Consider the following 68,138-nt stretch of genomic DNA (forward strand, 5'->3'; position numbering starts at 1 on the left):
TGTCTGGATGGCTGAGGAACTCAGCCACCAAGCAAGGCGATTGAACAGGAAGATCCTTTAAGGAAAGAAGAATCATGTATTTGGGATCAAGGAATTAGGAGGCTGGAAAAGTAAGGACCAGAGCAAACTGGTCCCGTGAGCTGTTGTAAGAAGCCTGGACTATTCCCCCAAGGGCACAGGTTCCGAGCAGGAGAGGGACAGGGTTTATACTTCAGTAAGACCTTTCTGGCTGTATCCTGGAGGTAAACTGAGGAGAGAAGGGGCCTGGACTTAGGGAGGAGGATGAGGAGGGGAAGGAGAGGAGAGGGCAGATTGGAAAGACAGTCAAGAGACAGGAAGGACCAGACTTGGTGGCTGAAAGGCTGTGAGGGGAAGGTGGGCCCCAGGATAAGGTCCAGGTCTCCACCCAGGTGACGGGGTGGATGGTGGCATCTTCCCTGAGATGAGACTCAGGAGAAGGAAGGAGCAGGTGTGGGTGAAGGATGCCCAGATAAGTTTCAAAGTCAGTCCAGAGATGGTAATTTTTAAATAATAAAAAAATGAGTTTTTTAAAATATTGGCAAATACTTTTTCAAGATATATAATGCCCTTTTGTAAATTTCCCTCACTCCCTCTGATCCCCACTTGTTACTGTTAACTATTTCTTATGTACCTTGGCCAATAGTATTCACTGAGCTCTCATAATGTCCCCAGCCTGTGCTAAGTCTGTCACAGAAGTGACCTCGCTCAAATTACCAGTACTATGCCCATTTTTAAAGAGGTGGAAACTGAGGCTTGAAGAGATGCAGGGATGTCCTTTCAAGGGCCTGGCTTTGAAGGCTTTTCAAACTTGAAGGCAAACTGAGTGGGAGTGGGTGAGCTCAGAAAGGGAAGGTCCAAAAGGCCAGAGCCCAGGGCACTGGAGGCGGGCAGCAGGGAGTTGAATTAAAGGAAGGCTGCCTGGAGGAGGAGTGAGGGTAGCCAGGAAGGTGCCTTCCAGAGTCTTCTGATGAAGGGTTTGGATGGAGGTAAATCAATCCCTGTGGGTGGGCTGAGGTAGCAAGAGGGCAGTGCCTCCTCCTCAGTCCCACAGGGCCCCACAGGTGTTTATGGGAGGAGACTAAGGCTGCCTGACGACATCTCAGGGACACTATGATAGCACAGCAGGCTCTTATGACGTCTGAGTGAATCGCCAACTGCCTGTTAAAACCAGCATCTCTAGTCATGCCCTGTGGGGGAGATGAGAATAGGAGGAAGTGACAGTCCATGGGGTGGGGGTGGGGGCAACACGGATACAGTCATGCAGAGACCAGGGACTCAGGAGCTGAGAGATGTGTTCTGCCCCCTGCATTAGGGAAGGGTCTCCCAGAGGTTGGCTGTGAGGATCCACATTTTGGGGCTGTGTCTAGTGAAAGAGGTCTGGCTTCAAGGAGGTGTGGCTGGGGTGCAGTCTGGGCTCAGAATGGGGTCAGTCTAGGGACTGCTGGGCTCAAGGACTTCTGTTTTGTCTGCTGCTGTGTCCCCATCACCTAGGCTGGTAACTGGCACACAGTAGGGGCTCAATACATATTAGTGAATGAATGGATCAGATGAAAGGGGTCAGCACTCCCTGGCACTCAGTTTACACTGGGGTAATAGCAGGCCACTTCAGCCAACAGCGTTGCTAGGGACACCCCTCTCCCCACCCAGGGTCTCAGCTCCCAGTCCTAGATCTGAGTGTGGGGTAGGTGGCAGCAAGAAAATCGCGCCTCTGGGGTTCGTGCCTCTGGTGGACTCCTCCCACCTGTGAAGTCACAAGCTGCTGGGGGATCCTGACCCGCGGGGGCGTGGAGAGGAACCCGGGAGTCCTGACTCCGGCACCTCCCCTGGGCCTGGCGGTGTTACATAACCTGACGTCGTGTCCCCAGAGATGTCACCGGACTTCCTGGCCAGGCCGGGGACAATGGGCAGGGAGCGGCCCTCCCACCAGGAGCCTGGAAGTGGCAAGGGAGCCCCCTCTGATTCACCCTTGGTTCCGGCCCGTTTCAGCCTCCTCCTTCTCAGGGATCCTTATCTTCCCCAAACCCTCACTTCTTGTACCCCCTACAATTCAGATCTTTCCCCGACACTGCAAACATCTGCCGCCTACACCTGGCCTGCCCTAAACTCTCTGCCCTCAAACCCGTCACTTGTGATTCTCTAACGTCCTCAACTTCCCGGTTCCCGTGCCTTCCATCACTCACCCATCCTGCCCCCCCCCCAAACTTCACCCTACTTTCCTACCCCTGCCCTCCCAGTCTCCTCTGGTGGCTCTCCCAAGCTTCCCCCATGATCTCTGTCTTCCCCAAACTCCTCCCCACCTCTTAAACGGACCCCTATATTCTTTCTCGTCCCCAATCCCAGCCACCTAGCCCCTCTTGTCTCCCGGAAACTGTCCCAATATCCCAATCGTGTCCCCCGTTACCCCCCTACACCGCCCCAGACAGCCTCCCGTCCTCCCGGCCCCTCTGCACATCAGGCTGGGGCCGCTCCCACGCTCGGCGCGGGTTCCCAGGCCGCTCCCCCCCCACCTCCCCCACACTCCCGCGCGGTGGCCCAGAGACCCAGTTTGCGGTGGCAAAACATTGGTTTCCGGGCAACAGGCCCCGCCCGCCCCAGGAGGCCGGTACGAGTTCCACACCGAGCTGCGCACGGAGGCGGGGCAGGCGCAGCGAGCCCGGAGCCCTTGCCCCAGAGGCCTACAGGGCGCAGAGACCCAGAGACTGAGAGACAGCAATACGAAAGTAGAGATTCGGGGACGCCCCCCACCCCAAGCAAAAACTTGGAGAAATTGGTGGAGGCTGGAGCCACAGGGAGCTGTCTGAGACGCAGTGATTAAGAGATCACGCGACCGAGCAGCAAGGACTGGGCCTGGGAAGAAACACGGAGATATGAGATTAAACACGGACAACCCCAGGCCCACAGGGAAGCCCCTGAAGGCAGGATAATCTACCTCTGGTCTCAGGGCCTTTGTGCTTCTGTCACAGTGACTTCCCCTGTCCGGCAGTTTCTATATCTGAAAAATGGGTAGCTTAGGAACTAGGGTTGTTGGCACAATAGGGCTGCTTTGACGATTTGGTGAATGCGCCATCCTAGAGCTTGTAGTGCAATTCCATTTGTCATTCATTCATTCAACAGGTATTTCCTGAGCACCTACTATGTATGTGCCAGCACTGTGGTAAGTGCTGGGTATACAATAGTAAACAAAACAGTTCTCTGTCCTCCTGGGAGCTTACACTTTGGGAGTGGGGAAGGGGGTGCTGAACAATACAGAAAAAAGCAAATTATACAGCACATTGGAAAGTAGTAAGCGCTGGGGAAGGTAAGAGAGAGGGAGAAGTGGGGTTGCCATTTTAAATAGGGTGATCAGGGCAGGCCTGCATGAGAAGGTGATGTCTGAGCAAAGACTGGAAGTTGGCGAGGGAGAAACCATGCAGGTATTTGGGTGGAGAGCCTCCCAATCAGAGGGAGCAGCAAGTGCAAAGGCCTTAAGATGGGAGAATGTCTGGCATGCTGGAGGAACAGGGAGGAGGCTGGTTGTGCTGGAGCAGAGATCAAAGGGACGGGAGTGGCAGAGATGAGGTCAGAGAGTAAGGTCAGAGTGTGCAGGACCTTAGGGGTCACAGTGAGGCCTTTAACTTTTACTCGGAGTGAGTCAAGAGCCATGAGAAGGTTTTAAGCTAAAGAGGGACGTGAACTGACTTTGATTTTAATAGCATCCCTCTGGCTGTGTGTGGGGAATAGACTTTGGGAGGCAGAAAGACCAGCGAGTAGCCCCAGGCAATGGTCCAGTTAAGAGGGGATGGTGCTTGGACTAGAGGTAGCAGGGATCCCATTCTGGAAGTGTTTGAACTTATAGCTGCAGAATTTGCTGACAAGCACATTCGTGGCAAGCCCTCAATAGATGGCAGCAGTTCCCATTATGTTAGGCAGTGCTCACAACATCCCCATAGACACCGTTATCATCCCCATTTGACAGATGCAGAAACGGAGGCCCAAAGAGGTCACTCAACTTGCCCAAAGACTCACAGCTCAGTCTGGTTCCAAAGATGGTACTTGTCTATCAGGGCAACTATTCTCAAGTCCACATACCCAGACACAACACCCTCAGTGCCTGGAGCTACACCAAACTCATCCATGAGGGCCCTAGAACCATTAGAACAATTTCCTCATCAGCCACACCCAGTGGGTATAGAAAGTGGTGGCCTAACAGGAGAATGTTGCCTGACTGGTATTTGGGTTGTCAGACAGTCATCAGTGCTGGCCCGGGACACTTGCTTAGAGGCAGGCATGTACACGTAGAGAGGGTCCACCCAGAACCTTCCAGCCCAGCATCTGCCTCCCACACTATCCCAGCACTGGACCCGGCACACCCCAAGGACTGCCTGCAGCGACCTGTTAAACATAGTCACGCATTCACAGTCACACAGGTTCACGGCCCTCCATTGTGGAGGTAAGTTTTCAGGCAATGTGCAGAAAACACAGTTTTTCTTTCTGTCTATTTAGGTCTCTATATCTTTTTGTCTCTATCCTGTCTCTATCTCTCTTTGTCTCTGTCTTGCTATCTTTGTCTCTCTCTGACCCCACCCTCACCGCCAGCTCTGTCTCTCTCACTCCTCCACACTCAGGATCCTCTACCTGCAGTGGAAATCACTTTTATCCCTGGCTGTGTGTCTCTGTGGAACCTCATCTATTATGTGACTTCAGAACCTGGCACTGGGACAAGTGTGTGGAGACCTCAGGTCAGCAGTTCTGGCTGGCTGCTCAGAATCACCTGGAGAGTATCTCATCTGACATGTTCCCTACCATCTCTTCCTCTGAGATGTTGACCAACAGCTTTTGTGTGCTGGCCTGGAGAAATCTGCCTTTAAAAAGCTCCCTTGGTGATTGGGACCCCTGTGGGCTTGCAGTAGTTATTCCACCTATAGGTTGGTGCAAAAGTAATTGCAGTTTAAAAGGTGTCCCAACCTAATAATTTTATAGACAGAGAAGAGCAGAGGCCCAGAGAACAAGAGGGCACACCCCAATATCACACAGCAATCAACTATGAGGGGCTTGGTCCTTCCAGATTCTCCTTGGAATCCCTTTGGGAAGAAGTTTGGGAGTTAAATAATAACAGAGAATCACAAAGACACAGAGAGACCCATATATGGATAGAGATTCGGGATCCAGAGACTCAGTAAATGAGAATGGGTGTGGGGGGCATTGGGGTGTTGGGGAGATGAAGAGACCCAGAAAGGGAATCCAGAACAGAGACAGAGAGTGACAGAGATACACAGAGATGGTGAGACAGAGACAGAGATATAAGAGTCAGAAAGATGCAGAACGAGATGGAGACCGACTAAGAGGCAGAGACTGAGAGACACAAACAGCCATTTAGGAGGACAGACTCCAAGAGGGGCACATTTTCTTTTCAATGAGACAGAACACAAATAGTCCACGTTTTATAGGCCCTACTTCCTAGAAGCAGCTGGTGCCATTGTTTGGCAGTTGCAGGCTTACCAAGCCAGGGTCCCTCCCCAGGCCTGATATGTTAGATGCACATTAGACATGTTTATATAACCTGCCCTCTGTACAGAACCTAGGAGCTTTACATAACATAGCCCCATGAGTCATGCTGCTGACATGGGGCACTGACTGGACATGCCCAACAAGAGGGAACCCTTAACCCAGGACCGTTATTTACATGGAAGTGATTCTGTGAGATGTGAGGGGTCACCAGTTTCACTGAGGAGGAAGCAGAGAGTCAGAGAGGGCAAGGCACTTGTCCTGTCTGACCAGGATCCAGCAGGACAATGATTTCAACCATATGATTCAACCCTGATTCCATAGCCTTTGCACCCAAGTCACTAAAAAAGACAATGACTCCCAAAGCCCTATCATGTGTTCCTTTACAGAGTGGAGGAAATAATAAAAACAACAGTAATAATACAACAGCCCCCGTGTATTGAGTGCACTGTGCTGCAGTAAGTACCTTACAAACATCGTCTCATTTATTCCAAAACCCAGTGAGGTAGGGACAGAACTCAGTTATTAGATAACATAATTATACCCATTAAGTCTGGAACATTTACTATGTACTAAGTGCTTAATAGGATTTCATAGACACAATTCTGGAGGTGGGTGATGTTATCGCCCCCATTTCAGGACGGAAAGAGTCTCAGAGAAAGGGAATCACAGGTCAAGGTCACAGAGCAGGTATTTGACCCCAAGTCTCTCTAGCCCTTAACCTCTGCCACCCATTCCCCAGCAGACGTGCCCACATGTGCTTGCGCCTATGCACACGTGCAATCTAGCATCTAACACTAGCATCTCAAATACTTTAGTTCAAATATCAACAGCTTTCCCCTCATATGCTTTCTCTAGCCTCCAATCCCCCGTATCTCCCCGACGCCTAGGGAGCGAGCGACCCTCTGTTTTCCCTGCAGCACCTCAGACCCGCCTCATGGCCGGAGCCGGAGCCGGAGCTTGTAAAATGTTTCTGTCCCTTTAAGATAGGGAACAATCGGCCTGCGTTGCCCAGCAGCGCCTAGCCGGTTGCCAGGCAACGTCAACAAACGACAGGGCCGCCGTCTCCTTGCGCCCCACACCCCGCCCGCGCAGACGCGGTGACGCGACGGGCTGTGGAACGCCGTCGCCTAGCAACGAGAAGGCTGTTTGTTCCCGGCCTGGCCGCGCGGCCGCACAGGGCGCAACCAGGACCGGCCCCGGCCGACAGAAGGGCCGACCGGGAGCCCGGGATGTGGGGGCTGCGGTGATGGGAGCGGGGGAGAACTGGGTCCCCAAATTGCTGGTTTCCCTTTAGACAGCCGCAGTCTGCTTTTCGCCCGCTCCTCCTGTCTGACCCCGGACCACCTCCGCTCGGGTATCTCTGTCCGTCTGCGCCCCTTCCTCCCCGGCATGTCTGTCCGTCCCGCGTCTCCCGCGCCGTGCCTGTCTCATATTCCCCCAAACCACAACGAACAAAACAGATACAAGCACTCTTCTCTGGCCTGCCGCTTTTGCCTCAGACTTTCGGGTGTGCACGGGGTCCCAACCAGTGGAGACAGACGCACGGGGGACAACCAGTACCCACATACACTCGGAGTCACAGCCCGAAAGCTCCCTCCCGTTCCTTTCCCCGCTCCCCTCAGGTTCTCTTGCCTGTCTTTCTGGAGCCTCTTTCATCAGACAGGCAGCCCGCGGTCCTTCCATCCTGTGTCCGGGAAGCTGTCCACAGCTGGGAGGTTCTAATAACTCATCCCCAACACACACACCCACCACCCCCCATCCAGTAGCTTCATGTGATCAGGACTGGGGCGAATCTCCAAGCAGAGAGAAGAAATTGGATGTGTGTCAGTGTGAATGGATGTGACTGTAGGTGAGTGACTCTGCCAGTGACAGTGTGTACATCTGGTATTTCCTGTGTGAGAGCGTGATCATGAGGGCTTCCTCTGTAGGTGAGAGCAACGGCCGGACTGAGTGAGTGGTTTCCCCAGTTTGCATTTGTTTATCTGGATGTCTAGGTATTTGGAGCCCTGCTGATTGTGTAGGAATGAGTGTCCTATGGGTGTGCATGGTTTTGCCTCTAACTTACATTTCTGGATTTCCGTATATGTCATCTGTGTGTAACTTTGCAGGTACCTGTGTTTGTGAACACATTAGCTCTCAAAGAGTTTTCTTTTTATCCCAATTACAGCATTTATCACAATTTCTAATTCTGTATTTGTTTCTCTACTGTCTGTCTTGCCCCCACTTGATTGTGCACCCCTCGAGGACAGAGCCCAGGGCTGTTGTGGTCACTGCTGGGTGCCCAGCACCACCCTGCATACAGTAGGTACTCAGTAATTATTTGAGTAAATGAATCAATGGACTCGTGTGTCCATGTCAAGTGCACATGTCTGTGTAACTGTGTGAATGGTTCTGTGCTTCTGAATGGTGGTCTCCTGTGTGTGTCTTTGTGGGTCTGAAGCACAGGAGGGTCGCTGTAGCTGTGTCTGGCTGTGTAGCTCTAATTTCAGCACCCATCTTGCTATAACACATTGCAGGGCTGTGGTTCTCTCTGTGCATTAGGACCTCTCTGTAACTCAGTTTTCTCATCTGTCAAATGGGGATAATAATTATACCCATTCATGGGACTATTATGGGAAGTAAATGAGTCAATATAGAGAACATTTGGAAATGCCTGGCATTTCCCACAATTACAAAATCCCACTTATGATTGTCAGCAGTATTCTCACTTTCTCTTTGTATGCCCCTGTATGTATGTCTCCAGATCTCAAGTTATGGACTCAGGTATTGTGTGGACTCAGGAGCTAGTAGGTACCAAAATACTTCTGGGTCTCATTTTCCTTCCTATAAAATGGGCATGATAACAAACCTCCTCCAGGGGTGGCTCTGACCAAATGAAGCTATATCTGAAAGTCTTGATCCTGGTGTAAGTATGCAGTCAGCACTTAGTGGCTACAAGGTCCAATCATGACCATCACTGTGCAGCTCAGGTTCTGGGGAAGGCAGATTCGGGGTGAAGTTGAGGATGTGGATAGGTTCAAATCATTCAATGGGACTGGAGATGCAGAAAGTCAAAGAGAGAAGAAAGGGGACCTGCTGAAGCACGCTGGTTAAAGGTTGGATTCCAGGAAGGACTTCCGCCAAGGACTGTCTGGAGGCTAATGATGAAAAGGCGCTGGAACTGTTTGAAGAGCTGCCTGGAGAAACAGACACCAGCCTAAGTCTTGCAGGCTGGTGAAATGTGGGGTGGGTGGTGACAATAGCAATAATAATAACACAGTGTATAGACTCTGTTAGGGGCTTTGTGAGGAATTTGCCTTGTTCTCATCTCTGTCTCCAGTGCCTAGGGTGCCTGACATAAGGGAGGTGCTGAGTAAATGTGTTTGAATGGATGATTGAATTAATAAATGAATGATTTTCATCCCACAACAACCTGTGAGTCCTAGTCTTGGGGGCAGGTGGGAGGGCCTGATGGGCTGCCAGGGCTGGTGTGCGGCCCTAGCCTCTGGGACCCGCCTCATTCTGTCCCTCAACCCTCTGCTCCCACAGCTCAGGGCTGGGGAGGGCGTTGAGGGGGCCCGGAAGGGAGTGTTAGGCAGCTAGGCGGCTGCCTAACCTGGACAGTTGCCCAGAGTGTCTGCAGAACACAGAGGGCAGCTCAGGCGCCTGAGTCACCTCGGAGAAACCCCGGCCGCATACCTGGCCGCTGACATCACCCAGATAGGACACCCCTGGCGGCCCAGACAAGCGTACTGAATCACAGGCAGAATTCAGCCACCGCGGGCTTGGGCACGTGGCCCGCCGTGGCCACCCCCATGACACCCCCGCGTGTCTGTCTGGCTGCGGGGGCCGAGCAGGCCACACTGGGGTCAGTGAGGGGACAGGGGGCCTGAGTCAGGGACCAGGCGGCTACAGCCAGAGACCCCCCCAGCCGCAGACGCCTTCAAGGTGCAAGAAGGAGAGTGTGGGGAGGAGAGCTGGTGGGGAGGCCCCTGGCGGAGAAGAGGAAGCCCGTGTGGGTTTGACCGGGAGGCTGCGGGTTGTGGGCAGCGGCTGGATAACCCACTGGGGTGGAATAGGGTCTGGGTGATTGCGCAGAGAACCACGGGGTCGGGGAACAATGTAGTCTCTATACAAAGCGTGTACACACGCACACTCAGAACCCTAGCATGGAGAGGCCAGGCCTCCATCCACCGAGGGACTCTGTTGCCTCACTACCTGGGTTGGCACCCGGGCCTCACTCCGCACAAGCCCGCAGGTTGGGCAAGTTCCCTAAGGGCTTGGGCCTCAGTTTCCTTATCTGTTGAGTGGGGGCAATAGAAATCATGGCTGCTGTAATAGTTTACATTTACAGGGACATACTTTCTGCCAGGAACTGTTCTAGACATTTTACACACAAACTTATTTACTCCTCAAAAAAACGCCAGGAGGGAGGTGCTGTTGTTAGTCCCACTTTACCGATGAGGAAATTGGGGCTCAGAGAAGTTAAGTTACTTGATCAGGGTGACACAGCTAGTGCCCTCTTTACAGTTAGTGATTTTGGAAGGTTAAAAAGAAAATACTGATCTGTATAATGTAGCACCTGGCCCATGGTTAGTTTTCTCAAATGACTGTCAGCCATATTGTTAATACAGCTCATATTATTTTCATCCTAAGGCCAGCTGAAAAGGTCTCCAAAACAGTCATCCTCACCACCTTGGTCTGGTGCTTCCTCTTAGTTACCCACAGTCTCTCTTGCTTCCTCTTCTTTGGTCTTGCATGTCCACAGTAGGAAGAGAGGGCTCTAGGGGATTCCCTCCTTATCTAAATCTTCTCAGGACTTGACGACGGTTGGCTAGACCCACTTCCACCAGGAAGCCTCCTGGCTTGCTCCAGCCTCACTGAGCTGAGCAAGTCTGGGGAGGCTCTTTGTGCCCCTGCGACTGTGGGTGGACCTCTGCACAAAGGATAACTAAGAAATCCTGGGAGCCCACAGCTCTGGGGATCTTATTGGCAGTGGGGGTGCTTGGCTCTGCCAGTTGTGTGTGTGGAGTTGTGTGTCTATGCAGACAGACAAAGGTGTATGCCTGTCATTATCTGTGTGGTTTGGTGTGTGCACACCTCTGTGATGTGTATGCACAACTGTGTGTGTGTAGCTCTATGTGTACAATTGTGTGTTCGCTTAGTTATCTGTGTGTCAGTGCAAAGATGAAAGGTTTGTGTATGTGCACCTGTGTTCGCCTGCACGTACATCTGACTATCTGTCTCCCCGGTTTGGATTCTATAAACCAAGCCTCCTTCTTCCCACCCCTAACAAACGTGTCCACCCCATCCCACACCACCCCTGGGAAGACCCAGGGTCACCAGCTTAGCCCAGTTCCTCCTTGGGAACAGGCAGGAAGAACGGGCAGGCTGATTGTTCATCTACACCTGGAGCCAGGCCCCAAATCCATATACAGTCTCCCTGCCTGGCATCTGGTCTATAACATCTGCCCCCGTGAACCAATGCGATGGCAAAGGAACTGAGAGACCCAGATAGGTTTCTGTCTGAGACCATCTGTCAGAGTTTATAAATGAATAAATGAGTGAATGGTGAAGATTCATTTGACCAACAAATATTTGCTGAGTACCTACTGGGCGGCCAGCACTGTGCTAGGGACATGGCAGTTACCAGGACAGCCTCAGCCCAGGCCTCAATAACAATACAGCCCAGTGGGGGAGACAGGTCTGTCCCCAGACATGCAGAGCTGGGAGGAGGGTCCTGCGGGGGTAGGGGGTGGGGGTGGGGAACTGACCCAGCCTAGGATTAGGAGGATCCTGGAGGAGGGGATATAGGAGCTGAGACCTGGAGGAAGCATATGAGCCAGAGGAAGCAAAAGGAAAAGTGCTCCAGGTAGAGGGAAGAACATATACAAAGACCTGAAGACAAGGCAGAGAGACCATGACATGTGGAACAATGAAGAGGAGTGGGGAGAGGTGAGACTGCGGGGGTCAGCACTGAGCCATGGTGAGTAAGGAGTTTCAATGCAGAATGACAGGCTATTGGGAGGGTTAAGCTAATGGTCCCCAATCTGGATCATTCTGCTTTCCTGAAACTCTACAGACACCCCCTCCAGGAGGCCCCCCAGGACTGCTCAGTGGGGAGCTGGCCCAGCCAGCAGTAACACTCACTATTCAGTGCTGGGCACTGAGGAGTCGGCAGTTACTAACCAGCCTAGCTCTACCCTCACAAAGGTCACAATCATGACACCAAGGATATACAACCACACATGAATACCCCTTCTCATCTCTCAGAAACACTTGCAGAGCCTTCTCTTGGAGCGGAAGCCTTGGCATCACCCAGGGGCTTGCTGGAAATGAAAAAGACTACATCAGGTCTGCATTGTAACCAGATCCCCAGGTGAACTATGGTCACATTAGCAGCTGAGAAGCACTGCTCTCAGGCTTAACCTCCATGTACTTCAGTTTTCTTCTCCATACAATGGGGAGAATAACATAACATTTGTGGGGCTGGTGTGGTGCGATGATTAACTAAGATAATGCGAGTGAAAGCACTGAGCACAGCTTATTAAGGGTTTGCTTTCAGAGCCATCCTCCTCCTTCTCATTTTTATTATTAAATTTCAGAGCCCACAGTCATCCAACCTCTTGCTCTGTGGATGGGGAAACTGAGGAACAGTGTAGCGGGGTTTTATCAAAGGAAGGATGGAAGGACATGCTGAGGCCTTCCTTTGGCAGAGTCAGCCCGGCGCTGTTTACAGGATGCACTGAGCAAGCCAAGCTGGTACTGCCACCCCACCTCTCACCTGTGGGGGCAGAAGGCTGAGGGTTCTCCCTGCCCACTTCCCATGCAGAGCCAAACGCTGGGGAGCCAGAGCAGGGGTCCTGCCCTCTCTACACACCCAAGTCCCCCTCTTTCTGGAAGCTCCCCAGATTGAGCCCCATAATTGCCTTGCCCATCCCATGCTCTATGGGTAGGTGTGCATGTCTGTGTGCGTGCATGTTGTGTGTGTGTGTGTGTGTGTGTGTGTCTCCAAGGCCAACTTTTCCCTTAGGCACAGCAGGCACAGTGCTAGGGCCGATGACAATTTTAGGGGCCCATAAAAATGTTTAATTTCTTTTAAAATAAGGAGAAAAAACTGAAATTCTAGGTAAAAGAAAATGTTTTCATATTTAATATTATTTGTTTTTATACCAATGTAGTCATGTAATATAACTTAAAAGATGTCTTTATGGAGGAAGAAGCCCACATAGGCAAAAGTGCCAGGTGCCTGTGAAATATGTTATAATGTGATTTGTGTGTCTGTGCTTCCAGTGTGTCTCTAGAAGTGTCGATGTCTGCAAAGATCAGGGTGGCTTTGTTTTGATAACAGAACAAGCCCCTGCAATGTGCCGGCTTGTTCCACGAGCTTCACTCACTAATAATAATCCTCCCACTAGGCCCATGAGCTGCGCACTATTCTGTCCTCATTCCCAGATGAGAACACTGACGCTTTCTCATCACTAGCTCAAGTTCACGCAGCCACTACCTGGTGGGGCCAGAATGTAAGCCCAGGCCTCCTAGATCCCAGGTCTGCCCATCAGGAGTAAATGCCCAGGGTCTGCCTGCGTGTGGCCATCTATGTGTGCATATATTGACATACATACCTCACTTTAAGATAATTAAAATCACAGGCTCTGAAGCTCACACACTGCATTCTTATCCTAGCTCTGCCAGTCATGTGCTGTGTAACTCTAGGCAAGTGACTTCACCTCTCTGGGCCTCCGTTTCTTGCCTGTAAAATGATAGTTCCTACCTCATAAGAGTGTGGTGAGAATTAAATAAGTTAACATAAGCACTCGTGAAGAATTAGACCTTGTTATTGTTGTGTGAGGAACATCCGAGTGCACCCGTAGTGAATGCTGAATACACAGCGCATGCTGTGTATGTGTGGCCTGTGCTGGTAACCATGGGATGGTGTGTGTTTCTGTGTGTGTGTGAAGCTGTTTCTCCACGGGGCTGTGTGTGTTGCTGCTTGTGGGTTACTGTCTGAATGCCCGAGTGTGACCCTGGGAGTATATTCCAGAGGCTGTGCATGGGCCACCTATGTCAGGGTGTGACAGTCTTTGAGCAGGCAGGCTAGGTATTTGTGTGTCTCTTCTATATCATGAGAGAGGAGATGAGGGGCTTAGATGGGACAGGGGAGTGAGGGGTCACTCCCTGTCTGATGCTGGGGCCGAGTCACTGCCAGCTGGTGGTTGCTGTGTCATTTCCTAGTCCCTGTCCCTCCTTCTAGACGGTGGCAGACAGGGGGTGTGGGGGAATGAGGCAGAGGGCAAGCTTGAGGCTGGGCTTTTGTCTGGAAAACTCCATCTTCCCATATTACTCCCCATGTCCCTCCAGCCTTTCACATCTCCCTCCCCTTTCCCCACTATTCAAGCAGAGAATCAGGGCTCTCCTGGAAATCAGGAACCACCCCCTCCAGCTCTGCCTCAGACCTGCTGTGTGACCCTGAGCCAGACCCTCCCCTTCTCTGGGCCTGTGGGATTCAAATTTTAAAGTGCTTCTCCTGTGCCCAGGGCTGGGCCAGGCTTTGCACTTGGAGGGAAATGTCAGGATCTCTGAGATTTGTGAAGCAGCTGGTGACACCCTTTCAAGTGGATGCTTTAGAGTTGGGCCTGCGGCTTCCAGAATACTCGAATTAGACTCTTGAACCCCATTTTCTAACTGGGTGGCCTCAAGTAAGCAGCTGTACCCCACTGAGCCTGGGTTATCACAGTATGACTGAGCAGACCTGAGTGGGTCTGTAAGGATTATAGCTCCAGAGGACTGGAAACTGCTATTATCACCACTGTCACTTAAACAATCACAACACTCAGGTTTTTTCCCAGAAGTTTTACTGAATCAGGCAGCTCTCAGAAATCAAGAGAGTAGGAGCTCTAGAGTTTGACAATTTGGGTTTGAATGCCTTGAGATGGGACCTAGGACAAGTCACTTAACCCCTTCAAGTATCATTTTCCTATTTTAGAAAATGAAGATTTTCCTCCCTTAACCCTGAAAAGTTGTTTTAAGTATTATAAATCTTGTATTGAAAGGCTTAATACAGCAGCTGGCACTTGGTAATTGTTAAATATATGGCATCAATAATTATTATTACATTAATTATTACATTGTTTGGTACACCTGAAACTAATAATAAAATAATAATAACAATTATTATTATTATTATTATTATTGTTATTATTAGTTATCCCACACACACACACACACATTCTTTCTATCTATGGATTATAAAGCGAGAAGAAGAGGTTACCAACAACATCAGCAGAGACTTTTCACCCTAAGTTTCAATCCTCATCCCCTCCAAACTCGGATACCTCCCAAACGCTAAACCTAGGGGGGGCCAGTAGTGTCCAAGACACACATAAAACTTTGTTCAGCTGGAAAAAACTGAAGCTGAAGCTCAAGAGGGGGAAAACATTTCCCAAGCTCGCACAGCAATTCAGGGCAGAAGCTGCCCTGAGCCACGGGACTCCAGCCCAACCTCCACTTTCACCTGGAGTATGCCAGCCCCTCCGACCTAGCTCGGGACTCAGTTTCCCCACCTAGGTGACTACAGTACACTAGCCAAGGTCTCCTTTCGGAGATCTAACCTTCCTCTCGAGTCGGGGCGCTGCACCACTGGGAGATCTGGGAGGGGCTGCTAGAGGGAAGGGGGACCCGCTAGCTGGGGTCTCCCCCACCTGAGGGCTTCCCTGGGCTAGTTTAAAAGACTATTAATACCTGCCCCCGGGGCGGCGCGGCACTGCGCAAGCGCGGGCTGGTTCGAGAAGCGCGCAAGCGAGCGAGGGATTCCCTCTGACGTAATTGCTAGGTTACCAAACAAACACTCTGCCTTGCCGGCCGAGCTCCTTATATGGCTAATTGCGTCACAGGAACTCCGGGGAGGCGGGGCCGGGATCCCCTCCGGCTGGGTGCTCCGGAACGCAGCCCCCGAGACCCTTGGGACCGCAAAGATGATACAGGTGACCAGATCCAGGCTAGGGCAGACCTCTTGCCGGGCGGCAAGAGGCTCGGTTCAACAGGGCGGGAGATCTGGGGAAGTTTGTGGAGCCCGAGACGAGTGACGTAAGCAGGAGGCGGGTCCGGGCATATAAATACAGGCTGATGGTGTTGGGCTTCATTCATAAGACTGAGAGCTACCGCAGCCGCAGGGACACGCGGAGCTGGGACTTGGGACTTTATTGTTGTGGTTCTTGGAGACTGTGAAATTCGGTTTATTATGTTTTTCCGGAGAAACTTTTTGGAAGGATTCTTCTAGATAATTCTACATTTTATTTTGGAGGACCGATTTACTTTTTTCGCCTTCTTTATTACTTCCCTCCCACCGTGGGACCCGCCGGACGCGTGGAGGAGACCGCACCCGAAGCCGATTCTGTACAGCAGGACAGTGCTTTCCGCCTCGAGGGGAGCAACCTTCCCACCCCCCTGGGTCCTACCGAGCCTGGACTTTCAGGAGGCACAGCGGCATCTTGTGGGGGCTTGGGCACCGCAGAGGAATTGCATAGAAACTTTGCCACTGTTGGAGCGGGACGCTCGCTGCCCCCACCCCGAATTTTCCCGGACAGCGCACTTTGGGGGCGCGCTCGGCTCACACCGGACTCATACATTTCTTCCCCCACCCGGCCATAGCCTTGGCTTCCCGGAGACCTCAGCGTGGTCACAGGGGCCCCCCTGTGCCCAGGGAAATGTTTCAGGCTTTCCCCGGAGACTACGACTCCGGCTCCCGGTGCAGCTCCTCACCCTCTGCCGAGTCTCAGTATCTGTCTTCGGTGGACTCCTTCGGCAGTCCACCAGCTGCCGCCGCCTCCCAGGTAAGTTTTAATGGTTTGGGGTACTGCTTTGTGGGGTTTAATTTTTTAAGTCAAGAGTGGAACGAGCAATCTCCCCACCCCTAATAAAGACGCGTCAAAACCCAAGATCTGCGAGGGATTAGGCTCACAGCGGACTTTGCAAACTGCAGAGTCGGGATTTCTTTGCAATTGGTCGTGTGCGTGGAGTGCAGGAAGGGAACGCAGAGGGATAAGCTTTGGGGGTGGAGAGAAACCACTCCGTTCAGCGCTACGTGTATGCGGTAGCAAGGCTGAGAACTTTTAGCTGGCTCCGGGACTGTCCCGGACCTAGGTCCCCAACCTGCAGCTAGCGCGGTTAGGCAGGTGAGACAAATCCCGGGGAAGCTTCCAGTAGCCTCTTCCCTTTACCTCCTCCACTGGTGCGCCCACCCCGGCGCCCGGTCGCCCTCTCTTCTGCGGGAAAGCGGGCCTCGAACCCTTGGCTGCGCTGCCTCCGCCTCCTGCGCGGAGACGTAACGGGGTACCCGTGCGTAACGGCTGACGCGCTGGAATCCTCCGTCTGACGCGGGGCACGCACGGCGCGCGGCGCCCCCTTCGTCCGCCCCGCCCCTGACGTCCCGGGAGCGTTCTATTTTGGAACGCCGGGGCCACGTTGCTAAGGGAGGGGGCAGTCCGGCGTTCCGATTGGCCACCGCGGTGCGGGCTTTGGCCAATCAACTTCCCCTTCCTATTTGTAGAGTGCAGTTCCCTTCCTCCTCTCTGTCCCCGGAACCCGTGGTTCCTCCGCGCTAGGGTCCTTTTGCGGGCTTCTAGAGGCAGAGCGAGGGGATTCCTGTCGCGACAGGAAATACCTTCTGCGACGCAATGGGTCCGCGAGGACCTATCGGGGATCTCATCCCTCTGCTCAAGGGGACAGAGGATGTATCCTGTTTGTGGGCCGGGGTTTCTTCGGGAGATATGGTGACCGTCATCCTCTTCTCCAGGCACACAGGCACACTCCCACTCCCCGCGCTACGGACGCCCGGTTCCTCCCGGGAGTCCGACGACAGGACCAGAACCGTTAAGTCTAGGAGGGGCAGCCAGGTGGTCTCCAAGAGCCCCACCTCCTCTGGGTTTCCAGGGCGTTGATTGGCTAGCAGGCCAGCCCATCCCTCACCACGCCCCCTGGGAGAGTAGTTCAGCGTTCTGAGCAGTTCTAGGATTCCATTTAGGGGTGGGGGGAGATGAGCGCTGCTTGGGCTTGGGGGCTCAGGACCTACACCATTCCCTCTCCGCTACAGTCTGAGGGAGCCCGGGTCGCCACTTTTCTCTACCTGTCGGTCCACCGTAACCTGTCACTGTCAGCCTCACTCTGGAGAGAGAAAATTACTTGAAACGTTGTTCTAAACTCCTAGGCCCGTCCCCCAACACCCTTTTAACTGGGACCCCCACCCCTGCATGGGGGTTTCATGGACCTTCCAATCGCTCATCCCCTCGCTCAGAGGGGTGTGTGTCTGTGTGTGAGTGTAGAGGAAGGCTTGGCCTAAGGCCTCTCCCTCTCCCTCCCCTTGCCTCTGGTGTGGGGGTGGGGAGTTGTGGCTGTGTGTGTGGCTGTGACTCCGTCCCGGGGGTTCTGTCACCCGGCTGTGTCCAGCCTCCTCCCCACCCCCCACACCTAAGAGTCACCATCCCGGGGTGTGATTCACCACCCGCTGGAACCGTGCAACCTTTCCCCGAGGAAGAAGGAGGAGGTAGAAGCCAGTTGAGCAGAGATCCTCTCATTAACCACTGCGTCACGGTGTAGTGGAAGGGTGGGTGTTGTGGCTTTTTGCCTGTGACACACAGATCCACACCCGCTCACCCTGTGCTCACTCACGGGGTCGGTGTGTGTATGTGTGCTGGGTGTGTGTGTGTCGGTGTCTCTGTTTGTGTGTCTACGCCTGTGTGTGTATGTGTCACCCTGTAGGAGTGCGCCGGTCTTGGGGAAATGCCCGGTTCCTTCGTGCCCACGGTCACCGCGATCACAACCAGCCAGGACCTCCAGTGGCTCGTGCAACCCACCCTCATCTCTTCTATGGCCCAGTCCCAGGGGCAGCCACTGGCCTCCCAGCCCCCAGCCGTCGACCCCTATGACATGCCTGGAACCAGTTACTCCACGCCGGGCATAAGTGGCTATAGCAGTGGTGGAGCTAGTGGCAGTGGTGGGCCTTCCACCAGCGGAACCACCAGCGGACCTGGGCCTTCCCGCCCGGCCCGAGCCCGGCCTAGGAGACCCCGAGAGGAAACGGTGAGTAAGGGGCATCAGAACTTGGTCTGGGAGGAGGAAGCAAGAGAGGCAGGAACTTTCTCACTATTGGGGTGAGGGACCACTGAGGCATCAGTGCTGCAGAAACCCTATCATCCTTGCCACAGTCAGTGAGAAATCTGGCTCCTTGGGTTTCTGGAAGAAGAAGATGTTCAGGATAGGTGGAGAAGGTACAAAGTGTCCCCAAACCTCATGGCCTCTATCTCCCCTACTCAGCTTACACCGGAGGAGGAGGAGAAGCGAAGGGTTCGCCGGGAACGAAACAAACTGGCAGCAGCTAAGTGTAGAAACCGTCGGAGGGAGCTGACTGACCGACTCCAGGCGGTAAGAATGGCTCCTGGGGTGGGGTGAGGGTATGCAGAAGGGGGGCTCTTTCCCCATCCTGTTTCACCCCCCCCACCTGTGCCCTTATCCTGGGCTGAGAACCAGAGGTTCCACATATGGAACTAGGTACAGGTGTGGCCAGAGGGTTAGGTAACCCTGTGCACACTTATGGGCACTTATGTGGACTTCCGGACATTCCCTGCCCTGGTTTATGACCCCCACTCCCACACACACACACCACTCTCCTGGCCCTTAGTTCCTCCTGAGGAGACATATGAGGGACCTTTAATAGAAGGGAGCTCCAGGCATTTCTCCCTTTCAGTCTTGGGCAAGTGATTACTCATTTTGCCTCAGTTTCTGCATCTCTTCCATCCCTTATCAAATCTCTCAGGTTCCTTCTAGCTTTAACATTCTGGAGAGTCTATGAAACGAAATCCTCTTATCCTATGTCAATTCCCCACCACCTGCCCCAACTACCCATAGTTTTCTCAAACCATGGGCTGATGATGTCTGCCAAGGCCTCCTCCCCTTTTACGCCCTCCCTCAGTCTGAGTTTCCTACTTTAGACTTGCGGGGTGACCTGCTGCCCCTAGAGGAACCTTGGCAAATTTTGTACCTCCCTACACTACCTAGTTTCTTCCCTGGGAGGCAGAGTGGGGCAGGTAACAGAGATGGCATTAAAAGCATAACAATCGTTAATTCATTCAACAAACCTCTGAGTGCGTCCTGCAACCAGAGACTTCCATGTGTGCCGGGCCACCTCCCAAACATCCACTGGACAGATGGCGAAACAGGCTCCTAGAAGGGCAAGACCCCGGCCCCAAGTCCAATAGCACACAAGGACTCCATCTCAGCGGGTCTTTCTTATCAGTCCAGAGCTGGCTTCCAGCCCTGGGCCTCAGCAGCAAGTTTAATGGCGGAAATGGCTTCCACCACCACCCACCCTCTCTAGTCGCTCACAGTCTTTTTCTCCTTCCTCCCTCTTCTCCATGACTTGGCCACCGGGGCTCAGGAGACAGATCAGCTGGAGGAAGAAAAGGCAGAGCTGGAGTCGGAGATCGCCGAGCTCCAAAAGGAGAAGGAGCGTCTGGAGTTTGTGCTGGTGGCTCACAAACCCGGCTGCAAGATCCCCTACGAAGAGGGGCCCGGGCCCGGCCCGCTGGCGGAGGTGAGAGATTTGCCGGGGTCAGCATCCACTAAGGAAGATGGTTTCAGCTGGCTGCTGCCGCCCCCGCCACCACCGCCCCTGCCCTTCCAGACCAGCCAAGACGCAGCCCCCAACCTGACAGCTTCTCTCTTTACACACAGTGAAGTTCAAGTCCTCGGCGACCCCTTCCCTGTTGTTAACCCTTCGTACACTTCTTCGTTTGTCCTCACCTGCCCGGAGGTCTCAGCGTTCGCCGGCGCCCATCGCACCAGCGGCAGCGACCAGCCTTCCGACCCCCTGAACTCGCCCTCCCTTCTTGCTCTGTGAACTCTTTAGCCATAAAGCAAACAAACACACAAGGGAGAGAGATTTGGAAGAGGAGGAGGAGCAGAGAGAGGGGACAAGACTAAGCGGGTGTGTGGCCTCCCTGCCTCTCCTGTTTGACTCTGCCGCCACTATCATCTGACAGGAGGACCTTGTGTTTTGTGCCACCACCTATTGTTTCTGTGGCCTGGGGAGGCCAGAGCGCTGGTGACTTTGGGGACGGGGTGGGGAGGGGATAGACACCCCTGGCTGCCTTTTGGTCCTCTCACTTCAACCCAATCTCTGGGGATGGGTGGGTGGGGCGTGATGCCCACCTGTGGGCTGGAGGGAAAAAGGGGTTCTGGCAGTGCGCTGTGGGGTGGGTGCAGTCCTCTCTAGAGAGGCCCAACAAGGAAGTGCCACAGAGCCCCCCACACCCACCCTTCAGGGGGGGTGACTAGGCTGGTTTTCCCTGCTCCCCCGACCGGAGCTTATTTATCCAACATTTCCATGTGGTTAGATCCTCCTCTGAATTGAGCCCCCCTTTAAAGGGAAGTTGATGTCCCCTTATGATAATCTTCCCCCCACCCAGACTTAGTCTGAAATGTGAACCTCCCTCACTGACCGTCCAGCCACTCCCTCCCGGCAAAAGCGGCTCTGGTTGAATTTTTCACTTCCTAAGGATCCCCTCACATTCAGCCCCAGCCCTCCTGTATGATTGATTACAGTGTTAGTCCAAGCCGACCTTCTTCCCCTCCTGGCCTTCCTTGTTGGGCCTCTCTGATTCAGGCAGCAGGGGGCGCTGTGATGCCTATCCTGCTGGAGTGTTTATACTGTGAAATGAGTTGGCCGATTGTGGGGGGGAGCCGGGTGGGACAGAACTCTTCCGGAGGGATTGTGCCCCCCATTCCCCAAAGCCTTTCTTTGGTCTCCCCTCCCCCCCGTCTGCTTCCTTCCTCCCCTCAACAGAGAGTTAGACTCAAGGGGGTAAGAGAATCGAGAGGGGTGTGACAGTTATCTATCTGTGTGGCCTCTCTCTTCAGGACCCCCAGCCTCCAGCCCTAGCCTTTTTCTGTAAGGCCTGTCACCCTACCCCGGCCTAGGACGCCAACTTCTCCCTCTTTTTGGCACCCCCCCACATCCTTTCTAGAAAGGGAGTAAGGGGGGCGTGCCAAGGAGCCCGACATTTTTCCGGAGATTTAAAGGCTGAGGCTTTGGCCCCCAACACCCAATATTTTTGGACTGGCAAACTCGAAGGGGCTGGGTTCCTGTGATCCCAGCTTCCTCTCCCCTTCCCCCCAGCCTCGAATCTTGGTTTTGGCTCCCCCACCCCGCGTTTCCTTGTGCTTCACTTCATGAGAATTTTATTGTGAGGCAAATTGATATTTTTTAATATCGGGTGACCAAGTCGCCCTCGTGCTGCATGGAGAACATTCCACGTGCCCTGTCCCGTGCCTTCCCACTCTGAACCCTGACCCCTCCAGTTGCTATTTATCCCTTTCCTGGTTCCCGAAAGGCACTTATATCTATTATGTATAAATAAATATATTATATGTGTGTGTGTGTGTGCGCGCGCGAGCGTGAGTGTGTGAGCGCTTCTGCAACCTCGGCCTAGGTCACATTGGCCCCCAAAGCCATGCCATTGAATTGGAAACACTGCTTCTGGAAACTTTGAGGCAGCCTGTCTCTCCTGCTGTCTCTATTGGCCTGTCTCTAGCTGTCTCTTTTCTGATTGTCTTGTCCCTCTGGTTGTTTCTGGCAGTCTCTGGCTGTCTCTGACCAGCGTCTTGCCCCCTCCGCCTATGTTTCTCTGACCATTTCCCTCTGTCTCCTTTCTGACTGTTCTTGATCCTCCAGCTGCCTTCTGACTCTGGGTTCTTTGGGGACATGAGATTTTATTTTTGTGAGTAAGCCTGAGAGATCATAGATTTTTACAATCTGTATCTTTGAGAATTCTGGGTGCGAGTGTGAGACTGTGAGCAGGGCCTGCCCCTGCCGACCACAATTTATTGAACCCCCAACCCCCATCCCATTCTGTATTTGTGATTCTCTTTTTGTATTTTGCACCTGACCCCGGGGGGTCTGGGGCTGGCTGTCACTGGGCCGCTACCCTCCCCCCATGGTTCTACACTGTCGCCAATAAAGAGCTCTTAAAAGTGCATCCACCAAGCCTCAGGATATATTTTCTTCTGACTCCCATCACCTGCCTTCCTTTCAGCATGAGAGAGTGAGGCTAGATTGCTGAGGGGGTGGGGAACTACAAACACGTGCTGGAACTCCTACTAGTGGATCAGCCTACAGCAGGATGGAAGAAGGCTAGATAGTCAGGAGGACTTCCTAGAAAACAGGTTGTTCCTCCTCCTAGAAAAAATGATCTATAAAGTGTGTGGTGCTGAAATGCTAAAGGGCCATGGAGGCTCCTGATGAGGGAGGAACTTTTGCTAGATCATGTATGCTCTGAACAAAAGGTATTAAAAAAAAGTAGAGAACTTTACAGAATGTATTCTACTTTATTGAAGATTAAGCCCAGTAGCGTGTCCTCAGAATTATATGAACAAAAATAGGAATCCCTTTTTTTACACTAAAGATGAGTTTCCTTTTGCTTTTCACAGGACCATTTCTGGGTCATTAATATATCGGGGCCAACCAAAGATCGACTAAACCAAAAATATTGTCTCTGTGAGTCAAAAGATACAGCTGGGCCATCCCCCTTATAAAATCCAAGCTCTCTCTTATTTGCATAACAGCAAGCACTCTGGGAATTGAAGTGATGGTCCGGAGGTCATTTAAATGCCTTAGGACCATAATGAACTAGCAGAGGAAGTTGTTATGATGGAATCACTTAATTTATTAATTAATTTAAATTTTTTGCTGAGTACCTACTGTGTGCCCAGCCCTGTGCTGGACAGTGGTGGGGACACTACAGGAACTGAAACAGCCCCAGACTATCCCCTCCTAGGGTTCACACTCCAGTAGGGGACACAGACCTGTCCCTGGTCAGGGGCGATCCAAAGTGGGCAGGATTAGGGGAGTCCGTGGAGCTGGAGGAGCCGAGTGGGAGTATCTAACCTGGTTTGGAGTCAGGAAAGACTTCTTGAAGGAGGGGACGGTTAAGCTGAGTCCTAGAGGATAAATAGGAGATACATTAGATTAGTGCAAATGCTATTGCGGTTTAAAAGGTTAAAAATAATTGCAAAAACCGCAATTACTTTCGCACCAACCTAATAGAAGAGAATAGAAAAAGACTGAGGTTGATCAAATTGTGAGTTCAAAGAGCTGTTTGTGGAGAGAGGGCTTGAAACATTGAGGAAGCTAGCGGTTCATGGTGGCTGGGACAAAAAGTGCAGAGAAAGAGCTTAGCAGGGACCAGATTCTGCAGGCTTCAATTCCAGAGAAAGAGTTTAGATCTTCTCTTGAGGGCACTGGGGAGCCATGGCAGATTTGGGGCACAGAAGGGCAGGGACAGGTTTGTGCTTTAGTAAGACGCCTCTAGCCTTCAGGTTGAGAGTAACTGGGAGACAAAGCGGCAAGAGCCCAGGGAGGAGGCTAGGGTGGGGACACTGGAGAGTGAGGGGGGCCTGGAACAGTGCCAGCGCTGTGGGAGAGAGAGAGGAGGGGAAGTATTCAAAAGTCATTCAGGAGGTAGAACAGACAATATTGGTGAGTAGCTAGCTTGGGAAAGACAGCAAAGGGCACTGGTAAACAGCATGGAACAGAGGTCTGAGAGCTTAGGGCTGGAGGTCCTACCAAAGCTGAGTGACCTCGGACAAGAGACTTCATCTTTCTGAACCCGTTTCCTCAGCTGCAGAATGGGGCTTTTGTGAGGAGTCAGTGAGCTCGTGTGTACCAGCGCTGAGCACAGAGTGAAGGTGCAGTTATCGCTGTTATTTGAGTCACCCTGATCCCCAACCAGGAATATTCCCTTCGCCACCCCCCACCCCCACTCGCTGCTGGCTAATACTTTCTCATCCTTCAAATGTCTGCTCAGATGTTACCCTGACACCCTACCTGAACTCGGGTCTCCTTAAGGATTAATTGTCCTCACATGATCTGTACTTTCCTTTCCAGTAGTCATCACATTTCTAATTAATTGTGTAATTAATGATTTGTCTGCTCCACTGGACTGGGAGTACCATGAGGCCAGGGCCGGGATTGCCAGTCACCATTGTGTCCCCAGCACTGCCCAGTGCAGAGACGGGCTCGGAGCAAATACTTGAATGAGTGAATGAATTAATGAACAAATGAATACATATTGAACTGGTTAATAAAGTACATGCGTAAAGGGGATCAAATATATGGTGATGGAAGGAGAACTGACTGCGTCGTGAACACACAATGTAATTTATAGATGATACAGAATTGTACACCTGAAATCTATGTAACTTTACTAACAATTGTCATCTCAATAAACTTTTAATAAAAAAACAAAAAATAAAAAATAAAGTACATGCGTGATTAAATACATGAGTGAGCAAATGACTGAATGAATAAGTAAGTGAACGGGAGAAAGCCAGCATAATTCTCAAGCCAGATATCCTAGAACTGAGAGTGTAGATGAGTTTTTCTTCATCTTTAGGCGTTGTCTTTGATATTCGCGGAAAAGATGTAACCACAGGAAGAGACCTACGTGGCGGGGGATAAACTGCGATGCAGAGGGCTGCAGCGACCTCTTCAGGGACCGGCGTCAACACACACTCTAATGTCCATTTTGGGGGTGAAAAAGTACATCACGGAAGCCGCCCGAAAGGTGGAATTGAACCACTCTGTCGCTAGACAGCTACAGGTTTGAAGCCTGCACCCCAGACCACTGAGGATCATCCGGGCAGGATTCAACTTTCCCCATACAGCTATATAAATCCCAAAAATATGTATCTTTTTAACTTATGGTTTTATAGCTTGACAGGGTGTAAGATTGTTCATTTCAATATCTACATTTTCCCAGTCCTTTATTATGGTATATAGCTCTCCAAAACGTTATATTTGTCTCGCATGGCATGAACCATCTTCGTTTTGGAAACCTTATTTGCATAGCGCCGCGCATTCTGGGAAATGGCTCCTGAGACCCTGGCCCACTCGCCAGAAGCTGTCACATTTTTCCAAGTGAGAAAACAGTTTTTTAAGAGAAGAGACTCATAATTCGGCCTTCGGTAGCCCCTTCTCTGAAAAATTCGAATTTGAGTGAGTGGGTTCCTGTTAGTGTCTGGTTTAACCAATTCCCGGAGGCTTCCGTGGGCAACTGAAGGGCTGGTGCGACACCTGCTGTTCTTTTGTGGAACTTCAGCGACCCACCGAGCCCTACGTTCAAATATTTATTGAGCGCCTACTGAGTCCCAGGCACTGTCCTAGGTGCTGGGGATGACAGAAATTCTGTCTTCATTCACCTGAGACACTAGAGCTCACCCATTTCTGCACCTGAACTTTATTGCCGGGGAAACTGAGGCTTAGAAACGGATAGTACTGTGCTCTGCTTCACAAAGCCTCCCTCCCCCGGGGGAATTGAATCTGTGCCATAATAATTATTACCAAAAAGGTGATCCTTTAATAACCTAAGTCAGTGATCCTTTGACAACAATATCATTCCCTGACATGAAACTTTTTCATAGCTCCCATATCAGAGCTCTCACCACGGCGTTACAATCCCTATAATTTAGACCCTTTCACTCCTCTGACCCCCATCTCCTATTCCCCTCTCTTCATATTCTTGACTTCCGGCATAAAGGTCTTCTGCTACACACACCAGGCATATTCCCTTCTCAGGGCCATTGCGTTTGCTGATCCCCTTTGTCTGAATCTCCTTTCCTTCACATGTTTATATGACTCACTGCCTCCCTTCACTCCGGCCTCTGCTCGAATATCACCACTTAGTAAGGACTTCCCTGACCACCCAGTTTAAAATAGCAAGTCCTGTTACTCTATCTCCTTACCCTTCTGGCCTTTTCTCCATCACCCTGATCACCACCTGCCATATTCTATGTCTATTTGTTTACTCTCTGTCTGCTCCCTCTAGAATATTAGCTCCATGAAACTATGGACCTATGTTTTGGTTCATTTCTGTGTACCTAGCGCCTAAAACAATGCTTGAGCACATAGCAGATGCTCAGTAAATGTTTGTAGGATGAATGAAAGAATGTTATTACTATCATTTTCTGAACCCGTTTACCCATCTGGAAAGTAAGACTAGTACAACTGATTTCACTGGAGGACTGGTAATGAGCAGATAGGTATAAAAATCTGGCAAGAGGCCAGGCAACTGCGGGGCACTCAATAAAGGTTAAGTCAGTCTATAACCTGTTTCCTGCCTGTGGGGGGCAAGGATGGGCTTGGGGGCTTTAGCCATTCCTGGATCCATGATTCCAACCAGTCCCTCTTCTTTCATTCTTTGATATAGACAAATGGACACTTTGTCTTATGGAAAATGTGAATAAAAACATCTTTAGGAAATTTTGCTCTTTTTTTAATTTGGAAAATTAAAATAGTGTCTCTGCTTAGCAAATCCAGGTTCAAGAGAAGCCCCTGAGCTCTGTTTCTTTTAGTTAGATACCTACTTCTAGGCAATCCCTATATACAAATTCTGGGGCTGTAACTACTACTCCTATAACTTCATTCTCTATCTCCTAAAATGTGATGCGCAATGCTAGAGGCAAATGAGATGATTTTAGGTGATGCCCAAACAAACATTTTAAATGAATAGTTTTGTGTTTATTTTTACTGTTATCTTCTATTTCTGGCAAGCAATACCAACTTTCTTAGTGGTGAAATAATATTTCCTTTAAAAAGACATTTGTTTTACTTTTTTTAATAAACCGATTTAAAGAAAAGTATTAGGTAAATAGCCGAACAGGTGATATAATGGTCAAAAAGCTCGTGAGGGAATGACTGAGATTTGGGAAAGCACATTATAGATGACAATACCGGCTTCTGTTTGCTGGACATTTATTATATGCCAAGCCCTGTGCCAACAGCTTTACATGTAGGTTTGGTTACAGCGACACTTTTCCGTTTGAGGAAACAGGCTTCAAGAGGTTTGGTCGCTCAAGGTCACACAGCCAGCAGGTAGTGAAGCTGGGATTCAAATCCAGGTTTGTGGGTCTTTAGACCTCATGGTCTCTCTGGGACTCAGGTTCCTCCCTCAGTTTATAGTTTAGGAACCCGAGGCCCAGAGAGGCCATCATGGTCCCAAGGCAATTGGAGAAAAGTGGATGGATGACAGACGTTTGGGAGATAGAAGAGACATGGCTTCGTTATTGATTAGATGTGGGGGTGAGGGAATGGAAGTCTAGAGCCAGACCTGGGTCTCAGGCCTGGTGACAATGTGGGCAGAGAGGACATCCCTGAGTTGGAAATCAGGTAAGATAAGTAAGAGGTTTGGGTATGTTTGCGGGGGCAGTCATTCAGAAGGCCGTTGGACACAAGAGTCTAGGATGCTGGTGAGATGGCTGCATAGCAGGCAGTGTAGGAATAGACTAGTGATGTCTGCCTTGAGCACAATATTGAACGGGGCTGCCAAGTCTTGGTTAGCTCTGGTATGGGCAGTCTCTTACCGGCCTCCCCTCAATCATTTCATAATCTAAACAGATGATTGATGGGGCTTCTTCTGCAGAGATGGAGAAGGTTCCTCCTTGAATGTCACATAGGTGCTTTTCGGTGAAGAAAGGTGAAAGCTGGAGGGGGCTGGAAGCACAAGAAGCTTTGGGTTTTTCACAGAAGTCTTTATTACAGTGTAAATCCAAGCTCAGGCCTCCCCTGGGCCCCATGCAAAGCCCCCGCGTTGGGGCTAGTGGCGTCCCAGAGACACCAACCCCTCACAGCGCCTCCAGCGGCGGGGTCACGTAAGTACAGGGCGGGTGCCCTAGCTAGGCAACTACAAGCCCCAGCAGGCCCCGTGGCCAAGGTGCCTCGTCGTTCCTGGACTCCTAGAGCAGAGCCTCATGGGAAATGTAGTCCTGGCCGCTCAGGCAATTTGCGCAAACTCTCTGGTGTGAGTGATCCTGACACCCGCCAGAAAATGGCTCAGGCCGAGGCGGGAAGAGGGCGGGGATGGAAGGGTGGTGGCGGAAGGCAGAGGGTTGCAGGGGTGGGGGCAGGCGTCCCGCAGGTAGAGACACCCTTTTCATTCAGCTTTGGCTTTGGATCCGGAGACTGCAGCTGCTGCTGAGGCAAGGGCTCCGGTCCCTGGGATCTTAGCTCGAATCCTGAGGGAGAAACAGGTGGAGTCAGGAGGTAGGGAAAGAGACAGGGTAAGTATATGAAAACTGAAGGGAAAGCTAGATGGAGGAACTAGCTGAGTGCCCCATCCAGCCCCTGCCCTCCACCTAATGGCCTGCGTAGGAATTGTTTGGCACCCTTCTTCGAGAAGGGGGCATTCAGCCTCAGGATATTTAAGGACAGAGAATGGTGGGGGTGGGGGTGGGGGTAGTTCCCAAGTTTCCCTCTTCCTCATCGCATCCATTGCCACACTATGACCTTACTTAGCTTTGATGTGGCTCAACTGATTGGTCACCAATCCCACATACTGGTCGATCTGGGCCTGGGGAGACCAAGAAGGGGTGAAAGGAGAGATTAGAGGGGGTTCCTCTGCCTAATTCAGGAGGATGCTTCCTCCCTAACCTCCAAATCAGGAGTTGGGGGGAGTGGCCCACCACTCCACTTTCAACTTTAAACCTAATAAAATACCCTTGGAACTCAGAAATTCAAGTTGCAGTGTCAGTCGGGCCATGCTCTGTGTGGGAATGACGTTGGGTAGACACACAAGAATTTGCTAGTGAGTCTGTGTTCTGGGCATGACTGTTAATCTTTGAGTGGTGTGTGTGTGTGTGTGTGTGTGTGTGTGTGTGTGTGTTTAGGGGTATGGTGAGGGTGGAGGGCATTAGTGTTGGCTGTCATTGATTTCAATATTAGTTTAATTCAGTGTTAGTTGATTTTGAGGACTTGGTGATTCCAGCATGTGAGGAAGTTAGGACTGTCTCTCTGGCAGGGACATGTATCATTTGGCTCTCGGCTGTACTGGAAAAGGGAACGTCAGTCCATCTGTCTGTCTCTGGATAGGATATATGTCACTTGACCTTGTTTCTGTCGGTGTTTTGGGCAACAGTCATCCACCTGATTTTCACTGAGATGCCAGTCTCTGGCAGTTTCAGTCAGTTCACCTGTTTGGCTGGGATAGTGTCCATCAGACCCAGACTATGTGTAAGGATAGACGGCATCAGTCTGTCCATATGTCTGTCTGTAACAGGAATATGTGTTTATCAGTCTCCAGTGGTATCAGGGGGAGAAGGCATTCATCTGTCTGCCTGTTTCTGGCTAGGATGAGTGTTGTTCCATTTCAGGCTATGTCAGGGAAAGACAACATCAGTCAGACTGACTCTCTATAGCTAGTACATGTCTGTCAGACCTTGGATCCACTGTCAGGGAGAAGCATCAGTTAGTCCACCTGCCTTGGGTTGGGGCATGGCAGTCAGATCCTGGCTCTGTCAGGGGACACCAATCAAACAGCCCATCTCTGGCTGTTGAAACATATTAGTTACACTCTAGCTGCACTGAGGTGGAGGCAGCAGCCAGACCACCTGTGCCTGCCTGGGACATGTGTCAGTCAGACCCTGACTCTTTCCGGGGTGGAAACACCAGTTGGTGCTTCTGTCTCTGGCTGGGACATCCGTCAATGAAACCCTGACTGTAGAGGGTAGGCCACCCATGTTTGGCTGAAATACTGCCAACTGAAGCCCTGTCATACTCACCTGGTGCTGCCGATACAGCAAGGGGACGGTGAATAAACCAATCACTCCTGTGGGCACAGAGACAGGGATCAAGGTTCTCCCAAGAGATTAACAGTTCCATTTAGAGCCCTGTCCCCCACCAACCCCAATGACCCACCTCCTCACCCAACCCCCCACAGTCTTCCCAGCTCACCCAGAATGAGAAGAGTCAAACCATTGAAGACGGCACCCACGAAGGTCAAGATGTAGAATAGAAGGGCCAGCTGGGGGTGAGGGTCAAGGTCAGCAGAGCCTACAGGGCATTCCCCAGGCTGTGAACTTACCCAGAAATGACCGTCCTACCCCCAGGGGCAGGAAGGTGAATGTTGGGAACCCAGGAAGGAGTGAGGGATTCAGGGCACCTTGAGGGAGTCCACGAGGTCTTCTACCAGGAAGAAATGCCGCAGCTGGGTAGCTGCAGAGACCACTTGAGAGGCAATCTGCTGGGACAAACGTTCTGTCTGTTCCCGAGTCAGGGTCAGGTCCACGTCCAAGTAGGCCCTGAGAGGACAAAAAGGTGTGAGGTGACTCAGTGGGTGGCTGGGGCCCAGGCTGAGGGGTATGGCTGGGATGAGGGCAATGAATGGGGCTTGGGGCGAAGGCCAGGTGTAGAGGGCTGAGGTCAAGGTCAGGGTCAGTCGATGGGATCAAGGATTAAGGGTAAGAGGTTAGGATCAGAGGTTAGGTCTGGAAGTGAAGCGTCAGAGAGTAGTTTAAAGTCAGGGCGGGGATCAGGTTGGAGTCAGAAAGAGAAATAGGATGGGTCGGGGCCAGGATCATGACTTAGGGTCAGCAGTAGCATCTCGACAGAGTCACGGTTAGGGGCCTGGGTTCTCACTGAAAGGGGTTGGCACCGTCCCCCCGATGCACAGCATGCAGCACTTTTCGGTAAACCCTGAGAGAGATGGTGCCACAGAGCAGCAACAGGGCGACATGGGCTGCCACAGACACGATGCTAAAGTGCAGGAGGCACAGCAGGGAGACCATGAGGCCTGTGAAGATCACTCCTGATGTCCTCGTGTCCTTCCAGTACAGCAGGTCCACCACTGTGGAGGAGGCAGGCAATCAGGCTGGGGTTTGGACCTGGCCTGGCTGACCTCTTGACCTCCCGTTTCCTGTCTCAGGGCTGAATCGTGACCCCCATGGCACACCTCTCAGCCTTAACCTGAGGTCCAAAATTTTAGTGTCTTCTTTTATTCCCCTCTTCTCCCCTCTTCTCTAACTAGAAAACTCAAGTCAAGCATCTAGCAAGTTCCCTTAATCTTACTCTTATCCATAGATTACGTGTGGACACAATTTTTGGTCATTTTTTATGAAAAATGGAATCATAGATACACTTTTCTACATCACGCATATCTCACTCTACTTTCCCTCCTAGAATTCCCTGCTAGTCATCAGGAATAGCTCTTAATTCATTCTTTTTAAGGGCACCATGATATTCTGTAGTGTGGTTACACCATCATTCATTTTATTCAACTGTGTATCTATTGTTGAGCCATTCACTTTGTTTCCTACTCTCCTTTCCCCAACAGTGCCACAAGCATCAGCCTTCTACATATATTCTTACCTCCTGGAGGTTCTATTTCTGAGATAGAATCCCAGGGGTGGAATGTCATAAATATTCCCAGATTGCTTCCTAGCAAGACTGTAACAATTTTTATTTCCATGTGCAAAGTGAAAGTGATCTTTTCCCAGCATCCTGCCCAGCAATGGGTGTTATTGTTCATTTTTTTTTGGCCAATTTGACAGGTGTGAAGTGGTATCTCCTTGATACCCCTACCAACACATTTTTCTCAGTCCTAAATGTGTTAATAACACCATCCTCCTTCCTAAGCCCTAATTCAAATTTCTAGTCCTTTTCTGAGACCCTAAACTCACCTCCCAAGCCCAACCCTAGCCCTGCTTAGTGACCTTCCCATTCCAGCATTTCATCTCATCCATCTAAACTTTAATAGCCCTCCCAATAATCCGCTCCCATTTGAACCCTGAACCAGGAGCCCAGTAGTACCCTTCCATTTCTTTCCAGACCCTCCCCAAACTCTAACCCATCCCGACCGGTCCTCTTCAGAGTCTGACTCCCCTCACTTCTGTATCCTCCCTATATACACCTTCCCATCTACCTCTAACTAGGGCAGGCCTCCCCTCCATCCCAAAGCGCAGGGCGCTGCCCTGCAGGCTCCCCGAGGCCCGCGCCAGAGGGTGGGGGAGGGGCCGGGTCGCCTGAGGCGGGGGCTAAGTTTAGGCACGCTGGGGGGAGGGGGCCTGGCCTGCAGCTGTGCTGGCGCGTCCTGCTCCTGAGTGACAGCACCGCCTGGGCCTGAAGATGGGGGAGGGGCCTCCCTGCTCTTAGGCCCCAAAGCCCCATCCTGGGGGGAGAGGGCACCCCACGCTCCCTCCACGCCCTCCCTAGAGACCCCCAAAGCCCCCAGCCCCAGTCTGCAGCTCTAGGGAATCTGGGACCAATATGAAACATCCCCCCACAGAAAGAGAACGAATCTGGATGCTTTCCCGCTGTCCCCCGCTCCCGTCCCAGCCCGTCCCGCAATCCCACCTTTACTCCCCATCTCGGCTCCGAGTGAGAGGCTGCGGACACCGCTGCTTCTCGGGGATTTCGCCCACTTCAGTGGAACCCGGAGGGAGGGAGTAGCGGGGCGGGCCCCTTTGTACCCAGCCAATGGCTCTCCATAGAGGTGGGGTCACTTCCAAAAAGGGGTGGCTCTCTTTGTAAACAGCCAAAAGCAGTGATGCCTATAACCAACCCTTGGCCGTTCCTGAAGGCTGAGAGTATTTTAAAGTAAGGCGGGGTCTATTTGCCACCGGTTAATTGATGCGGTCAGGGAAGAGGAGAGTTTTTAAAAGGCGTAGAGTTTATACTTATAAATGTCCCATGGCCACATCCAGAAGAGAACCTTATTTCTTCAGGGATTTGGCCTGTCCAAAATCAGTCTCTAAGGGGAGGACTCTAAAAGAAGGATTGTTTTTTAGCAATCAGCCAATCCTAATGTTCGCAGGGGAGCTAACTTCTCAAGTGACGAGGGGGTGGGGGGGCACTAGTATATAAAAAGAGCCAAGGGCAACGTTAGATTATAGGGAACATTTTTTAAAGGGCGGGGTTTATGATGTCTAGCCAACAGCAATACCTCCTCCCTTCTCCATTCTCCTTGTTCCTTGGCGAGGCTGGTTGGTCCCTTTAAATTGGCAATCCTCCCACCCTTGCTGTGGTCCAAAAGAGCATCTTCACTCAAGCAGTTTACCTAGAAGGTGTAGTTCCAATGTGAATTCTGATTGGTCCGTGCTATCGAGGCACTGCCCCGTGATTGGCTCCCGCTCCAGCTGCCCCCACGGCTCTTCCTCTTTCTCGTCCAGCGAGGGCTCATCAGGCCAAGAGTTCGAATCCCGGGATTCAGGTGGGGTTGGAGTATGAGTTTGGAGGGTCCCAAAGCCAGGAGTGGGCTGTGCAGTCAAGACTTCGGGCTGGGAGGGCTGAGCGAGTCCGAGTTGTAGGTCCAGTTCTGGCGCGTTAGAGAGATAAGGCAGTGAGAGTTCACCTTGGAGGTGCCCTGCAAAGAGACCACCCACCCCTGGTGACTTTGGTCCCAGTACCTTGGACATCTCACCTTTCCCAGCCTCTGATCCGTCGGGCTCCTCGTCTTCCAGCGGGGTGGAACTACTGGTGGCAGAGTCCTCCGGCTCCCCGGCTCCCGGGGCCACCCAGCCCAGCTGGTCTAGCTGGAGCCCCAGGTCCTCTAGTGGACGCTCAGCCCGAGGGGCAGTGTCAGGGTCACCGCGGCGCCGGGGCTCCGGGGACTGGCTCAAGCTGGGGATGCTCTCCAAGCTGTCGCCCAGGCCAGGTTGCAGGGGCAGATCTCGCGGTTCCGAGACTGAACGGCCCTGGGGCCGGGGGCGGCGTGCCGCTGAATCCCGGCGCGTCCCGGCGCCCACCACGCCGCCGTCAAAGGCGATGTAGGAGAAGGTCAGCTCCCGGGGGGTGCTCCAGTCCTGGGACGTGGTTTCTTCCTCGTCGTCCTCCGAGAATTCCCGGGCTGTATGCAGCTCCCGAAAATCTGAGTCGTCGTTTCCTCCTTTAGTGAGCAAAGGAGGGCGTTAGCTCCTCCAAGCAGGACCCTGACCCACTCTCCTCAAACCCCCTACCTAGCTGTGAGCCCCCAAGCTGTGAGCCCCAAGTCTCACTCTCACATCCTTGCCCTCCACTTACCTTCCGTGGAGTCAGGGGTAGAGGAGGCTGTAGAGGGAGCTTCTTCTGCGAGAGGGAAAGAATCGAAGATTCTTAGAAGCTTAGACTGTCTGTTGGAGTCACTGAAGTGTGCCAGTCCTGGGAACTTGGATGGTCCGAATTAAGGAATCTTAGAATGTCACTGCTCAGTCTTATAAATTCAAATCCAAGAATCTTAATCTTAGACTCTTCAAATTAGGATTTTTTAGGTTTTAGTTCATTCTTTTACCAACCATTTATCGAGCCTATGTACCAGGCACTGTTTTAGACCCTGAGGATACAACTGCGAACAAAACAGACAAAAATCCCCGCCCTCATAGAGCTTACACTCTCTGAGGGAGACAATAAACAAATATATGGTGTTGGGTGCTAAGCGAGTGGAGAAAAATAAAGCAGGGTAAGGGAAGAGCAAGTGAGAGGGTGTTATTTCAGACAGGGTGGTCAGAAAGACTTCTCTGATAAGGTGACATTTGAACAGAGACCTGAATGAAGTGAGGAATCCATGCAGATATATAGAGAAGAGTCTTCCAGGCAGACGGAAAAGCTCAGTGTAAAGGCCACGAGGCAGGCACTTTGGAACATTTGAGGAACAGAGAGGTGTGAAGGTGTGACTGAAGCTGAGTGACTGAGGGGAAGGGGGTGGGAGATGAGGGAAGAGAGATAAAGTGGGGGGAGATCATGTAGGGCCATCCTTTGTAAGCTGAGGTAAGCACAGTATCTTAGAATGTTGAGATGATACTCTAAAATGTTGAAATAACAATTTTTAGAATTTTGGCATCTGGATTCCCCAGATATGCAAGTGGCTAGATCTGAAAGTGTTGAAATCCCTAGCTGTCAGAACCATGGGAGTGTGGGGCAGAGAATGTTAGGCAAGGATTGTTAGAGCCCTGGGCTCAGAGATCGCGAGGATTAGACACGGCGTTCCCAATTGTAGAATCTAGCCCCTCGGAGCTAGCTTTGGGCTTTGCCTAGTGGAGATGCTCAACACCGTTTGGAAATTGAAATCTGACGCCCCACACCCCTACCTCATTTTCTCAGCTGGAGAATCGGAGGCTGGGAGTCAAAGGCCCTGAACAGAGTGGGTCTCCTCCAGGATTACTAATAATCAGTGGTAAAGTCCACTAAGGACCCAGGAGTCTTGGCTCCAACCCAGGGATGGCTGTTTCCCAGGGACAGAAGGTTGGACATTTTGGGCGAGGTCTAGGCTGCCTGTGAGTCAGGGCAGAAAATAGAGGTGGGATGCGAAGGTGGGTGATGGGGGTATCAGACTCCTCTTCTCCTCCGTGGCTCTACCCCTCCATTCAACTGCCCTCCCCGCCGGCTGCGGCCAGCACCAGGGCGAGGGGACAGCTCCCCGCGTGTGTCCTCATCCCCCGGCGGGGCCCGCGGCACATCCCAGCTCCCAGCGCGCCCCCACGCCAGCTATCTCAGTGCCCCCCAATCCGCCCAGTCTCACTCAGGTCCTTCGGGTCAGGTCGCCCCCGTCGCCGCTAGAACTCGGGGGGAGGGGAGAGCTTTCTTTGTCTCCTCTGCCTCCTCCCCCATCCCGGCTCTCACACGACCGGACGAGAGGATTCCGGGGAGGAGCCTAACCGGGCCTCTGAGACCCACACCAGGCCTGAGTCTCCCCCTACTCACTGCAGTGGGCGAAGACCGGCAGGACCTGCCCCATGGCCCCCCTTGGGCCTGCATCGGGACCCCCGCCCACTCCGGCCACGCCGCCCTGGGCCTGGGGCCGCGAGCACTCATCTCCGCCGCGCCCACGACGCTGCCGCCATCCTCTCCGCCTCCTCCTCCTGGTCTGTTCCAGCAGCAGTCGCCGCCGCCGCCGCCGCCGCCCTCAGTACGGCTCGGAGGGGGCGGGCGGGGCCGCGGTGGGGAAGGCACTGCAGCGCGAAGCTGGGGGCGGGGGCAGAGGAAAGCGGGGCGGAACCTGAGGGAGGGCAGGGGGCGGGGAAACACCGTGGGGTTCGCCTTCAGGGGCGTGGCTTTCCTACTAGAGGGGCGGAGCTAGAAGAGTAGGCTAAGGGGCTGAGAAGGCTTGGAAGGCTGTCAGAAGGAGAAGCGGGGTGAAGCTCAGGGTAGGGTGAAGACCTCTGGGAGAGAATGGTGAAGGTGCCCAGGCGGAGAGGATGGGGGCGTGGATCTCAGAGTGGATTGGGACTAGAGGAGGTATTGAGAAGAGGATATAAAGATTCTACTTCTCTGAGGTGGGATCTGAGTCTAGATTCTCAGAGGGAGTGGAAAGAAGGGCGGGAAGAAAGTACCCAGAAAATATTGAGACAAGGGGAGGAGCTCAGACGTGGGTGGAGCTTACACCAATTTAGAATTACGTATCAGATAGTTGGGCGGGGCTAATCAGACAGGAGCTAGAGGCGAGGCCAGACTGCCAATATTATAAGAAGTTTAGGCTGTAGACTTGAATGGGTGAGCGGGATCTGGAAAAGAAGCTTCAGGGAAGGGGGGCGAGACCCAGAGGGGAGGGGTTGAACCAAAAAAATAACGGATTGAAAGATTTTGAAAACGGGGACGGGACCACTGAAGTGGGCGGAGCTTGGACCTAGCCGGGCTGGGGACTGGAAGCCAAGAGTGTAGGGTTGAGAACACGGATTATAGAGTTCGTGTCCTTGCTTGTTCTGTGACTCAGTTTCTTCTTCGGTAAGTCGGAGATGAGGATGTAAAATAGTGGGAAATGCTAGTTTGCCACTATTATTTTTCCCTGACCCTGATCCCAAAACTCTCTTTGAAAGTGCAGGAGAGAGGAGACACAGGAGTCCAATCTCTTCTAGTGACTTGACTTGAGTGCAGGTCAAGGGCATAGGAAGGAGATTTCGGTGGTTTAAAATCTCACAGTAGAGGGAGGGGCAGGTGCAGAGGTGGACCTTTCCTGATCCTAGGGCCAAAGGTGGTGGGCCTTGCCCGTCTGCTCAAGTGTCTTCTCTGGCCAGCTCGTAAGGAAGAGGAGGCGGAGGAGAAGGAGGAGAAAAAGGGGGGACGCAGAGCTCCCTAAGGGCCTCGGTTCCTCCTGGATGCACCACGTGGTGCCCAGAGGCCGCACCCCCGGTGCAACGCAGGGCTGGCGCACACACATTACGCTTGGCTCACGCTACCTGGGTTGCCCCCCGAGATTGGCTTTCTCCGCTGTCCTCGAAGGCCACGGTGGGGCGCAAGCCTCCCTCTTTGGCGCGCGCCACCTGCTGGGCCACGTGCTGGAGGCGTTGGGCCCAGCTCCTGGTGAGCCGCAGGGCGTGTGCCGGGCGCTTCGCTTCGCCTCGCCTTTCTGAGTGCAGACGCACGCCTCCGCTCGCTCTGGCCCCACCGCGAGCCGGGCGGTTCCACCGCGGTAGCGTTGCTCATCTTCCCGAGCTTTCTGTACCAGACGCCGCGGCGTTCAGCACCGAGGACCGTAGGCCCCTCGGGTCTCCGGAACGTGAGCGCAACCATGACTTGGGTGGCACCATCTGCCGCCGGCGCCTCGAGTGCTCTCTGGCAGTGTTGAGAGCACTGGGAGACTGCCTACAAAAAGGCTCCTGAAAGGCCCGCTGAGCTGCAGCTCGTTTCCGCGGAGCCTGAGGTGACCGTCCTGGAACGGCGGGCCGAGGATGGCGTGTGGGACGCGATGTCTGGAGTGGACCTGGTGGGACTGGTGGCATCACGCCTCTGCTTGGGCCTTGCCCCAGAGCTTCTCTGCGCTCAGCTGTTGGGCACGTTCTGTGCAAGGTCCTGGGGGCAGGGCTTGGGACCACTGAGGGGACGAACTTAAGGGATTTAGGAGAGAGGAATTTTAATGAAAGGCTAGAGTAAAAATAAAGGAGAGGTTGGGGCTCCACGAAAAGGGCGTGGCCTGATGAAATGGGGAGGGGACAAAATATGGAGAGGGTGGAGCCTGATGGAGGCCTTGGGGCAAGATGGCAAAGTGAGGTGTTAGTTAAGTGGGAGGGATTTAAGAGAAAGGGCATGGGTCGGCTCTGGGACACAGGAGTGGGTCCTGAGGTATAATTAGTACCAGAAGCAGGAGCAGCTAAATAGCAGAGTGGGAGGGGCTTTGGAGAAGGGGCGTGATTCTCTGATAGAGCAGGGTGAGAACAGTGAAGGGGCGTCATCTAAGGTATTGGTCCTAGTGAGAGGGATTGGTTTAGACTGGCAGATGGGCAGGACTTGAGAGAAATGGACAAAACCCAATTAGGGAAGGGAGCAAAAGAACACCGGGATTGTTGGGGAGCTCAGCTTCCAAGGGCATGGAGCCTTGTGCTGGGGCATTCAACCAGGCTCTCCTTTCTCCACCTTCTCTAGGGCAGCCTGGACAACATGACCTGCGTCCTGGTCTGCTTCCCGGGGGCCCCAAGGCCTTGTGAGGAGACAATCTGGAAGGAGCAAGCACTGGACGCAGCTCTGGGCTGCAGGGTCGCCCGGTGGGCAAGGTTTAGGAGCTCAGCGGGAAGGGTAGTCGACAAGCAGGGCACCCGAGTAACTCTTGCCTCCTTCTCAGAACTGTGTTCCTCTGCCTAGGAGCCTCCCAGATTGAACCCGGTTTTCGAGACTCTGGCTGGCCTCAGAGGACATCCCGGATTTACCTTCTGGGGGAGGGCTGTACTGCAAGTGAGTCAGGGTAGGATGGGGTAGAATGGGGAGAGGGGTGGCAGGAGGAGGGTCCCCTCCTGAGGGTCTTCCTCTGCTCTCCAGGGCCTCTGTCATCGCTGAAGGTTATTCTCAGCTCTGCCAGGCCTCAGGGGAGCACTGGGAGGTAAGGACCCTGTGTTCTTGAATTTTCTCTTAGAAACATGTAATACAGCACACCTTACCTTCTTTAGTGATGGGGAAATTAAGGCCAGAGGGAACAAGGGACTTGGCTAGTATATTAAAATAAATTCTCACTCCTGGCCTGAAGCACTGTTGGTGGGGAAGGAGAAGCAGACTGTGCTTCCCCTTCAAGAAATGTGCCCCCAGCAATGCTCTGTAAAGCCCCATCATTCCAAGCACCACCCCCTCCATCCAGGAATAAGGCAGAAAAATTCAAGGAATGTTGCTAACCAGTCCCCAGGCCTGGATACACTGCAGACACTAGGTAATCTCTGAGGATGGTCTGGATCTTGGAGAGAGATTGTGAATTGGACCCAGATAGTTTGGGGCATTTGGAGATGTCCAAAGATGTGGTGGGTGAGGTATAAGGAAGGTGTGTAAGGTGGGACTCGGGGGAAATGGGAGGGAGAAAGCTGGGGCCAGAACCCAAAGGCCTTTGCATAGCAGAGAAGAGAGTGGTTATTCGCACTTGAAGGAGGGCTATTGTTGATAGTTCTCAGCAGCAGAAGGAGGTATTTGTGAGGGAAGGAAACCCAGTTCAACCTAGAAAAACAAAACAATTTACTGGGCCATGTTAATTGAAGAGTTCAGGGACTTAAGGCATGACTACATCCAGTTGTCAGATGTAGTTTTATTTCCTCTGAGTTGGCTTCGTTCCCAGGCAGGGTCTCTTCATGAGGTAGCAGCGAGTTGCAGCTCCAGCCTCACATCCTCCAAGCCTAACATCCTCAATGGAGAGAATGTACCAGTTCCCCAGTAGTTGCAGCAGTAGTTTCAGAGCTGGTTCTCCTTGGTAGCACTGGGTCACATGTCTGCTCAAATCACTGTTGTCTCTGATTGGCCAGGCTAGGGTCATATGTCCATTCTTAGTGCTTATGGTTGGGATTCACTGCATCCAAACTTGATGGTTTTAGAGATGGGGAATCGTGGTCCCTCAAAGAAAAATAGGAGTGATGCTTCCAGAATATAGGGGAGTAGATACTGAGAGGAAAAGAAATGCACTGTCTCTTACATTTTCTGTTACAGAAGGGGCAGAACGGGACTGGGAAGGCCACTGGCATCATTCAAGCTCTGCCTTGGACTTGGAGGCCTGACAGCTGTTGTCTTTTGGGGACCCTTTGCCCAGCTGGGGCCCCAACGGAACTAAGAAAACTCCCCTTCCCCAGCTATAGACCAGAGGAAGATGAGCCGATGGAGGGACCCCGGAATGCTTATTTCCCCTTCTCCTACTTCCCTGTCACAGAAAGTCTTAGGAGGAGAAGTTCCTCCCACCATCCGGGGGAGGGGAGAGGAGGAGGAAACCCCAAACCATGGACCCAAGAGAGTTCAACCAATTCAATAACCTTCTCTTTCCATTTTTCATCTGTTTTGGGAGAGGTAGGAGAGAATTTTTATTAAATGTTAATTACGTGACTCAAAATACATTTTTCTTGTAGGAAAAAAACCCCGCAAACATTATTTACCCAGTCATTTGCAAATATGTATTGGGCACTGTTCGTGGCCATCGACCAGGGAGACTCACTGAGATTCGTGCCTATTGTAGGGGCCCACCTAGTATGTGTGTGGGGAAAGAGCAAACAAGAGAACCGATGAATAAGGTCATCTCAGACACTGACAAGTGTCTCAAAGAGAATAAAATGGGATGCGATAAGTAAATCTATTTTGGTTTTTTAAATTGTTATTCATTTATCTTTTGAGTGGTAATAAGTTCAGTTGGTTCAAAATTCAAAGGGTACAAAATGGTGTACAATGAGGTCTTTCTCCATCCCCTGTCCCTCAGCCACTCAATTTTCCACCGGGGGATGGATGCTTTAGACAGGGGCATCAGGGAAGATCTCTGAGGAGGGGACAATTGAGCGGGGACCTGACTCAATTGCTTCCCCGAGAAGCAGCCAGCCATGCAAATAGCCCTGAGAAGAGTGTCTCAAGACAGAAGGAACAGCCAGTGCAATAGCCTAGAAGCAGAATTGAGCTTGGCATTTTCAAGATGAGGCTTAAGAGCTGTATGACCATCGAATTCCCCACAATACCATTCCCTATCCTATTGGTAACCACTACAATGAGTTTGGAGTGGATTTTTCCAGAACTTTTACTCTGCATGTACACCCAAGTTGTTTCCTTGATTGTTTTTTCATACTCTATCATTTGGCAATTCTTAAAAAAAAAAATGTATTGGGGAATATTGCAGAATAGTGTGTTTCTCCAGGGCCCATCAGCTCCAAGTCATTGTCCTTCAATCTAGTTGTGGAGGGCGCAGCTCAGCTCCAAGTCCAGTCGCAGTTTTCAATCTTTAGTTGCAGGGGGTGCAGCCCAGCATCCCATGGGGGAATTGAACCAACAACCTTGTTGTTTAGAGCTCGCGCTCCAACCAACTGAGCCATCCGGCTGCCATTGGCAAATTTTTTTTAAACTTTTGTTTGTTTAAGTGCGTTTTTCCAGGACCCACGAGTTCCAAGTCAAGTAGTTGTTTCAATCTAGTTGTGGAGGGCACAGCTCACAGTGGCCCATGTGGGGATCCAACCGGCAACCTTGTTAAAAGCACCGCGCTCTAACCAACTGAGCTAACCGGCCGCCCTCATTTGGCAATTTTTTTCACTCAGTAATATGTTGGGGACTTCTTTCATGCCACTTACACACCTCATTCTTTTTAGCTGCTGCCCCGTGCTTCAGACAAGAAGATGTGCAATGGTTTTGCTATCCATCCTCTTCTTGATGGACAGGCTATTTTCAGTTTCTTGCCCTCACATAATTGCTGACATAGAGATCCTCGGACAGGCTCCTTGTGTATATATGCAAGGGTTTCTCTAATGCAGGGATCTTGCTGTTCTGCATAGCACTTGAGCTAAGAATGGTTTTTACATTTTGTAGGAGTTGTAAAAAAAAGAATGTGTAAAAGAGACCCTATACCTAATATGCCTAAGATATTTCCTATTTGGACCTTTGTAGAAAAAGTTTGCTGACTGCAGTGCAGGTGGCACACAGAGACACCACATCTCCCATTTCCCAGATGGGAAAGCTGAGACCCAGAGAGAAGAAAGGATTTGCCCAAGGTCACACAGAAACTGGGGTTCTCATTCAGTTGCATAAATGTGTATTGCACTGTTGTTCTGGGCCTGGCTGGCTTAGTGAAACACAGAAATCGATGAAGTCTACCTGTGCCCCCAAAGAACTCACAGCCTGAGAAGACACACAGAGAAACAATTATAACCCAGGTGGATCAGGGTTCAAGGTCACCCAGGGTGGGGTAGAGTAGGGGAAAGGATTACTCAATTCTGCAGAGAAGAATTAATGTTAGAACATGTCCTAGAAGTATGAGATGAGGTCAGGACAGCATCCAGGCAGAGGATTCTTCTTGGACAAAGGCTGGGAAGGTTGACTCCCTCACCTAGTCAACTGGGCCTTAAGAATTGTTGGTTTTACCCTCATACCTTGCACCCAAGTACCACTGGAGTTCTGGGGTTCAGGCAAGAGGGCTTATAGCCGAGATATAGTCCCTGTCTCCAGGCCTCAGTTTACACATTTGGAAACGTCAAACATGATTTCCCAGGCTCCGGCCCCTGGCTAGGGGGCACCTTACCTAGGACAGGTGGCGCTCTATGGGAGAGGGGAGAGGCGGGAATCACAGAAGTGACGTCACGTGGGGCGGAGCCTGCGGTAACCACTGCGGAAGCCTTGGAGGGTGTGCGGTCTCAGCTTGAAGCTGGCCTGTGGGGGAAGGGGCTCGCGGGAGCCACCACTAGGGAGGATCTCCCTGCTTCGGTGCCCTCCAGTTGTGGGATGATCCCGCCATCCTCCGCGGGCGAAACTGAGTCACAGCGGGGCGTGCGTGGGGAAGGGGCCAAGGGTTTTATCCCGGAGTCCAACCCCCACCCCCCTGCGGCTCTGAGTCAGCGGCCGGCCGCGCCCCCTCGGCCCACTTCCTCCTCACCTTCCCCGGCTGGGCGGGGGGCAGTGAAGGGGGTGGGGCCCTCACCACCCATCCCCCTCCCGTGGAGGGGGAGACGGTTCACTCTTAGTAACCTTTTATAAATTGGCCAAGAGAGACATTGGGGGAGTCCGAAGAGAGGATATAAGGGAGGAAATTTGAAAGAACCTATGCTAAACCAGAGGGTCCTCCTCGCCCCCCAACCCCCTAATTGAGCAGAATGTAAAGAAATGGAGAGGTCGATAGGGAAGGTGAAAAGAAACTGCCCCCATTGAGATCCCCCTGAGAACTCCCATCGTGGGAGAGAACTAGGGATCAAGGAAGGATCCCTTCCCGTCCACCAAGCTTGCTCCCTAATTTGGGGGTGACCCCAGCTTGCATCCCTGCAATAACGATGAGGGAGAGGGAAATAGCGGGTCTAGGGTTCCGCGTTGCCCTTTTAAGCGCCCTCCACCCCTCCTTTCCACCTTGAGTTGTACGCGGCCCCTTTAAGGCGCAGGGCATTGTGGGTGTGGGGAGTGGAATTTTGGAACGAAATGTAGCGAAGAGAAGTACAGTAGTAAGAGTAACATTGTAGCTGCCGCTGGCCGAGGGGGCGCGCCGGGGAGGGGACGCCGCACGCCCTTTCCGCCGCAGGGACCCCCGATCAAACCCCCACAGGGAGGAGGCGCCCGAAGACCCGCCCGGGCCGCGTCCACGTTCCCCTCAGGAAGCCGGACTCTATGGGGCGGGACCCTGGGGGAGACTGAGCAGAACCTGGATCCAACCCCGGACCTCTGAACCTCGAGCCAGGGGCTCCCCGGCAGCACCCACCCTGTGGGTGCGCTGCCTGCCTGCCGAGCAGCCATGAGGTGAGCCCCCAACTTCCTACAGACCCTTCTCCACCCGGGGCGGGCTCCCCGCCCCGCCTTTGTCCCCCCTCCCCCCAGCTCGCTCCTGGCTGAAATTTGGGGACCGGCCACTCGGAGCCTCGGCTTTGAGGCCGAACCTGCTTGGATGAGCTCCAAATATTGACCATTTTCCCATGACTCCCAAGGCTCGAGGTGGTACCGGTGAAGCTCTCCAGGGAGCCCTCAGATTTGGGGCGCTCGGAGGACTCCCAAATTTCTTAAAAGACTTCTTCAAAAGACCTCCAAGTTGGCAGATACTCCCTGTAAGGAGGTCAGGATTTAGTCAGGGCTCAGACTCCCCCCAAATCTAAACTCGGACTCAGAGAGGGATTGTGGGGGGCCAGTCAGAGGGTCCCTGGCACCTGAGAGATTGAGACGTAGACATTGGTTTGCAGGGTTCCTCTTTACGTGACGCTGGAAAGTCGTACCATGTGGGACCTCGCTCCTTAACTTCGAGGGTACTTAACCCCCTAAATTTGGAGGGGCTCTTATCCAATGGAAGAGGTGGTTGCGGACGGAGACAGACGTAGCCTACAGGGTCTGGTTGGGACACCCCTCCCCCGCCGCTCCGCACTCCCAATCTGTTTAAAACAGGCCGTGCCTAGGACCGAGGGAGTGCTCTATGCGGAGGGCGGCTCCCCGGCTCTGGGCCAGAGAAGGGCGGCCCCTCTACCCCACCTGCGCGGCCCTGGGAGGGAGGGGGTGCGGCAGCTGTGGAAAGGGGGGCCTTTGTCTTACTGACTCACCTGTCGAGACAGCTGGTGTGTGGGGGGCGGGCCAGGAGCGCTGTGGGCTGGCTGCTTTCCCCACCACGGCGCCTCTCCCTTCTCGCTACCCCAACTCTCCAGCCATCGGAGCTCTGGGGTTGGAGGAGGGGGCGCTGGAAAGCTTCAAGGTCATAGTCCTCTCTTCCCAGGACCCAGGCTTCCCAGATAGTTTCAGCTATCTTCCCAGGAATTTAATCCTGGCGGGGGGGGGACCCAAGGTACCTAAGGATTTTGTCTTACCCAGGCCTGCCTCAAAACTCCTGGGCGCACCTGAGGGCGGGGCCAGTGCGGGCTGGGAAACTCGACTGGATCCCCCCATTCTCTCCTCCCCTTGACCCCCCATAATCTCTCCCTTGGGGCCAGAGCCTGACAATACTATCTCCCTTCCTTTACTCTCTCAGGGACTTCCTGCCCCAAAGCCCCCAGCTTGTGGAGGCGGCCTCTGGGGACGGCTGGGGATTAACCCCCTGGTGCCTACATCCTCCCACTTCCCCCACGTTCCCCATACCTCTGCCCTCTGACATCAGGGTGGCATTCCTTTTTATGACCATTAGAGAATCCCCCTCCCGTATTTGTTTCTTCTGATGCGAAGGAATGGTTGGAAAATTTAGAGCAAGGGGGCACCTAGAGACACCCTCAAGACTTCCTGCCTACCCTTTCTCCCATTATAGCAACATTCCCTTCAAGGTCTGTCTGGACAGGGGGCAGTTTTCAGGAGCCAGGCTCTCTTCACCCTCTTCCCGGAGGTGGGGGGGGACTCTCTTCTCCCACAACCCACAGCCCCCAGCCTCGCCCCTCGCCCCCACCCCCCCGCGTTTCCGGTCCCAGGGACGGTGGAAGGCGGATGGCGGATGTCCGAGTTAGTGCTGCCTCACTCACTGAGACCGTAAAAGGGCAGGAGCAGTGTCTGGGCCGGCCTCCCGCCCCCCCCTTAGCCCAGTCCCGGAGGCCCCGGCCCTCCCACAGGCCCCCTACTAAAGGCCGTGGCCAAACCTCCCACTTCCTGGGGGGTGGGCAGAAGTTGCACTGTTCCCTGTCCCACAAGAGGGTTACTCCCACCTTCTGAGGGGTCTTCCCTGCCAGTGGTCACAGCCGACTTCCTGGGCTTGTGCCCCTTCTCCAAAGACAGCTAGGATTCAAATTGACGCAAGCCCCTGTATGCAGCTAGGGAAACTGAGGCTCAAAGAGAAAGAATTGGCACAAGATCCCTCAGAAATTCCTAGGCAATATTGAGGGAGGGGAGGGGACTGGGATTCTCTGATTTCTGGCTGGTTTAGCTGAGGACAGCCTTGGGGGCAGTTGGAAGAGAACACGTTAAGATGGAAAATTACAAGATAATAGTTCTTTTTCTCCTAGTTTGACAAATATTTGTTGAGTGTCTGCTGTGTCCGGGACTCTGAGCTGGGATTCTGGGAAGGCCGGGAAGCTGGGCAGAGGTCTGAGAATCTCAGGGCAGAAGGGATTCTGAAGAATTTGGGTCCGTTTCTTTCTTCTTCCAGTAATAGTAATTATTATTTTTACTTTAAAAATAATAAGAGACAATTTAATCAGGCATCTACTTTGTGCCAGGCGTTGTAGTAGGTGCCTGATTCAGTTTAATCCTCACAGCAATTCAGCAGTTCTAAGAGATTGACTATTATGATGGCGCCCCACCGCCTGCCAGTTTACAGATGGAAAAACCAAGGCACAGACAAATTAAGCAAATTGCCTATTAAAGCCGAAAGAGTTTGGAAGTGGGCAAGGCTGAATTCGAATCTAGGACTGTCTCCAGACTATTATGCTGTTAAAGAAAAATAAAAATAAAACCTTTAATGAGCTTTACAAGTAAAATACATGCTTTCATTGTACGAATAGTTAAGATAATGGAGATACACAAAAACCCAGGTGGAAACCTTTACCTTCCTGTTTACTTTTGGGAAACTGAGTTTGGTCAGGGAGGAGGGACTAGAGTGAGCCAAACAAGCCCCACAGACCCTAGATCTGGTTTCCTATGCAGGGTTGTTGCAAAGATTTATAGTTTGGAAACGTTGCGTGGGGGTGAGTGTGGGTCACAAGTTTTATGATTTAAGGAAGCTCTAGGTTAAGTCTTGGGGTAGGAGTGAGGGGTGAAGGGAAGGGCAAGCCTCTAATCTGAAAGGTTTGAACCGGAGTGACTATGCTTGATTGCCTCCAGTGATGGAAAGCTTTCTCCCTCCTGTTTTGACTCACAGCTTCCTTGTATGGACCCTGTGCTAAATTCCAAGTCCTGAGCTTTAGGGCTTTTCTTATCTCTTTGAATCCTTACAACAAACCCAGTGAGTTATGGTTTCCAGGGCTGGAAACCATAGAGGTAAAGCCACACAGCAAGGGAGTGACTTGAATGCTCTCTCATCCACCTCATGGTAGAGTTTTCCAGAATATGGGGACTTGTGGGGAGGGATGGGTGCTAGGCTGGCTGGGGATTAAGGTTCTCTCATGTCAAATCAAGTGTGTGAGACCCCAGGACACCCCTGGAATCAAGCAGACCCTGTTTGAACCTTAGTCCCCAGGTTCCTGGCTGTGGGATTTTCCGTTGCAGCTTTTGCCTGGTTTATAGTTTTGTTTTTTGAACTTAAGTGATGAATGAGTTTTTTATAGGTAATACCAGCCCATGCTGAAAAAAAAAGAAAGAATCAAGCAGTTCTAAAGAGTAAACCGTGAGATGTGTCCATTTCCTCCTTCCTCGGGTCCCCAGTACCCCCTCACCAGCCACGGTTAGTCTTCTGAGAAGCAGCCTCTGCATATATCACCACTGCCGTGCGGATGTAGTTATATCCTCCCCACCTTTTTTTTAAAACCTCTGATACCATTTTAGGCCTTGGCTTTTCAAATTTCAGCTTAGCTGTTCCCTCATCTTTAAATGAGGTTAAGAACTTGGGCGGACTTGGGTTCAAATGGGAGCCCCTCTGCTTACTTGCTGTGTGACCTGGGACAAGTGTCTTCATCTCTCTTGACATCATTGCAAGGTTCTCTGTGGAAACGGGAGCTGAGTACCTAGAACAGTGTCTGGGATGCACACCAATCCGTTACTATCAGCTGAGTTTTCCTTTTTTTTAAACATGGCTGATTTAACAACTGTTGAATACCTGCTGTGGGCTGGGTAGAATTCTGGGTTCTGAGGAAACAGCAGTGAACAATAAGGACAAAAATCCCTGCCCTCATGGTCCTGATATTTTGGTAGGGGAGACAGGAATCGGTCAGGCAGGGACAGCTGCTATGACATGTGGGACATTCGAAGAGAGGGAGAGGAACTTTACAGATGGGTCTCCGCTTAGACGGCACCTCTTCCCCTGACCACCCTGAGGAAGGTGAGGCTCCAGGCCAAGGAAGGACAAGTGCATAGGCCCCAGGCAGGAATGGCCTGGCTTGTGGAAGGAGCAGCGTGGAGGCCGGAGGGGCTGGAACAGCGAACTGCGGGGAGGGAAGGAATGAGATCGAGATCACACAGCAGAAAGCCACAGATCGAGGGGAGCCAGGGGAGCTTCCGAGAAGAGGAGGGACTTGATCTGACTGGTGTTTTCACAGGGTCCTCTTGCTGTCATGGGGACGGACACTACGGCCTGGGGAGGGGTAGGACCAGCCTGGGGTCACTAAGCAGGCACCTTCAGGCCAGACCAGGGCCTCAGCAGGCCAGAGCTCTCTGCTTGGGAGAGCAAAGTGCAGCCAGGGTGGGGTAGCAAAGACAACCCGGGCACCTGGCCAGAGTGTGCCCTGGGTGTGGGTGGCAGGTGTGGGCGAGGCCTTAACCCTGCCCTGCCAGGGGCAGTGGGAGCCAGAAATGTCCCCTGAGGCTGAGCTTGTCTGGAAACAGCACCTGGTGTTGGGGTAGGGCCCACGCAGTCCCTGGTGGTTAAGGCTATGGGCTTGGTAGCCAGGTGGCCTGTGTTCAAATCCTGGCTCTGCTACTTACTAGCTCTGTGACCCTGGGGAGGGGGGCAAGTCACTCAACCTGTCTGGGCCTCCACTTGCATTCCTCACTTGCGAAATGAGGATGAAATAGTGCCCACCTTGAAGGACTATAGTGAGAATAAAACGACTGAGGAGAAGGCTTAGGACTCCCGACCAGTGGAAGTGCCTGGAAGGAGGTGCCACAATTATGTAAACTTGGGAGTGTCAGGGGCTCAGCCTCCTGGCCTGGGAACCCAGAGCTGGGTCTGCCGAGGGGCTTTCCCTGCGTCACGCCCCAGCCCCCAGCACCGGCAGACCAGAGCCATTGTGGGGTATAATTTCTCTCCCCGGAAACCTCTGACCACCAACTTCCTCTTTTCAGGAAAAAGTTTGGTGGGGGTGGGGTGGGGCGGGGCGGGGTTGGGGCGGGGACTAGCGCTTCCCCCTTGTCTGTGTGGGACCTTGGGCAAGTCACTTCCTGTCTGGGAGCCTGAGTTTCCTCATTGGGGGAGGGGAGATTGAACCTCGTCACGACTGCTGGGGGATGGTTCCAGAGGAATGTTAGGGTGCCGGTGAAGGATGCTGACAGTTACCAAGTGGTCAGTACATGCCAGGCACTGTGCCAAGTGCTTTATGTGCCCAGACTCACTCCTTCCACTGCCCTGGGGGCGGGGACTGCCATTTCCCCAGTTTGCAGTTCTCAAGGGGGAGGGTCACTTGCCTGAGTCCTATGGAGTAGATGGCTCAGTGGGGATTTGAACCCAGGTCCCTGGATATCAGATCCTGAACTCTGAACCAATTTCTTGACCCCTCCTCCCAAGGCTGAGTCAGATGTCACCTGCTCCAGGAAGTCCTCTGTGGCACCCAGGTCAGGTCAGGTGCTCCTGGGCATCCTGGGCCTAGCCCTGGGTTGTCACTGTCTGGGTACTGGACTGTCTTTTGCAGTGGAGGGTGGGGCTGGGGCTGTCTGGGTCACTGCCCAAAACATGGGTCTGACAGAGTGGGGAGTGTCTGCTGATGGCCATTGGCGCCTCGGGCTGGGGTGGGGGGGCAGATGGAGGAGATGGGGGGGCAGCAGGAAGTGGAAGCGACCAGGATGTAGCGTGGGCCCCCAGCTTGCTACAAGCCTGACGGTTCTCTCTGAGCCTTATCTTCCTCCTCTGACCTGAGTGGGGAGTGGGGACGGGGAGTGGTCCCTGGCAGAGATAAGGAAACCGAGGCTCTGGGCAGGGCCTGGTTCCCAGTGCCACCTAGAGTTCCTGCCCTGTCCCCACTTCCAGCTCTTACTCCGCCCTTACGTACATCTATCCTGACTGTCCATCTCTGTCTTTCTCCATCTGCCTATCTCTTTCTCTACTGTGCTGCCTTTCCGTCTGTTTTCCCTTCACCATTCCCTTGTCTGTCTGTCTGTCTGTCTCCCCTTTGTCAATCTGACTCTCCCTCCCTCCCTCACTTCTCTCTCCATATCAGCCTGCATGTTTGTCCCTTTTCAACCTATCTATCCGACTTCTCTCCCTGTCTCTTTCTCCCTGTCTGTTTCATCATCTTTCTCACATCACCAGTTTGTCTCTTTGCTCCCAGTCTGTCTGTCTTGCTCTGTCCCACCTGTCTGTTTTTCCTTCCCAGTCTGTCTGTCGATCTCCTCAAGGGTCTGTCTCCCGTAGCCTTGTGGTGTGTCTCTCTCATCCTCTCACATTGTCTCTGAATCTTCCAGGGGTACCTAGACGGAGAAGGTGACCAGCCCTGGAAGGAGGGTGCCATTCTCCCCTCGGCTAACCGGCTTCTGTCCCTTTCTCTCTCCTTCCTGGCAGCGAGACAGTTATCTGCTCCAGCCGGGCCACTGTGATGCTTTACGATGACAGCAACAAGCGGTGGATGCCTGCTGGCACAGGCCCCCAGGCCTTCAGCCGAGTCCAGATCTATCACAATCCCACGGCCAAATCCTTCCGGGTGGTCGGCCGGAAAATGCAGCCAGACCAGCAGGTGAAGCCTCCCTCTCCCTCCCCTTCTGTGGGTTTTGCTGCCCACCCCTGTGCCCCCCACCCCTCACCCACCTTTCTCCTCCTGCCAGGTGGTCATCAACTGTGCCATCATCCGGGGTCTCAAGTATAACCAGGCCACCCCCAACTTCCACCAGTGGCGTGACGCCCGCCAGGTCTGGGGCCTCAACTTTGGCAGCAAGGAGGATGCCGCACAGTTCGCCACTGGCATGGCCAGTGCCCTAGAGGCGTTGGAAGGTTAGAAACAGTGGGCAGAGGGGCCACCGAGCCCTGTCATGTGTCCAGGGGCAGACACTTTACCACTTGGGGCCTCAGTTTACTCATCTGAAAATGAGGTTAATGCATTGCTACTATGGCGAATTATTCTGACAATTTTGTGTGGGTTCCCATGTGTTCCCTGTGCACCTGATTCCAAGGGAACTATACGTTCTGTGAAGTTTTGCTCACACATACACTCTCCTGTGACCAACTCCCAGATCAAGATATAGGTATTTCCATCCGCCAGAAAGCTCCTTCTGTGCCCTTTTGCCAGGTAACCACTGTACTGGCGTATGTCATCATCAGTTCATTTTCAGGCATCAATATTAAGAAAGAAACATCCAGTTGGTAGTTCTTAACTTGAACGTACCTACAAATCATCTGGGCATCTGGATAAAATGCAGGTTCTGGTTGGATTGGGCTGGGGTGGGGCTTGAGCCTCTACTTTTCTAACAAGCTCCTGGGTGATGCTGGGCGCATGGACAGTGAGGCTTTAGATGACCACTGTGCATTCAGGAGCTGCTATGGAACTTCTCGTCATGAGACGACAGAGGTGTTTGCCTCCTGGAGCAACCTCAGCACTAGTGGGGAAGGGATTGCTTGTCTGGGGGCATAGAGAAAAATATGGTGGGCAGCTCAGGTCCCTGGGAGCCAGAGACTTGGGGATTGGTGAGGGAGAGACTCTCAGCCTTTCTCAGGTTCTCAGGCTGGGGATCTGAGCGTCTGGGCTAGTGGTTAAGAGTGGATGCTGGAGTCAGCCTGAATTCAAGTGTTGTCCCTGCAAATCCCGGTCTGTAGGACTTGGGGCAAGTGACTGCCCCCTCTGGGCCTTTGCTGTCCCGCCTGTCACTTGGGCATCACCACAGCACTAGGTGCCCACACCCCAGCCCAGAGTGTCAGGGTCTCAGAGGAAGAAGGAAGTGAGCACCTCAGCAGGATTCCTCGGAGGCCTGGGAGAGCTGGGGGAAAGTGACAAGGGCTGGGGCAGAGTCCTGGGGTTGATTCATCACCCATTTTTACTCTCACCTTCCAGGAGGTGGGTCTCCGGCACCACTACCACCATCGCAGCCGCCCGCAGCACCTCCCATCTGGTCTGTCCAGAATGGTCCCTCCCCAGAGGAGGTGGAGCAGCAGAAAAGGTGGGGCCAGTCCCTGGGTGGGGAACCTTACCGCTGCCAGAGTTCTAGGATGTTCCAGAACCCCTGACTCCCAGAGTTCAGAACTCCAACTTTTTAGTTTCCAGAGTGTTCCAGCTCCCAGGGGACTAGAAATTGACAGCTTTCAGAAACTCCTGTCTCCTGGGGTTTGCGAAAGTCCTCTGACACCCAGAGTTGCAAACCTTCTGACCCTTCAAGTCCTGGTTTTCCAGATTCCCAGAGTCCAAAATTTGGTTGTTTAAAGGATCTTGGGCGTGTTGTAATTCAAATGTTCTTGACAGTCTGATGACTAGAATGCTTGCATCTTGGTCGTACCCTGTCCCTGCCCTCCCCCCCACCCCCGTTTCCTGAGCCCCCAAGGAAGGAAGGCACGGGTTGGGGTTAGGAGCCAGCATCACTGGAGACCTCAGAGACAGGCCAGAGGTTGCTGGCCGTTCTTGGGGCCCGGAGTGATGGTAGCTCCATCATCCCTCCTCAGGCAGCCAGAGCACGTGGAGCGGGAGCGCCGAGTCTCCAATGCAGGTGATTGTTCAACTGGCCTTGGGAATCAAATCGGGATCTTCCCAGAGGAAGGGGTGGGCCAGTTAGACAACAAAGAATGAGGCTTCTCTCTCAGTACCCCTCCTTTTTTGTGTTTGTTTCAGGAGGCCCACCTGCTCCCCCAGCTGGGGGACCACCCCCACCTCCAGGACCTCCCCCTCCTCCGGGTCCCCCCCCACCCCCTGGTCTGCCCCCTTCGGGGGTCTCAGCTGTGGGGCATGGAGCAGGGGGAGGCCCGCCCCCTCCGCCCCCTCTCCCTACAGCAGGCCCCAGTGGTGGAGGGACCGGGGCCCCTGGCCTGGCCGCAGCCATTGCCGGAGCCAAACTCAGGAAAGTCAGCAAGGTGAGGGGGCCAGGCATGGCAGGCTGTGGGGTGACTGGAGCCCTGAAGGAATAATGGGAAATGAGGCCAGAGTTGCCTGGGGCATCATGGGAGTGGCTGGGAGGCCATAAAGCCTCCTCCTCTTTGTGATTTCTCCAGCAGGAGGAGACCTCAGGGGGGCCCTCGGCCCCCAAAGCTGAGAGCACTCGAAGCACAGGTGGGGGGCTCATGGAAGAGATGAATGCCATGCTGGCCCGGAGGTGAGCCTGAGCCTCAATGCCTGTGGAAAACTCTGGAAACAAACCCTCAGACCTGCAGTTATCACCAGGAGATTCCTGCTCAATAGGGCGAGGTGGGGGGAGGGCTCAAGATTCCCGTTTTTGTTTTTTGGGTGAAATTTCCCCCTTTGATAGCCAGCTTTGGGATATAATGCCGGAGATTGCATTCTCCTGAGATGGCTGAGGTTGCAGCTAGCTGGTAGCCTCCCCCCAGGATTCTAGGACTTTAGAAATTACTGCCTCGGAATCTGGAAACTCAAGTTCCTAGAATCCCAGCATCTAAAATAGAACCCAGAGCCCTTAGAATTTTGTGATGCCTAAATGTGAGAAGCATAATCCCCCCACCCTACTTCGAGAACAGTATTCTCTTTAACTGCTAAAACTGAAGTTGTTTTAGCCTTCATGAATTCCAGAACGCTGCACCCTAAATTCCACCCTTCTAGAGTTTGGGAAGGAGAATTGTTGAGTGGCTGAGGGTGGACTGAAGTCATCTGTTTTTTGCGTTTCCCTCCTGCAGAAGGAAAGCCACACTAGTTGGGGAGAAACCCCCCAAGGATGAATCTGCCAATGTGAGTGAGGGGCTCTTCCTGCCGTATATACCTTCAACTTGACCACTTGAGTAGAGATATTGGGGAGGTGATGTGACAGGGATCGGTTGGGTTGAACCTGGAAAAAGAAAAGGAGCCCGAGGGGTGGCAGGGGCTGACTCGTGACAGTTTTATTTCCCACCAGCAGGAGGAGCCAGAGGCCAGAGTCCCAGCCCACAGTGGTGAGTGAGAGCCCAGTCCCGCCACAGGGACAGTCTCAGGATGCCCGGTTCTCACACATACAGCACCCTTCTGAGAGAGTGTGCGCCAATGATGCTGGAGATAGTCTCTGAGATGGTTCTTTGAACAGGGGCTAATGAGGCTGTGGGGGAAATTGCGGCGAGGCATGCTTTGCTCCTAATCTTTCTAACTTGTTGCCTGTCCCTCAGAACCTATACGGAGACCCTGGGAGAAGAACAGCACAACCTTGCCAAGGTGGGCTATCAGTACTGGGGCCCCACCTACCCAAAGTAGTTGGATTTGCCAAATTTGTAGGGGAGAACATAATGTTGACCCCTGAAAAGGGAGGCAGGCTCTAACCTCGTTTCTGTCCCAAACCACACCATGTCTCCTCGTAGGATGAAGTCGTCATCTTCCATGATCACTTCCGAGGCCCACCCCACTACACCCAGCTCTGCTGATGAGTCAGACTTGGAGAGGGTGAAACAGGTAGCTTGGGGAGGGGGCGGGAGGTGAGGTTTGGGAGCTACCAAGGGGCCACCAGAAGGAAGGAGATGTGAGTCCAAACTGCCACTGACCTGCAGTGTGACTCTAGAAAAGGCCCTGGAAACGCACACTTTTCCAAGTCTGAAAAATGGAGATTGGATCGCATCAGGGATGGCACAGACACCACACCCTCCTTTTCCAGTGTCCTTGATGGACCTTACTAATCTATCACTGCTCACATTCCTGATGAGTACCCAGAATCCTCTTCAGCACACTGGCCCCAGACATACATCACCAACTGGAGTTGCCAGGAGACTAGAACTTACTTGCTAACCCTGGTACTGGATCTTCTCCAGTACTTTTCTTCCTGCCCCAAGGATCCAGAATTCTCCCCTAGGTTTCTCCAGTCCTGCTGTGACTGTGTCAGTGATGTCATCGTGTGTGGGTGGGTGGGAGGAGCTTGGACCTTCCTGTGGCCCTTCAGTCATTAAGAAAGGAGATTCATTTCTTCAGGTCTAGGCACTCTTCCTGATGGGTTGCACCCCGTTATTTTCAGGAGCTTCTGGAAGAGGTGAGGAAGGAATTGCAGAAAGTGAAAGAGGAAATAATTGAAGGTGAGGTTGTTTTTTATTTTAAACATTTATTTGTTTTGGAGGCATCGTGTCCCTTGGAAAGAGCCTTGTTTTGGAAGGGAAGGGGGAAGAGGCTCTACCCCTGATCTCTGCCCCTTGTTTCCTTCCAGCCTTTGTCCAAGAGCTGAGGAAGCGGGGTTCCCCCTGACCACAGGGCCCCAGAAGATCCCGTTTCTCCTTTCCGCACACCCCGCCTGTCACCCTGCTTTCCCTGCCTCTACTTGACTTGGAACTGGCTGAAGACTACACAGGAATGCGTCTTCCCCACTCCCCATCCCACTTGGAAAATTCCAAGGGGGTGTGGCTTCCCTGGCGCCACGTCCACGCCCATACTGGCTGCTGATTAGCTGGGGAGGCCCCCACCCTTTGCTCCCTTTGGTCCTTCCCCTCTGCCATCCCCTTGGGGCTGGTTCCTCTGCTGGGGATGTACCAATGAACCCCACGGTAAGGGTGAAGGAAGAAGGGAATTTCACATTCCCTTGTTCTAGATTCACTTTAACGCTTATTGCCTTTGAATTTTTGTTTTTTTAAGAAAATATATATATATATTTAGGTTTGGGGGGGAAAGGGAAATTTTTTTTCTCTTTGGTTTTGATAAAATGGGGTGTGGGGAGTTTTTAAATGCTATAGCCCCAGGGTTGTCCCATTTGGGGCAACTATTTAAGGGGGGGGAGGTTCCACCGGGCTGGGGGTGCCTCCCCCTACCCCAGGGACCTCCCTTCCCTCTGGCTCCTTCCACTTTTCTATGAGGAATTAAGATGCTGTAACTTTTTGGAACCTCAGTTTTTTTGTTTTTTATTTGGGTAGGTTTTGGGGTCCAGGCCATTTGTACCCCCTTAGGGGAAAATTAAAATGGGGGAGAAAGGAAAGGGGGAGGAAAGCTCCACTCTCCCACCTTCACCTTTAGCTTCTTGAAAATGGGCCCCTTGAGAATAAATCTGCCAATTTTTATAAATGCTAAGATTTCTGGAGTGATTTGAAGGGGTGCTCTGATGAGGATGGGGGGCGGGTGTCATGTCCATCCATCCCCCACCCTCGCACCCCCCAGTACCCCAGTAATCTACCTGCCCCTCATTTTCCTTCTTCCCACCCTATACCCATTCCAGTCCCCTCAGGCTCCTGCAGCCAGGGTGCTCTCGGGCCCCTCTGACCTCTCAGCAGACCTCCCTCCTTCCCCATGCCCCTTAGCAGGCAGCTTCCTCATGCCTTTCCACCCCCCCTAACCAATTCACCACTCTAGAGAAAGCCAGGGTGGCAGTTCCTCATGGACTGTGTGGTCTTTGGCAAGTCCCTTTGCTTCCCCTGGGCCTCAGTTTTCCCCTTTGGGCTCGTAGGATGACTGACTGTCCACTTCCCCCAAGAACCCTCCCAGCTTCTCTAATTTTTTTCCCGCCTTTCCACCTCTCCCTCCCTATTCCCCACCCCTTTGGTTCAAGCCGTTGTTTCCCAGTCTCATTGTGTAGGACACAGCTCCTTGGCCCATGCTGGGATTATGAGCCTTGTGCTCCCCCCAGCTGAGGCAGTTGGTCGCTGGTCATCGGACAACCATTCTCAGCAGGTCATGGCAGCTCGCACTGGCTGGCGGCCTCTCAGGATGGCTGGCGGCCACTCACGCTGGTCACTGGCTGCTTCTGGCAGCATGCGGTAGCCCACAGCAACACAGCAGCCTGCGGCAGCCGGCAGCCCACGGCGACCTCCAGCTGCTCACAGCAGCCCAGCTCCAGGGAGAGCTGTTGTTCACAATCTTGGCTGTAGAGGGCGCAGCTCACTGGCCCATGTGGGAATCGAACCTGCAACTTCAGCTTTAGGAGCACGGCGCTCCAACCACCTGAGCCATCGGACTGGCCTTTCTCTCGTAATTTTAATGAAACCTGTACCCATTTTACATATATACATCATGGTTCTCAGACACGTTCTTAAGATGACTCCTTTACCCCAGAGCTCCTTTAATTACAAAACATTTACAGTCCAGAAAAATGGAATTCAGAAGTCACAGAGCTCACACACACCTTCAGTGGTTCAGTGGGTTGGCAGGGAGTAGGTTGGGTGGGCAACACTGCCTGGTGCAATAGTCTTTTTGGATGGGAATGGAGAACTTAAGGGCTGAGGGGCCAGTGTTCCCATGGAGGAAGCCTTTGCATGGAGGTTGGGGGGCCCAGTCCAAAGGCAAGAAGGACAAGGAATCCCTGAGTACTCTGAAAAGCAGGTTTAGATGGAAGATGGGGGAATATTACAGTTACCCATGTAGTGGGGGAACAGGTGGGTCCCTATGAGAGGTCAGCAAGGGAGGATGGTGGGTACCAACAGCAGTAGGTCCAGAACTTCAGGACTGGTAAAAAGGGACTTTGACCAAAACAGAATTGTTCAGCCTTAGGCAGGATCAATTTTTCCACCCCAAAGGGTGATGTTCTCCTGAAACAAATCACAGAAGGGTGGGGGGCGAGGAGGAGGTAGGAGATTTGGTGGAATTGCACGTGGGGACCCTGCGAAGCCTTTCCAGTGGGTTGTGCCACAGACTAAGGGTGTAGTTCTGTTGGGACGATCCACTTGGGAGGACCCCAGTAGAGGTACCAATGGTAGACTAAAGATAGGCGCCACAAGGTGACTCATTGGAGCAAACGCATTCCCACAAGGTGAGGTAGAAGGAAGTCCTTTGGAAGGACCTTGGTTGGTGCAAAAGTAATGGCGGTTTTTGCAATTATTTTTAACCTTTCAAACCGCAATTGCTTTTGCACCAGCCGAATACATTTTCATTACAATGAGAAAAGGGCAAAGGGTATTCTGGTGTAATGGATGAGGGCCCTCAGGAAAAGACCACTCCTCAGGTAAGTGGAGGTGTGAGAGACAGAATGAGAGTTGGATAGGTCCATGTGTCCTGCTGGCCCACCCAGTGGCAGGAAGTGACCAAAAGCCTGATGGATCAGCCCCAGTCTAGAATACCTTCTGCCCCTAAAAGTACCAGGTGGTATTAGACCGGTTCAGAAAGGGACAGTGTGGAACGAAGGCCATGTCGGAGGAATCGCAACCAGGACAATGGTCACGTCCAAGACCAGGGCCTTGCAGCCTCCTATTCCTTGGGCGTGGGCTACGCCGGGGGCGCCGAGGGCGCATCCCTGTCCGAGGCGTCCCCGTCCGGGTCGCAGAGCTGGGCGCGCACTTCCTCTATCTGTTCCCGCAGCTCCACCAGGGCGCTCAGCGGCGCCACCGCCTGCATTTGTGTCTGCAGCGCCTCCAGCGCTAGCTCCAGGTGGTTCACCTCGTCCTGTATCGAGTCCCAGGCGACGCGCTTCTCCCTCTCCTTGCGACGCTGCTTCACCTTTTGGCGCCAGTACTCCAGCATCAGACAGCCGCCGGCCACCACAAAGATGGTGGCCTCGCCCAGCAGCTCGGAGCCCAGCTGGGTGGCCACCTCCTCGTTCAGCGGCTTGACGGCTTCGGCGTTGAAGCCCATGATGCGCATCTTGGTCCGCATCTCCACCCAGTGGTACACTGCGGGGAAGACACGGGTCAGGCTGTGCTCCCCAGCCCCCTGCCAGCCCCGCCCCAACGCGCCGCGGTGTCCTGGTGGGAGAGCCTTGGGGACACGACAGCCAGGATCTCTGTGATTGGGCGCGATAAAGACCTGCGCGCGCTGAGCTTCGCACTGGAATGGGGAATTAATTATCTGGGCTGGGGTGGCCACGAGGGCATCTTTTGAGTGTCCAGAAGATTGTAGAGAGCAATTGAGGATGAGAAATGCTACCCTGGACCGGAGGTCCTGAGTGGGGGCCGCACCTCTGGAGAGGTCACAGGTCCAAGGCAGGCGTAAAGCTTCCTCCCTCTGATCCTAACCTCCTCCCGCTCTGGGCCAAGAAGGCTCCTTCCCTCCTCCCCAAAAGGTGGAGCTGACAGTTCTGAGCTCCTGAAGTGTGTTCACAGCGCGGTTTGGCGCTTTGGAAGGAGCTCAGCTTGAGCAACGCTGCTCTAACGACAACTTCTTACCCTAATCACTTATTCACGTGGATAAGGATTATCAGTATTGTATTGTTTATATATGTAACACAAACAGAGAGTTGATGCTGAAACCTGACTCACTCCAGTAATAATCTTCATGCATAGGTACATGAATTAATGAATTAATGGGGGAAAATAAGCCTCTTCAGGCTCATTAAGAGATGAATTCCTGAAAACATTTTATACTTCACCCCTTCCACCTATCCAGCTACCCAGGCTGAGCTAATTACCTTTTTTTCCTTTTAGTTAGAATAACATGCACGTGAGGGGGTGGGGATTATTTAGATTACGTAGAAAGGGGTATATTGAAAAAGGAAGTCCATCTTCCCACCTCCAGCTTTATTCCTACTCCTCAAAGGTTAACCACCTTTAATCTTTTCTACATTTATTTCTTCCACATTAACCCTATGATGCCAAATTACAACTTTATACATCTATTTCTTAATTTACTAGATTGAATTAAAAAATATATTATGACTTGAGTTTCCACTGCCAACCCCCCACCATTGTGTGAATTTAACACATTCTGTATCCTTTCCTCTCTCAATCTTTGCAAGTGATTCTTATTGTATTTGTTACTATTCCTTGGTAAACTTTGTAATTGTAAATGACAGGCCCATTGCCTCAACTTCCTGATGTATGTGCATATATTAACTGCCCTACTCTGACCTTTACTCTCCACCCTCTCCACCTCCAATGGTCTGTCTACCATACTGTTATTTTTATATTATCAAGGTATTTTCCTGAGGTTATAATAAGTGTTCACTGTGCATTGTACATAGGCTGAGTCTGAAACGAAATATAGTGCACGTATAATATTAAGGTTATGTAAATACTAATCACTGTGGATCCATAATGAAGATATCATTTTATTTCACTATCCCCGTGCTGTCTGAGGCATTAATATTAAATGGCGGCTCTACACGTTGCTTCATGTCATGCCATATTTTAGTTTTCTCATATTTAGACCTTGATTTTACTGTATGAAGCTTTCAGTTGTCCCTAGAGTGGTGTTCCTCAACCTGCCAGATGTGACCCACAAATGGCTAACTCACCATACGACCAAGATCATCCAGTTCTTTGCTCCTATTCTCTTTATTAAGTTGTCAGCTGTGGACCCATTGGTTGTTTTCTGGGCTGTCCTCCCACAGTGTCTTCACATTGCCCTCCTTCATACTGTTCCTTCTCTTGAGGACCCTGCGTCCTCTTCTTTGTTGAATTCCATTTTACTTTTGCTGACGTATATCCCTACGTACCTTTTTTCAGAAAGGGTGCTCCATAGGTGTTTTAAATCTCTGCATATTTGAAATATCTTTTTCCACTTTCACACTAGACTAGATGATAGTTGCTAGGCCCAGAATTACTGGTTCAAAGTTATATTCCTCAGAAGTTTGGCGTCCTGATTCCATTACTTGTAATGGACAGAGGGGTTTTTTGTCATTCCCGTGGCTCTCACATTGCACCAGGATGGCTTTATGAGTGTTTCTTGTTTCATTATTTTACACTCTTCTGTCTGAACCTTGCTTCTCTCTTTAGTCCTGGGAATTTTTCTTGTCTGCACAGTAAAGGATTAACTGTACCCAAATAGGGGCTTGGTCTTTGCCCTTAGGTCTGGAGAGGTAAATGTTTAAGTCCTTGGAATGTCCTGCCTGATAAGAGTGTCTTTCTTTACCTGGGGCCTTGGGCCATGCCAGATAATCTATACAAGAAATATGATTTCTGTTGAGGGCTTTGAACCCCATGGTATCAGCTCAACCTCTGGAAGGGCTAGAAACTAAGATCAGCCACACGGTAAACCTTGTCTACGTGACCCCTCCCCATTATAAAAACCCTAGATACCATGGCTCGGGTGAGCTTCCCTGGTTGGCAATACTCCATGCATTTGTCACTCACTGTAGCTAGGAGAAGTTGAGGCTGTCCACGATTCCCCTGGGAGAGGACAACTGCAAGCTCAGTTGGCACTCCCTTGAATTCTGCCCCATGTACCTCTTCCCTTGGCTGATTTTAATCTGTATCCTCTCTCTGTAATAAAGTATAACTGGGACTATAACAATCAGTGAGTCTCGTGAGTCCTTCTATCAAATTATTGAAATTGGGGCCCCTGGAACTTGCAGTTGTAATCAGAGTGAGGGTGGTCTTGACAACCCCCTAAGTTCTGAAGCAGGGCCTGGTTGGCACCCCCCGTAGCCGAGGCCTCGCCGTGTCCCCAGCCTCACCTTCCTTGACCTGCCTTTAGCTTAACAACAGACCATCTCCCTGAGGCTTGCGCCTGGGACCTTGTCCCACCCAGTTCCCAGTTTTACAAAATTACCCTGAAACTTATGATTAATACCCTTAGGTGTATCTATCACAATGTCTATGGTCTAGCATTCTTTCCAGGCTACTCCCATCATTGTTCCTGGGTTGGGGATGCCACCAGAGAACCACATTGCCAGAGGGCAGGCTCCATGCAGACCCCCAAAACCATCAAGTAGCCTCTGGAGGAACGCCCAGATTTTCCCTTAGATTCCCCAAGCCTGTCTGCGAACGTTAAGGCAGCTTTTGGAGGTGTTAACCCACTGTCTTCTCAGACCCCCGGTGCTCTGATAATAAACGCTTATTCTATGACCCAACCCGTGTCAGTCTATTGGCTGAGCGGCACAGGCAGCACGAGCCCGGACTCGGTTGCCCTCCAGTTTCATTTGTACACATTATGCATTTCCTCCTCTCTATTTTATCTTTATACTCCTATGAAACACTCCCCAGTCTGGAATGCTGCCCTGCCCTGGTCTCTAGACTTTCTTGTTTTTTTCCATCACTCCTTTTTGTTCCATATTCTGGGAGCTTTCATCCACTTTTCCTTTCAGAACATCTATCAGTTTGGATTTTTTTTTTTTTTTTGCAACCCTATTTGTGATTTTCATAGTCTTTATTTAAAAAAAAAAAGTCAAATATATGGTGATGGAAGGAGAACTGACTCCGGGTGGTGAACACATAATGGGATTTATAGATGATGTAATACAGAATTGTACACCTGAAATCTATGTAATTTTACTAACAATTGTCACCCCAATAAATAAATAAATAAATAAATAAATAAATTTTAAAAAAAGTATTTAAAAGATCCAAACATAGAGACAAGTTTAGATCTCCATTCAGCTTGATCAAATCTACATCTTGATAAGTGAAACTGAAAACTCTGAGAATATGGGTCCATCATGTTAACTGTCAGCTGCACTTGAAGTTGTGGTGCAGGGAACAGGAGGGCAGGCCCCACCCAGCCAAGGCCAAAATCACGCTGGACTGACACCAGGGGCTGACTCAGGAAGTAGCTCTCCTGGGGCCTTCTACTCCCTCCTTTCCCTTCCAGTAGCCCGTTTTCGGATCCAGGCCTCTCCTCTCTCACCCAACTCTTGCCCCAGCTTCCTTCCTGGTATTTCTTCCTCAGTCTCCCCCGTCCCCCAACCCAGCTCCCATGAGGCAGCCAGAGGAGGCTTTCTAAAGCATAAATCTGACCACAACCTTCCCCTGCTCAGAACCTGCTATGACTCAGTACCCTCAGGAGAATGACCAAAATGCTTAGCATGATTTTTAAGGTCTCTGACCATCTTTCCTGGCTCATCTTGGAAAGAACTCCCCTCATGCCCCCAAGACTATTGTTTCATAAAGACTTTCTTTGTATTTAATTTTTAAATGATCAGATATCTCTCATGATAGAGTATATGTCGGTTCCTTTGCCCCTGCACCCTTGGTGCAGGTACTTTAACCATAGGCAGGATGCTAATCTAGGAGACTTCAGAGAGGTCAGTTCACTGGGGAATCCCTACTCCAAGGCAGGCCAGGACAAGCTTCCATTAGTTGAGTGAAAATGTCAATGAAGTGTCGGAATTCATTTCAACACTTTTGGTGGGAGGGGCCCTACTGGCTGCTCTGGATGATCAAGGTCAAGGTGAAAACCCTGGAACTGGTTTCACAAGGTGCAACAAATGCCCACAGCAGACGGGGTATCCTCTGACTGTAGCCTGGACACAGTCAGATTTAATCTATGTGAATTTTATAATCAATTTGTTAATTCACACATACACACATACAGATACACACACAGCTTTTGAGATTATAATTGGGATTCCTTGAGTCTATAAATCAGTTTAGTAAGATCTGACATCTTCACAATATCTTCAAATCCATGAACATGGTATCTCTATTTAGGTCTTTTCAAATTTATCCCAATAATGTTTTGTAGTTCATTGAATAGAGAGGTTTTGTATATATTTAGTTCAGTTAATTTGCATGTATTAGATATTTTTTGATACCATTTTGATGGTATCATTGTAAAATTTCATTTTCTGTTTGTTACTGGGACTGATGATAGGAATAAATTGATTTCTATAATTGACCTTAAATCCAGTGACCTTGATAAATTAATTCTTATTCTTATTAGTTCTTATAATTTGTCTATAGATTCTTTAAACTGTACATACCTGATTAGCTGCAAATTAGAACCATTTTTTTCCTTCCCAATTCTTTTGCCTTTTATTCCTGGGCTCCTTTTGTTATCAGGGAAGAAAGTATGATATTTGCTGTAGGATTTTATCAAATTAAGGAAGTCCCCTCTATTCCTAGATTTCTGAGAGTTTATTTTTATTTTTATGAATGGGTGTTGATTTTTATTAATTACTTTTCCTAACCTATCTAAAGGATAAGTCATTTTTTCTTTTTATTCCTGTAAATATAGTGAATTACATGGACCAATTTTTCAAAATGTTAAGACACACTTGGATTTCTGAAATAATATATTTTCTTTTTTATATATCGTTGGATTTGATTTGCTTGTTTTATTATGGACATTTTTGTCTATGTGTGTGAGATTTGGACTTTCATTTTTGCAAAGTTCTTGTTGGGTTTGGGTGTCATAGTGATACTGGCTTCATAATGCAGGTTGGAGTGTGTTACTAATTTCTTAAATCTCTTCATGAAAAATTTGTAATGGATTGGAATTAACTGTGTTGTAAAAATATCAGTTTTCCTTGAATTCATCCATTGATTTGACACAATACCAATCAAAGTCTAAGCAAATTCCTTTTTCCATAGAGAAAAATAAATAAATCTTGACGCTTACCTCACATTTTACACAAAAGTCAATTCCATAGGGATTACAGATCAAAATGTGAGAGGCACAAAAATAACACTTTTATTTAAAAAAAACATAGGAAAATATCATCGTAACTTTGAGGTGGGTGGTATTTGTTAAACAAAACATAAACAGGAGTAGGTATAAAGAAAAAGTTTGACACTGAAATTAAGAACTTTCATTCCTCAAAAGACACCAGCAAGAGCAAGAAAAGGCAAGTTCTAGATTGTGAGAAACCATTTGCAATCACCTATCTGACCAAGAACTCAGATTCAGGATATGCAAAGATCTCCTGTGAATCTTAAGAGAAATGCCCTTTAGTTTATTTGGCCAGGTCCAAGAGGTACGACCTTGAGATACTTAGAGGGCATTCTGTTTTGTTGAGGGCTTTATGTGGCATCACCATGGATATTTCTGAGGTCTGAAAGAGAATATAACAGCCTCACCCTGGATTTAATCTTAGCCAGGAATCTGGTTTCAATTTGGGAATCTTGCCATTTGAAGAGGCAGTTTTATTTTTGAACTCAGTTTGTCCTGGTAGTTCTAGATACATACCCTAAAATTTGTTTGAAAACTGAACTCTCCCTCTCTCTCTCTCTCCCCCCTTACATCTCATATATTTACTCTTATCATATGTGGTGATAAAGATAAACTAAAACTTTAAGCAAACATAATCAGTCTGGAGGGTTTATGGGAAGAAGAAGGGCTTAAGGAAGTTCTCTAGCTCTACGGAATCATGAGAACCCTACAGGAAGAACTCTATGGCTCTAACTTCCATTTCTCTTCTATAAATACCCCTCCATCTTGAAATGCAGGCCATAGTGGCTTGCCATGTCTACATGCACTGGGTTGCAACCTTTCTTTTTCCTGAATAAATCTTCTTTGGTGATGAAACACCTAACCGATATTATATTTTAGTCGACATGGCTAAAAATACCCAACTGGTACATTCAATATTCTGTCTAGAACTAGTGTTAACTCAAATCTACCAGTTTGTTAGGTATATTTACTATTGTAAATGTTCCCTCAGGAATCAGTGCCACCAAACTTTCTGCTACTATATGATATACTTTTTCTCACCTTCCATTATAATTTCCCCCCCGTCCTCCCAGCTTGCACCAGGAGTCATATTGAGACCCATCTAGCTTTCATGAACTGTCCCTTGTAGGATCTTGCAGTGTCTGTCCACCACCCAGTCCCAAGCCAATACCATACGGTTTGTGTCTCTCTCTTTTTAAAAATTAGTCTCAGGTGTACAAAACTATGTAATAGTTAGACATTTACACAAAGTGATAACTCAATCTACCAGCAATCTACTACCCCGCTGACATCGTATATAGCTGTTACAATTCCTTTGACTCTATTCCCTGTGCTGTACTCCACATCCTGTGACTATATGTATATGTATGTATATAAATATATAAAATTACATATATATGTGTTATATATATGTGTATACATATATATATATGTGTGTGTGTGTATGTGTGTGTGTGTATATATACACACACACTTTAACCAGGTACTTTAACCTGGTACTAGCAGTAGTTATCCTCTGAGGTAAGTGGGAAACTACAGATCACTCGGAGGGCCCTTGAGCAGTGGGTGGTGGCTCTACGCTCATCAGAGTAAACTGGCTGAACACCATTGTTCCTGCTAAGTAGCGTAAAGTACACATCTCACCACATCTCCATGGTGCACAATTTACATTCAAGGAACACACCATCCCAGGCACTACTTGACAGAAGACTTGCTTCAATTTGCCCAAGGCTTGGTCCAGTTGGCAGGGCTCCTAACTGATACTAAAACTACTTCCCAGACTATTAATCAGGTCAAAACATGGCACACAGAAGGAAGTGTCAACTGTAAGAAGCACAGTCACTGCATATTCTACAGGTGAGGAGATCCAGGCTCATTACTGCATTGCAATATGGTTTACTTCACAGAGCCCAGAAGTGTTTGCCTCTTTTCTATCTTCTAAGGATGCTGCGTATTGAAAAATAAAGCAAGGCAAAAAGAGTTATCAAAATCATGCTTTATTTTAGATACCCATATTTAAAAAAATGACTAGCACAAAAATCCCCTGCAATGTTGGGGGCTATTTAAAGGCTTTACAATATTATGACAATCGTGCACTGCAGGGGGAGTTGGATGTAATAGGACAAGTGGACAGCTGTAGGATGGACTCGCCCCATCTGTCGGGTCTCTCTGTGATGGTTGTAGTCACCCCTTAGGAGAAGGAAACTCGTAAGGCCTTTGGGGTTGTGAGGTCTGATCGAGGGGCACCTCACTGCTTGGATCACCTGGGACAGGTTCAGCTGAAGTTTAGAAAAAATACACCTTGAAAGAGCCAGAGAGATTGGAACCAAATGAGTCCCTGGAACCCAGAGCTCTCCCAGGACCTGCCGACTTCAGCCGTAGCTCAGAAATATTTTCCAGGTGAGCAGATCTTGGAGGACCTTGGGGCCTGGTCAGGAAACCTGAGATTCTCTCCTAAAGCAGCAGGTTTGTCATTTTATGGGGCTATGCTGTCCAATACTGCAGGCACTGGACACACTGGCTATTTAAATTAATTAAAATAAAATAAAATCAATAAAATGCCTCAGTTTCACTGACTGCATTTCAAGTGTTCAGTAGCCACGTGTGGCTGGTGGCTCCCATGTTGTACAGTGCAGATAAAGGGCACAACACCATTGCAGAAAGTTCTAGAGGATAGTTCTAGTCTAGATGTCTTCAAATGAAAATTCAAAGAGTCTCTCAGTGACTGAGTCAGTAACATTAACACAATGAAGAAAGATTCGGGTTTCCCAACTTTGTGGTTCTTCTCCTATAATGCAACCCACTGTTCATGATTACAATGCATCGTAGTATTTCCGGTGTTACATCCGCTGAAACTATAGAATATGACAATTTGGGGTTAATGCTTTTTTCTGGGTGGGAACTTTGGGTTTTTCACCTTGTCTTAAGGGGAGGAATCATCTGTTTACACAGTAAACAGCTATGGGAGGGGGTCTGTTGGTGCAGCACTTCGTAAGTTAGGACAGATAAGCAAAGAGTAACTTTCTTTATGTGTAAGGTAGTTTACAAAGGCCAGGTTCTGTAATATTAAAGTCTGAGTGTTGCATATAAAGTTGTGTATGCTTACATCAATATTAAGTACATTTGTTGGTATATCAAATTTTAGTTTTCTAGTTACTGGAATGCGATTCTCACATTTACAAATACTGAGGGAATTCAAAGAACCTAAAACGGGGTTTAAGGAATATTGAGCACTGTCTTGCTACAGTTAATTGTATCCAGATTCTAGGAAAAATGATCCTGGAAGTTGAAAGAAAAAGTGTATGATTCAGTTATTTATTTATTTATTTATTTATTTATTTATTTATTATTTATTTATTTATTTATTTATTTTGCTGACTACATTTTAAAATTTAACATTTTGGTTCTGCAATGCAGTAATGAGCATAATCAGACATTTCCCAGGAACTTGTTCTGGGTGGAGACAATTCCCACATGTTGATGAGAAAAGGTCCAGGTGACTTTTGCACACATCGTAAAACCTTCAGAAGGGAAGTTTAATGAGAAACCTGTGTGTTCTTTTGGTCAACACTGTAACTTCCCATAGTACTACTTAGGTAAGAGACTTAGAGTTGCCTGTAACCTATTTTTAAATTGGATCCGAGTGTGCAGTGGTGCCACCAGGTACGACAGATGCACCCCTGGGGGATCCTTGCAGGGTTAACCACTCAGGGAAGTGCAGGGAAGGTGAGACAGAATACGCCACATGTATAGACAAGCCCAAGACAGAATCCAGTCAGAGGAACAGCTGACACAGGACGCGTCACCCTCCTACCCGGACTCCTGCCCAATTCAAAACTCTCACACGTTTGTACATAACAACAGTTTCAGTCACGTTATTTCTTTCGGCTCTACAATGTCAAGTGTGTCTATCAAATATATTCACA

General features: G+C 51.1%; 5 protein-coding genes across 13 annotated transcripts; 3 read left to right on the forward strand and 2 right to left on the reverse strand.

Annotated features, from left to right (window-relative positions):
* Positions 1-15,578: 15,578 nt before the first annotated feature.
* FOSB (FosB proto-oncogene, AP-1 transcription factor subunit) lies at positions 15,579-22,511 on the forward strand. 3 transcript variants are annotated; one of them, XM_033129661.1, is made up of 4 exons: positions 15,579-16,319; positions 18,361-18,564; positions 18,799-18,906; positions 19,919-22,511. In XM_033129661.1, the coding sequence occupies exons 1-4, from the start codon at positions 16,194-16,196 to the stop codon at positions 20,378-20,380; spliced, it is 900 nt and encodes a 299-aa protein (XP_032985552.1). In that variant the 5' UTR covers positions 15,579-16,193; the 3' UTR covers positions 20,381-22,511. The 3 variants fall into 3 exon arrangements, with proteins under 3 accessions (XP_032985552.1, XP_032985551.1, XP_032985554.1); XM_033129660.1 differs by having other exon boundaries at positions 15,582-16,319; positions 18,244-18,564; XM_033129663.1 differs by lacking the exon at positions 15,579-16,319 and adding an exon at positions 16,339-18,088 and having other exon boundaries at positions 18,244-18,564.
* Positions 22,512-27,303: 4,792 nt separating this feature from the next.
* Positions 27,304-36,268, reverse strand: RTN2 (reticulon 2). Of its 4 annotated transcripts, XM_033127837.1 has the most exons (12): positions 35,981-36,268; positions 35,368-35,551; positions 34,825-34,913; positions 34,325-34,369; positions 33,726-34,190; positions 33,363-33,620; positions 30,947-31,154; positions 30,471-30,609; positions 30,263-30,332; positions 30,091-30,137; positions 28,825-28,883; positions 27,304-28,548 (listed from the first exon to the last, which is right to left on the reverse strand). In XM_033127837.1, exons 2-12 carry the CDS (start codon positions 35,370-35,372, stop codon positions 28,467-28,469), a joined length of 1,467 nt encoding a protein of 488 aa, XP_032983728.1. In that variant the 5' UTR covers positions 35,373-35,551; positions 35,981-36,268; the 3' UTR covers positions 27,304-28,466. The 4 variants fall into 4 exon arrangements, with proteins under 4 accessions (XP_032983728.1, XP_032983730.1, XP_032983729.1 ...); XM_033127839.1 differs by lacking the exon at positions 35,368-35,551 and having other exon boundaries at positions 27,305-28,548; XM_033127838.1 differs by lacking the exons at positions 34,825-34,913; positions 35,368-35,551 and having other exon boundaries at positions 27,306-28,548; positions 35,981-36,267.
* On the forward strand, positions 36,013-40,928 carry PPM1N (protein phosphatase, Mg2+/Mn2+ dependent 1N (putative)). The gene is given in 10 exon segments (XM_033129262.1): positions 36,013-36,253; positions 37,291-37,460; positions 37,462-37,602; positions 37,605-37,716; positions 37,719-37,854; positions 37,856-37,916; positions 38,636-38,763; positions 38,832-38,941; positions 39,026-39,086; positions 40,169-40,928. Coding segments are annotated over 10 exon segments (1,281 nt in total). The 3' UTR covers positions 40,290-40,928.
* Positions 40,929-43,573: 2,645 nt separating this feature from the next.
* VASP (vasodilator stimulated phosphoprotein) lies at positions 43,574-55,810 on the forward strand. 4 transcript variants are annotated; one of them, XM_033127842.1, is made up of 13 exons: positions 43,574-43,918; positions 50,442-50,613; positions 50,702-50,867; positions 51,922-52,027; positions 52,524-52,567; positions 52,690-52,928; positions 53,067-53,167; positions 53,703-53,754; positions 53,918-53,954; positions 54,162-54,207; positions 54,351-54,441; positions 54,995-55,052; positions 55,181-55,810. In XM_033127842.1, the coding sequence occupies exons 1-13, from the start codon at positions 43,914-43,916 to the stop codon at positions 55,216-55,218; spliced, it is 1,155 nt and encodes a 384-aa protein (XP_032983733.1). In that variant the 5' UTR covers positions 43,574-43,913; the 3' UTR covers positions 55,219-55,810. The 4 variants fall into 4 exon arrangements, with proteins under 4 accessions (XP_032983733.1, XP_032983734.1, XP_032983735.1 ...); XM_033127843.1 differs by having other exon boundaries at positions 53,921-53,954; XM_033127844.1 differs by having other exon boundaries at positions 53,070-53,167.
* Positions 55,811-56,811: 1,001 nt separating this feature from the next.
* On the reverse strand, positions 56,812-59,345 carry LOC117034541 (optic atrophy 3 protein-like). Its single transcript, XM_033127583.1, has 2 exons — positions 58,845-59,345; positions 56,812-58,559 (listed from the first exon to the last, which is right to left on the reverse strand). The coding sequence occupies exon 2, from the start codon at positions 58,540-58,542 to the stop codon at positions 58,156-58,158; it is 387 nt and encodes a 128-aa protein (XP_032983474.1). The 5' UTR covers positions 58,543-58,559; positions 58,845-59,345; the 3' UTR covers positions 56,812-58,155.
* Positions 59,346-68,138: the final 8,793 nt, after the last annotated feature.

The sequence above is a fragment of the Rhinolophus ferrumequinum genome, chromosome 15, assembly GCF_004115265.2.
Source record: "Rhinolophus ferrumequinum isolate MPI-CBG mRhiFer1 chromosome 15, mRhiFer1_v1.p, whole genome shotgun sequence".
In the NCBI taxonomy this organism is placed as follows: Eukaryota; Metazoa; Chordata; class Mammalia; order Chiroptera; family Rhinolophidae; genus Rhinolophus; species Rhinolophus ferrumequinum.

Excerpts from the sequence above, each read along its gene's own strand:
- FOSB (XM_033129660.1), top strand. The coding sequence starts at position 16,194 with ATGTTTCAGGCTTTCCCCGGAGACTACGACTCCGGCTCCCGGTGCAGC. Across the intron at positions 18,565-18,798 it reads GGAGACCCCGAGAGGAAACG|CTTACACCGGAGGAGGAGGA; the intron begins GTGAGTAAGGGG and ends TCCCCTACTCAG. Across the intron at positions 18,907-19,918 it reads TGACTGACCGACTCCAGGCG|GAGACAGATCAGCTGGAGGA; the intron begins GTAAGAATGGCT and ends ACCGGGGCTCAG.
- RTN2 (XM_033127837.1), bottom strand. Across the intron at positions 31,155-33,362 it reads ATTGGAACTACACCTTCTAG|TGGTGGACCTGCTGTACTGG; the intron begins GTAAACTGCTTG and ends CCTCCTCCACAG. Across the intron at positions 28,549-28,824 it reads TTGAGCCACATCAAAGCTAA|GATTCGAGCTAAGATCCCAG; the intron begins GTAAGGTCATAG and ends TTTCTCCCTCAG.
- VASP (XM_033127842.1), top strand. Across the intron at positions 50,868-51,921 it reads TGCCCTAGAGGCGTTGGAAG|GAGGTGGGTCTCCGGCACCA; the intron begins GTTAGAAACAGT and ends CTCACCTTCCAG. Across the intron at positions 52,929-53,066 it reads AACTCAGGAAAGTCAGCAAG|CAGGAGGAGACCTCAGGGGG; the intron begins GTGAGGGGGCCA and ends TGATTTCTCCAG.
- LOC117034541 (XM_033127583.1), bottom strand. The coding sequence starts at position 58,542 with ATGCGGACCAAGATGCGCATCATGGGCTTCAACGCCGAAGCCGTCAAG.